Raw genomic sequence first — 68,037 nt, 5'->3', positions numbered from 1 at the left:
TAGTGTAACATTTAGGCTTAGGGTTAGATTTAGGGTTAGTGTTAGGGTTAGGGTTAGATTTAGAGGTTAGTGTTATGGTTATGGTTAGGCTTTCAGTTACGCTTTGGTTTCAGGTTACTGTTAGATTTAGGGCTGGCTTAGGGTTAGGGTGAGGATTAGAAGTTAATGTTTGGTGTAGGCTTAGGGTTTGGGTTAGGATTAAGGTTAGGTTCAGGGTTGATGTTAGGTTTAGGGTTAGGTGTTAGTTGTTAGTGAGATAATTAGGGTTAGGGATAGGGTTATGATTAGTTTTAGTGATATTGTTAAGGTTGGAGTTAGTGTTATGTTTAATTTTGGTTTGGTTTTAGGGTTAGGGTTCGCTTTAGAGTTAGGGTTAGGGTTACATTTCAGTATACGGTAAGGGTTAGGATTAGGGTTAGATGATAGGTTACGGTTAGGGTTAGGGTTAGTGTGAGGGTTAGGGTTAGGGTTAGAGTTAGGGTTACGGTTAGAGTTAGGTTTAGCATTACGGTTATGTTTAGAGTTAAGTTTAGTGTTAGGGTTAGATTTAGGGTTAGGGTAAAGGTTAGGGTTAGGGTTAGGGTTACGGTTAGGATTGAGATTAAAGTTTGGGTTAGTGTTAGGTTTAGTGTTAGGATTAGGGTTTGACATTAGGTGTTAGGTTTAGGGCTAGCGTTAGTGTTATTGTTAGAGTGTTATGGTTATGGTTAGGGTTTTGGTTTAAGGTTAGCATTAGGCCTAGGATTAGGCTTTGCGTTATGGTTAGTATTCGGGTTAGGGTTAGGGTTAAGGCTATGCTTAGCCTTTGGATTCGGGTGAGGGTTATTGTTATTGTTAGAGTTACGTTTAGGGTTATGGTTAGCCTTTGGATTCGGGTGAGGGTTAGGGTTAGGGTTAGGGTACGGGTTAGTGTTAGAGGTTACTGTTAGTGATACTGTTAGGATTTGGGTTAGAATTTGGGTTTAGTGTTAGAGTTAGGGTTCGGGTTAGTTTTAGGGATAAGGTTAGGGTTAGGTATGGTGTTAGGGTTAGTGTTAGTGTTTAGGGTTTCGGTTAGGTGTAGGGTTAGGGTTAGTTTCAGGTTTAGCGTTAAGTTGAGGGTTAGGGTTAGGGTTAGGGTTAGGGGTTAGGGTTAGGGTTAGGTTAGGGTTAGGGTTATGGCTAGGGGTCAGTTATGATTAGAGTTTCGCGTTTGATTTAGGGCTAGTGTTAGGTTTATGGTTAGGGTTACGATTAGGGTTATGGTTAGAGTTAGGGTTACGGCTTGGTTTAGGGTTAGTGTTAGGGTTACGGTTGGACAGGGTTATGGTTATGGTTAGGGTTAGGATTGGGATTAGGGTTAGGGATAGTGTTAGGGTTAGCGTTAGAATTAGGGTTTGAAGTTAGGGGTTAGGTTTAGGGCTAGCGTTAGGGTTAGTGTTAGAGTGTTAAGGTTAGAGTTAGGTTTGGGGTTTGAGGTTAGCATTAGGGCTAGTATTAGGCTTAGGGTTATGGTTAGTGTTTGGGTTAGGGTAAGGGTTAGGGTTAGGGTTAGCCTTTGGATTCGGTTGAGGGTTAGTGTTCGAGGTTAGGCTTATGGTTAAGTTTAGGTTTGGAGTTAGGTTTGGAGATAGATTTTAGGGTTAGTGTTAGAGTTAGAGTAAGGGTTAGTGTTAGTGTTACTGTTAGGGTTAGGATTAGGGTTAGGGTTTTCAGTTAGGCTTAGGTTTAGCATCAGGGTTGTTTTTAGTAATAGGTTTAGGGTTAGGGATAGAGTCAGTGTTAGGTTTGGGGTTTAGTGTTAGGGTTAGTGTTATGATTAATGTTAGTGTTAGGTTTAGATTTTAGGATTAGGGTTAGAGTTTAGGGTTATTTATAGGGTTAGGATTTGGTTTAGGGTTATGGTTAGCATTAGTGTTAGGGTTAGGGTTAGTGTTCCGGTTAGGGTTAGGGTTATGGTTAGAGTTATGGTTACGGCTAGGTTTAGGGTTAGTTTTAGGTTTAGGGTTGGACAGGGTTATGGCTATGGTTAGGGTTAGGATTGGGATTACGGGTAGGGTTAGTGTTAGGGTTAGGATTAGGGTTTGACCCTAGGGTTTAGGTTTAGGGCTAGCGTTAAGGTTAGTGTTAGAGTGTTAAGGTTATGGTTAGGGTTGGGGTTTGAGGTTAGCATTAGGGCTAGTATTAGGCTTAGGGTTATGGTTAGTGTTTGGGTTAGGGTAAGGGTTAGGGTTAGGGTTAGCCTTTGGATTCGGTTGAGGGTTAGTGTTCGAGGTTAGGCTTATGGTTAAGTTTAGGTTTGGAGTTAGGTTTGGAGATAGATTTTAGGGTTAGTGTTAGAGTTAGAGTAAGGGTTAGTGTTAGTGTTACTGTTAGGTTTAGGATTAGGGTTAGGGTTTTCAGTTAGGCTTAGGTTTAGCATCAGGGTTGTTTTTAGTAATAGGTTTAGGGTTAGGGATAGAGTCAGTGTTAGGTTTGGGGTTTAGTGTTAGGGTTAGTGTTATGATTAATGTTAGTGTTAGGTTTAGATTTTAGGATTAGGGTTAGAGTTTAGGGTTATTTATAGGGTTAGGATTTGGTTTAGGGTTATGGTTAGCATTAGTTTTAGGGTTAGGGTTAGTGTTCCGGTTAGGGTTAGGGTTATGGTTAGAGTTATGGTTACGGCTAGGTTTAGGGTTAGTTTTAGGTTTAGGGTTGGTTACGGCTAGGTTTATGGTTAGTTTTAGCGTTAGGGTTCAGTGAGTGTTAGAAAATAAGTTTGTGTTAGCGTCAGGGTTACGGTTAGGGTTAGACAGGGTTAGGGTCAGGGTTAAGGTTTGGATTCGTGTTAGGGATAGGTTAGTGTTAGAGTTAGAGTAAGGGTTAGTGTTAGTGTTACTGTTAGGTTTAGGATTAGGGTTAGGGTTTTCAGTTAGGCTTAGGTTTAGCATCAGGGTTGTTTTTAGTAATAGGTTTAGGGTTAGGGATAGAGTCAGTGTTAGGTTTGGGGTTTAGTGTTAGGGTTAGTGTTATGATTAATGTTAGTGTTAGGTTTAGATTTTAGGATTAGGGTTAGAGTTTAGGGTTATTTATAGGGTTAGGATTTGGTTTAGGGTTATGGTTAGCATTAGTGTTAGGGTTAGGGTTAGTGTTCCGGTTAGGGTTAGGGTTATGGTTAGAGTTATGGTTACGGCTAGGTTTAGGGTTAGTTTTAGGTTTAGGGTTGGTTACGGCTAGGTTTATGGTTAGTTTTAGCGTTAGGGTTCAGTGAGTGTTAGAAAATAAGTTTGTGTTAGCGTCAGGGTTACGGTTAGGGTTAGACAGGGTTAGGGTCAGGGTTAAGGTTTGGATTCGTGTTAGGGATACTGTTAGTGTTTGGGTTAGAGTTAGGGTTAGTGTTAGGATTAGGTTTTGGTGTGAAGGTTTAGGATTCGGGTTAGGTTAGGGTTAGGGTGAAAAGTTTAGTGTTAGGGTTAGAATTTAGGGTTAGTGTTAGCGTTAGGGTTAGGGTCATAGTTACGGTTTGGGTTCTTGTTAGGTTTAGCGTTATAGGTTAGGCTTATGGTTAGAGTTATGTTTAGGTTTAGTGTTACGTTTAGGATTCGATTTAATGGTAAGTTTTATGGTTAGGGTAAAGGTTAGGGTTAGTGTCAGGTTTGGGTTTGGGTGAGGTTTAGGTTTAGCGGTATGGGTTAGGGTTAGTGTTAGGGATTAGGTTTAGAAGTAGGTTTATGTTTAGGGTTCGGTTTAGGCATAGGGATAGATTTGGGGATAGTGTTAGGGTTAAGGTTAGGGTATAGTGTTATTGTTAGGGTTAGGATTAGTGTTAGGGTTTGGGTTAGGGTTGGAATTTAGGGATAGATTTAGGGTTAGGGTTAGTGTTACGGTTACGGTTCGAGTTTAGTGCTAGGGTTAGCCTTAGGGTTTAGGCTTACCATAAGTGTTAAGGTTATGTTTAGAAGTTAGGTTTAAAGTAGGCTTAGGATTAGGTGTAGGGTTCAGGTTAGGGTTAGGGTTAGGCTTCGAGTTACGGTTAGTGTTAGGGTTAGGGTTGAAGCTTAGGTTTAGATTTCGGTTCTTGGTTAGAAGTAATCTTTTGCGTTTTGTTTAGGGTTAGGGTTAGGTTGAGTTTTATGGTTAGGATTAGGTAAGTGTTAGAAGTTAGATTTGTATTACTGTTAGGTTTAGGTTCAGGTTTAGGGTTAGGCTTAGAGGTTAAAGTTAGGGTTAGGTTTAGGTTTAGGGTTAGGGTTAGAGATTAGGGTTAAATTTAGAGTTAGGGTCAGGATTAGGGTTAAGTTTATTGTAACATTTAGGCTTACGGTTAGATTTAGGGTTAGTGTTAGTGTTAGGGTTAGATTTAGAGGTTAGAGTTATGGTTATGTTTAGGGTTAGGTTTACGCTTAGGTTTCAGCTTAGTGTTAGATTTAGGGCTGGCTTAGGGTTAGGGTGAGGAATAGAAGTTAATGTTTGGTGTAGGCTTAGGGTTAGGGTTAGGGTTAAGGTTAGGTGTAGGGTTAGGTTTAGGCTTAGGGGTTATTTGTTAGGGAGATTATTAGGGTTAGGGTTAGGGTTATGATTAGTTTTAGGGATATTGTTAAGGTTGGAGTTATTGTTACAGTTTGTTTTGGGTTGGGTTTAGGGTTAGGGTTACCTTTAAAGTTAGGGTTAGGTTTACGTTTTGGTATAGGGTAAGGGTTAGGATTAGGTTTAAATAATAGGTAATGGTTAGGGTTAGGGTTAGTGTGAGGGTTAGGGTTAGTGTTAGAATTAGTTTTAGCATTAGGTTTATGGTTAGAGTTAGGGTTAGGCTTAGGGTTAGATTTAGGTTTAGGGTAAAGTTTAGGGTTAGGCTTACGGTTAGGATTGAGATTAGGGTTAGTGTTAGTGTTAGGGTTAGGGTTAGGATTAGGGTTTGGGTTACGGTTAGGGTTAGGGTTATGGTTAGCCTTTGGATTCGTGTGAGGGTTAGGGTTAGGGTTAGGATACGGGTTAGTTTTAGAGATTACTATTAGGGTTACCATTAGGATTAGTGTTAGAATTTGTGTTTGGGGTTAGAGTTAGGGTTAGGGTTAGTTTTAGGGATAAGGTTAGGGTTAGGTATGGTGTTAGCGTTAGTGTTAGTGTTTAGGGTTTCAGTTGGGTTTAGGGTTAGGGTTAGTTTCAGGTTTAGCGTTAAGTTGAGGGTTAGGGTTAGGGTTAGGGTTAGGGGTTAGGTTTAGGGTTAGGAATAGGGTTACAGTTAGGGTAATGGCTAGGTATCGGTTATGATTTGATTTCGCTTTAGATTCAGGGCTAGGGTTAGTGTTAGGGTTAGGGTTATGGTTATGGTTAGAGTTAGGGTTACGTCTTATGTTAGGGTTAGTGTTAGGGTTAGGGTTGGACAGGGTTATGGTTATGGTTATGGTTAGGATTAGGATTGGGATTAGGGTTAGGGATAGTGTTAGGATTAGTGTTAGAATTAGGGTTTGGCGTTAGGGGTTAGGTTTAGGGCTAGCATTAGGGTTAGTGTTAGAGTGTTAAGTTTAGTGTTAGGGTTGGAGTTTGAGGTTAGCATTAGGGCTAGTATTAGGCTTAGGGTTATGGTTAGTGTTCGGTTTAGGGTTAGGGTTAGCCTTTGGATTCGGGTGAGTTTTAGGGTTCGAAGTTAGGCTTATGGTTAAGGTTAGGGTTGGAGTTAGGGTTGGATTTAGAGTTTAGGGTTAGGGTTAGGGTTAGAGTAAGGGTTAGTGTTAGTGTTAGTGTTAGTGTTAGTGTTAGTGTTAGTGTTAGGTTTAGGATTAGGGTTACGGATTTCAGTTAGGCTTAGGTTTAGCATCAGGGTTGTTTTTAATAATAGGTTTAGGGTTAGGGATAGAGTCAGTGTTAGGTTTTGGGTTTAGTGTTAGGGTTAGGGTTATGATTAGTGTTAGTGTTAGTTTTAGAGTTTAGGATTAGGGTTACAGTTTAGGTTTATGGTTAGGGTTACGGTTTGATTTATGGTTATGGTTTGCATTCGGGTTAGTGTTAGGGTTAGGGTTATGGTTAGAGTTACAGTTATGGCTAGGTTTAGGGTTAGTGTTAGGGATAGGGTTGGACAGGGTTATGGTTATGGTTAGGATTAGGATTGGGATTAGGGGTAGGGTTAGTGTTAGGGTTAGGATTAGGGTTTGACGTTAGGATTTATATTTAGGCCTAGCATTAGGGCTAGTGTTAGAGTGTTAAGGTTATGGTTAGGGTTGGGGTTTGAGGTTAGCATTAGGGCTAGTTTTTGGCTTAGGGTTATGGTTAGTGTTCGGGTTAGGGTTAGGGTTAGGGTTAGCCTTTGGATTCGGGTGAGTGTTAGGGTTAGAGGTTAGGCATATGGTTAAGGTTAGGGTTGGAGTTAGGGTTGGAGTTAGAGTTTAGGGTTAGTGTGAGGGTTAGAGTAAGGGTTAGTGTTAGTGTTAGTGTTAGGGTTAGGGTTAGGATTAGGGTTAGGGTTTACAGTTAGGCTTAGGTTTAGCATTAGGGTTGTTTTTAGTGATAGGTTAAGGGTTAGGGATAGTGTCAGTGTTAGGTTTTGTGTTTAGTGTTAGGGTTAGGGTTATGATTATTATTAGGGATAGGTTTAGAGTTTAGGATTAGGGTTAGAGTTTAGGGTTATGTTTAGGTTTAGGGTTTGTTTTAGGGTTATGGTAAGCATTAGGGTTAGGGTTAGGTTTATGGTTAGCATTAGAGTAAGAGGTAGGTTTAGGTTTAGGGGTAGTGTTTAAGCTTAGTTTTATCGTTAGTGTTAGTGTTAGAAGTTTCCTTTGGTGGTATCGTTAGAGTTAGGGTTAGGTTGAGTTTTAGGGTTAGCGTTCGGGTGAGTGTTAGAAAATAGCTTTGTGTTAGCGTCAGGGTTAGGGTTAGGGTTAGACAGGGTTAGGGTTTGGGTTAAGGTTTGGATTCGTGTTAGGGATAGGTTAGTGTTAGGGTTAGAGTTAGGGTTAGTGTTAGGATTAGGGTTTGGCATGAAGGTTTAGGTTTAGTGTTAGGTTAGGGTTAGGGTTAAAAAGTTAGGGTTAGGTTTAGAGTTTAGGGTTAGTGTTAGCGTTTGTTTTAGGGTTATAGTTACGGTTTGGGTCCTTTTTTAAGTTTAGGGTTATAGGTTAGGCTTATATTTAGGGTTAAGCTTAGGGTCAGGGTTACGTTTAGGGTTAGAGTTAATGGTAAGTGTTAGGGTTAAGGTAAGTGTTAGGGTCAGTGTTAGGTTAGGGTTAGGGTTAGGGTTAGCCTTTCGATTCGGGTGAGGGTAAGTGTTCGAGGTTAGGCTTATGGTTATGTTTAGGGTTGGCGTTAGGTTTGGAGTTAGAGTTTAGGGTTAGTGTTAGGGTTAGAGTAAGGGTTAGTGTTAGTGTTATTGTTAGGGTTAGGGTTAGGATTAGGGTTAGGTTTTTCAGTTATGCTTAGGTTTAGCATCAGGGTTGTTTTTAGTAATAAGTTTAGGGTTAGGGATAGAGTCAGTGTTAGGTTTTGGGTTTAGTGTTAGGGTTAGGGTTATGATTTTTGTTAGTGTTAGGTTTAGAGTTTAGGATTAGGGTTAGAGTTTAGGGTTATTTTTAGGGTTAGGGTTTGGTTTAGGGTTTTGGTTAGCATTAGTGTTAGGGTTAGGGTTAGTGTTCGGGATAGGGTTAATGTTATGGTTAGAGTTACGGTTACGGCTAGGTTTAGGGTTAGTGTTAGGGTTAGGGTTCGATTTAGAGGTTAGTGTTATGGTTATGGTTAGGGTTATGGTTACGCTTAGGTTTCAGGTAAGTATTAGATTTAGGGCTGGCTTAGGGTAAGGGTGAGGATTAGAAGTTAATTTTTGGTGTAGGCTTAGGTTTAGGGTTAGGTTTAAGGTTGGGGTTAGGGTTAGGGTTAGTTTTAGGGTTAGGGGTTAGTTGTTAGCGAGATGATTAGGGTTAGGGTTAGGGTTATGATTAATTTTATGGATATTGTTAAGGTTGGAGTTAGTGTTAGGTTTAGTTTTGGGTTGGATTTAGGGTTAGGGTTAGCTTTAGAGTTAGGGTTAGGGTTACATTTCGTTATAGGGTAAGGGTTCGGATTAGGGACAGATGATAGGTTACGGTTAGGGTTAGGGTTAGTGTGAGGGTTAGGGTTAGGGTTAGAGTTAGGCTTAGGATTAGGGTTAGATTTACATTTAGGGTAAAGTTTAGGGTTAGGGTTAGTGTTAGGGTTAGGATTGAGATTAGTGTTAGGGTTAGTGTTAGGATTAGAGTTAAGATTAGGGTTTGACGTTAGGGGTTAGGTTTAGGGCTAGCTTTAGGGTTAGTGTTAGAGTGTAAGGTTAGGGTTAGGGTTTGGGTTTGAGGTTAGCATTAGGGCTAGGATTAGGCTTAGGGTTATGGTTAGTGTTCGGGTTATGGTTAGGGTTAGGGTTAATCGCAGCCTTTGGATTCGGGTGAGGGTTAGGTTTAGGGTTAGGGTTAGGGTTCGGGTTAGGATTAGTTTTAGTGATAAAGTTAGGGTTAGGTATAGTGTTAACGTTACTGTTAGTGATTAGGTTTTGATTAGGTTTAGGGTTAGGGTGAGTTTCAGGTTTAGCGTAAAGGTGAGGATTAGGGTTAGGGTTAGGTTTAGGGGTTAGGGTTAGGTTAGGGTTAGGGTTAGGGTTATGGCTAGGGGTCAGTTATGGTTAGAGGTTCTCATTAGATTTAGGGCTAGGCTTATGGTTAGGGTTACGGTGAGTGTTATGGTTAGAGTTAGGGTTACGGCTAAGGTTAGGATTAGAGTTAGGGTTAGGATGAGTGTTAGATTTAGGTTTAGGGTAAAGATAAGGGCTAGGGTTAGTGTTAGGGTTAGGATTGAGCTTAGGGTTAGGGTTAGTGTTAGGGTTAGGGTTAGAATTAGGGTTTGACGTTAGGGGTTAGGTATAAGGCTAGCATTAGGGTTAGTGTTAGAGTGTTAGGGTAGGTTAGGGTTGGGGTTTGAGGTTAGCATTAGGGCTAGGATTAGGCTTAGGGTTATTGTTAGTGTTTGGGTTCGGGTTAGGGTTAGTGTTAATCTCAGCCTTTGGTTTCGGGTGAGGGTTAGGTTTAGGGTTAGGTTTTAGGTTAGGGTTAGGGTTATGGTTAGCCTTTGGATTCGGGTGAGGGTTAGGGTTAGGGTTAGGGTACTGGTTAGTTTTAGAAGTTACTGTTAGGGTTACCGTTAGTGTTAGGGTTAGAATTTGGTTTAGTGTTAGAGTTAGGGTTAGGATTAGTTTTAGGGGTAAGTTTAGGGTTATGTATAGTGTTAGCATTATTGTTAGTGATTAGGGTTTCAGTTAGGTTTAGGGTTAGGGTGACTTTCAGGTTTAGCATTAAGATGAGGGTGAGGGTTAAGGTTAGGGTTAGGTTAGGGTTAGGGTTAGGTTAGGGTTAGGGTTAGGGTTAGGGTTATGGCTAGGGGTCGGTTATGGTTAGAGGTTCTCGTTCGATCTAGGGCTAGGGTTCTGGTTCTGGTTATGGTTAGGGTTAATTTTAGAGTTAGGGTTACTGTTAAGGGTAGGGTTAGTGTTAGGGTTAGGGTTGGAAAGAGTTATGGTTATGGTTATGGTTAGGATTGGGATTAGGGGTAGGGTTAGTGTTATTGTTATGTTTAGGATTAAGGTTTGACGTTAGGGGTTAGGTTTAGGGCTAGCGTTAGGGATAGTGTTAGAGTGTTAAGGTTAGTCTTAGGGTTGGAGTTTGAGTTTAGCATTAGGGCTAGGATTAGGCTTAGGGTTATGGTTAGTGTTCGGGTTAGGGTTAGGGTTAGAGTTATGGTTAGCCTTTGGATTCGTGTGAGGGTTACGTTTAGACGTTAGGCTTATGGTTATGGTTAGGGTTGGAATTAGGGTTGGAGTTAGAGTTTAGGGTTAGTGTTAGGGTTAGAGTAGGGGTTAGTGGTAATGTTAGTGTTAGAGTTAGGGTTAGGATTAGGGTTAGGGTTTACAGTTAAGCTTATGTTAGCATTAGGGTTGTTTTTAGTGATAGGTTTAGGGTTAGGGAAAGTGTCAGGTTTAGGTTTTGTGTTTAGTGTTAGGGTTAGGGTTATGATTAGTGTTAGGGTTAGGTTTAGAGTTTAGGATTAGGGCTGGAGTTTAGGGTTATGGTTAGGGTTAGTGTTTGGTTTAAGGGTAGAGTTGAAGCTTAGTTTTAGCATTAGTGTTAGTGTTAGAAGTTAGAGTTAGTGTTATGGTTAGAGTTAGGGTCAAGTTGAGATTTAGGGTTAGGGTTAGGGTGAGTGTTAGAAAACAGGTTTGTTTTAGGGTCAGGGTTAGGGTTAGGGTTAGACATGTTTACTGTTAGGGTTAGGGTTTGGATTGGTGTTAGGGATAGGGTTAGTGTTAGGGTTAGAGTTAGGGTTAGTGTTAGAATTAGGGTTTGGCGTGAAGGATTAGGGTTAGGGTTAGGGTTAGGGTTAAATGGTTAGGGTAAGGGTTAGAGTTTAGTGTTAGTGTTAGCGTTAGGGTTAGGGTTATAGTTACGGTTTGGTTTCTTGTTATGTTTAGGGTTATAGGTTAGGCGTATGGTTAGGTTTAGGTTTAGGGTTAGGGTTACGTTTAGGGTTAGATTTAATGGTAAGTTTTAGGGTTAGGGTAAGGGTTAGGGTTAGTGTCAGGTTTTGGTTTTGGGTGAGGATTAGGTTTAGTGGTATGGGTTAGGGTTAGTGTTAGGGATTAGGTTTAGTGGTAGGTTTAAGTTTAGGGTTGGGTTTAGGCATTAGGGTTAGGGTTAGGGTTCGGGTTAGGGTTAGGGTTATGATTAGTGTTAGTGTTAGGTTTAGAGTTTAGGATTAGGGTTAGAGTTTAGGGTTATTTTTAAGGTTAGGGTTTGGTTTAGGGTTATGGTTAGCATTAGGGTTAGGGTTAGGGTTAGGGTTATGTTTAGAGTTACTGTTATGGCTAGTTTTAGGGTTAGTGTTAGGGTTAGGGTTGGACAGGGTTATGGTTATGGTTAGGTTTAGGATTGGGATAGGGGTAGGGTTAGTGTTAGGGTTAGGATTTGGGTTTGATGTTAGGGTTTAGGTTTAGGGCTAGCATTAGGGTTAGTGTTAGAGTGTTAATGTTATGGTTAGGGTTGGGGTTTGTAGTTAGAATTAGGGCTAGTTTTAAGCTTAGGGTTACGGTTAGTGTTCTGGTTAGGGTTAGGGTTAGGGTTAGGGTTAGCCTTTGGATTTGGGTGACGTTTAGAGTCAGAGGTTAGGCTTATGGTTAAGGTTAGTGTTGGAGTTAGGTTTGGAGTTAGAGTTTAGGGTAAGTGTTAGGGTTAGAGTAAGGGTAAGGGTTAGTGTTAGTGTTAGTGTTAGGGTTAGGGTTAGGGTTAGGATTAGGGTTATGGTTTACAGTTAGGATTAGGTTTACCATTAGGTTTGTTTTTAGTGATAGGTTAAGGGTTAGGGATAGTGTCAGGGTTAGGTTTTGTGTTTAATGTTAGGGTTAGGGTTATCATTAGTGTTAGGATTAGGTTTAGAGTTTAGGATTAGGATTAGAGTTTAGGGTTATGGTTAGGGTTAGGGTTCGGTTTAGGTTTGTGGTAAGCATTAGGGTTAGGGTTAGGTTTAGGGTTAGGGTTAGGGTTAGGGTTAGGGTTAGGGTTAGGTTTCGGGATAGTGTTGAAGCTTAGGTTTAGCATTAGTGTTAGTGTTAGAAGTTTCCTTTGGTGTGATGGTTAGAGTTAGGGTTAGGTTGAGTTTTAGGGTTAGGGTTCGGGTGAGTGTTACAAAATAAGTTTGTGTTAGCATCAGGGTTACAGTTAGGGTTAGATAGGGTTAGGGTCAGGGTTAAGGTTTGGTTTCGTGTTAGGGATAGGGTTAGTGTTAGGGTTAGAGTTAGGGTTAGTGTTAGGATTAGGGTTTGCCTTGAAGGTTCCGGATTAGGATTAGGTTAGGGTTAGGGTTAAAAAGTTAGGGTTAGGTTTAGAGTTTAGGGTTAGTGTTAGCGTTAGGGTTTGGGTTATAGTTATGGTTTGGGTTCTTTTTTAATTTTAGGGTTATAGGTTAGGCTTATGGTTAGTGTTAGGCTTAGGGTTAGTCTTATGTTTAGGGTTAGAGTTAATGGTAAGTGTTAGGGTTAGCGTAAGGGTTAGGGTTAGTGTTAGGGTTTGGTTTTGGGTGAGGTTTAGGTTTAGCCGTATGGTTTAGAGTTAGTGTTAGGGATTAGGTTTAGAGGTAGGTTTAGGTTTAGGGTTGGGTTTTAGATTCAGGGGTAGTGTTAGGGTTAAGGTTAGTGTTGAGTGTTATTGTTAGGGTTAGGATTGCAGTATAGGGATACATTAAGGTTAGGGTTAGTGTTAAGGTTTCGGTTCAAATTTAGTGCTAGTGTTAGCGTTAGGGTTAGGCTAACGATTAGTGTTAAGTTTATGGTTAGAAGACAGCATTAATTTAGCGTTAGTATTAGGTTTAGGGTTCAGGTAGGGTTAGGTTCGGCTTAGAGGTTAGGGTTAATGTTAGGGTTAGGATGGAAGCTTAGGTTTAGATTTAGGTTCAGGGTTAGAAGATAGCTTTAGTATTATGTTTAGGGTTAGGGTCAAGTTGAATTTTATGGTTAGGGTTAGGGTAAGGGTTAGAAGTTAGGTTTGTGTTACTGTTAGGTTTGGTTCAAGTTTAGGGTTAGGGTTAGAGGTGAGGGTTAGGGTTAGGTTTAGGGTTAGAGAATAGGGTTAAGGTTAGAGTTAGGGTCAGGGTTAGGGTTAAGTTTAGTGTAACATTTAGGCTTAGGTTTAGATGTAGGGTTAGTGTTAGTGTTAGGGTTCGATTTAGAGGTTAGTGTTATGGTTATGGTTAAGGTTAGGGTTACGCTTAGGTTTCAGGTAAGTGTTAGATTTAGGGCTGGCTTAGGTTTAGGGTGAGGATTAGAAGTTAATGTTTGGTGTAGGCTTAGGTTTAGGGATAGGGTTAAGGTTAGGGTTAGGGTTAGGGTTAGGTTTAGGGGTAGTGGTTAGTTGTTAGGGAGATGATTAGGGTTAGGGTTAGGGTTAGGGTTATGATTAATTTTACGGATATATTTAAGGTTGCAGTTAGTGTTAGGGTTAGTTTTGTGTTGGCCTTAGGTTTAGGGTTAGCTGTAGAGTTAGGGTTAGGGTTACGTTTCAGTAAGGGTTAGGATTAGGGATAGATGATAAGTTACGGTTAGGGTTAGGGTTAGTGTGAGGGTTAGGGTTAGTGTTAGAGTTAGGTTTAGCGTTAGGGTTAGGGTTAGAGTTAGGGTTAGGGTTAGGGTTAGGGTTAGATTTAGGTTTAGGGTAAAGGTTATGGTAAGGGTTAGGGTTAGGATTGAGATTATGGTTAGGGTTAGTGTTAGTGTTAGGGTTAGGATTTCGGTTTGGCTTAGGGTTAAGGTTAGGGTTATGGTTAGCCTTTGGATTAGGGTGAGGGTTAGTGTTAGGGTTAGGATACGGGTTAGTGTTAGAGTTTACTGTTAGGGTTATCGTTAGGATTAGGGTTAGAATTTGGGTTTAGGTTTAGAGTTAGGGTTAGGGTTAGTTTTAGGGATAAGATTAAGTTTAGGTATGGTGTTAGCATTAGTGTTAGTGTTTAGGGTTTCGGTTAGGTTTAAGGTTAGCGTTAGTTTCAGGTTTAGCGTTAAGTTGAGGGTTAGGGTTAGGGTTAGGGTCAGGGGTTATTGTTAGGGTTAAGTTAGGGTTAGGTTTAGGGTTAGGGTTAGGGTTATGGCTAGGTGTCGGTTATGATTTGAGGTTCACGTTACATTCAGGGCTAGGGTTCGGGTTAGGGTTAGGGTTATGTTTAGAGTTAGGGTTACGGCTTATGTTAGGGTTAGTGTTAGGGTTAGAGTAAGGGTTAGTGTTTGTGTTAGTGTTAGGGTTAGGATTAGGGTCAGGGTTTTCATTTAGGCTTAGGTTTAGCATCAGGGTTGTTTTTGTAATAGGTTTAGGGTTAGGGATAAAATCAGTGTTAGGTTTTGGGTTTAGTGTTAGGGTTAGGGTTATGATTAGTGTTAGTGTTAGGTTTAGAGTTTAGCATTAGGGTTAGGGTTTAGGGTTATGGTTAGGGTTAGGGTTTGGTTTAGGGTTATGGTTAACATTAGGGTTAGTGTTAGTGTTAGGGTTAGGGTTTTTGTTAGAGTTACGGTTACGGCTAGGTTTAGGGTTAGTGTTAGGGTTAAGGTTGGACAGGGTTATGGTTATGGTTAGGGTTAGGATTGCGATTAGGGTTAGGGATAGTGTTAGTGTTAGGGTTAGAATTAGTTTTTGACGTTAGGATTTAGGTTTAGGGCTAGCATTAGGGTTACGTTTAGAGTGTTAAGGTTATGGTTAGGGTTGGGGTTTGAGGTTAGCATTAGGGCTAGTTTTAGGCTTAGGGTTATGGTTAGTGTTCGGGTTAGGCTTAGGGTTTGGGTTAGGGTTAGTCTTTGGATTCGGGTGAGGGTTAGAGTTAGAGGTTAGGCTTATGATTAAGGTTAGGTTTGGAGTTAGGTTTGGAGTTAGAGTTTAGGTTTAGTGTTAGGGTTAGTGTAAGAGTTAGTGTTAGGGTTAGGGTTAGGATTAGGTTTAGGGTTTATAGTTAGGCTTAGCTTTAGCATTAGGGTTGTTTTTAGTGATAAGTTAAGGGTTAGGCATAGTGTCAGGGTTAGGTTTTGTGTGTAGTGTTAGGGTTATGGTTATAATTAGTGTTAGGGTTAGGGTTAGGGTTAGGGTTATAGTTACGGTTTGGGTTCTTGTTAAATTTAGGGTTATATGTTAGGCTTATGGTTAGGGTTAGGCTTAGGGTTAGGGTTAGGTTTAGTGTTAGAGTTAATGGTAAATGTTAGGCTTAGGGTTAGTGTTAGGGTTAGTGTTAGGGTTTGGGTTTGGGTGAGGGTTAGATTTAGCGGTATGGGTTAGGTTTAGTGTTAGCGATTGGGTTTAGAGGTAGTTTTAGGTTTAGGGTTGGGTTTAGGCATAGGGATAGATTTAGCGATAGTGTTAGCAATATGGCTAGGGTTTAGTGTTATTGTTAGGGTTAGGGTTAGGGTTAGGGTTAGGGTTAGGGTCAGTGTTGGAGTTTAGGAATAGATTTAAGGTTAGGGTTAGTGTTAGGGTTATGGTTCGAGTTTAGTGCTAGGGTAGCTTTAGGGTTAGGCTTACGATTAGGGTTAAGGTTATGGTTAGAAGTTAGTGTTAAATTAGGGTTAGGTTTAGGTGTAGGGTTCAGGTTAGGGTTAGGGTTAGGCTTAGAGATTAGGGTTAATGTTAGGGTTAGAGTTGAAGCTTAATTTTAGATTTAGGTTCAGGGTTAGAAGTTAGCTTTAGCGTTATGTTTAGGGTTAGAGTTGGGTTGAGTTTTATGGTTAGGGTTAGGGTAAGGGTTAGAAGTTAGGTTTGTGTTACTGTTAGTTTTAGGTTCAGGTTTAGGGTTAGGGTTAAGTTTAGTGTAACATTATGCTTAGGGTTAGATTTAGGGTTAGTGTTAGCGTTAGGGTTCGATTTAGAGGTTAGTGTTATGGTTATGGTTAGGGTTAGGGTTACGCTTTGGTTTCAGGTTAGTGTTAGATTTAGGGCTGGCTTAGGGTTAGGGTGAGGATTAGAAGTTAATGTTTGGTGTAGGCTTACGGTTTTGGTTAGGGTTAAGGTTAGGATTAGGGTTAGGGTTAGCTTTAGGGTTAGAGGTTAGTTGTTAGTGAGATGATTAGGGTTAGGGTTAGGGTTATGATTTTTTTTAGGGATATTGATAAGGTTGGATTTAGTGTTAGGTTTAGTTTTGGGTTGGGTTTAGGTTTAGGGTTAGCTTTAGAGTTAGGGTTAGGGTTACATTTTGGTATAGGGCAAGGGTTAGGATTAGGGATAGATGATAGGTTACGGTTAGGGTAAGAGTTAGTGTGAGGGTTAGGGTTAGAGTTAGGTTTAGCGTTTCGTTTAGGGTTAGAATTAGGGTTAGGGTTACATTTAGGGTTAGGGTAAAGGTTAGAGTTAAGGTTAGGGATAGGGTTAGGATTGAGATTCGGGTTAGGGTTAGTGTTAGGGTTAGGGTGGAAGCTTAGGTTTAGATTTAGGTTCAGGGTTAGAAGTTAGCTTTAGCGTTATGTTTAGGGTTAGGGTTAGTGTTAGGGTCAGGGTTAGAGTTAAGTTTAGTGTAACATTTAGGCTTAGGTTTAGATTTAGGGTTAGTGTTAGGGTTAGGGTTAGATTTAGAGGTTAGTGTTATTGTTATGGTTAGGGTTAGGGTTACGCTTAGGTTTCAGGTAAGTGTTAGATTTAGGGCTGGCTTAGGGTTAGGGTGAGGATTAGAAGTTAAAGTTTGGTGTAGGCTTAGGGTTAGTGTTAGGGTTAAGGTTAGGGTTAGGGTTAGGGTTAGGGTTAGGGTTAGGGGTTAGTTGTTAGGGAGATGATTAGGGTTAGGTTTAGGGTTATGATTAATTTTATGGATATTGTTAAGGTTGGAGTTAGTGTTACGGTTAGTTTTGGGTTGGGTTTAGGGTTAGGTTTAGCTTTAGAGTTAGGGTTAGGGTTACGTTTCAGTATAGGTTAAGGGTTAGGATTAGGGATAGATGATAGGTTACGGTTAGGGTTACGTTTAGTGTGAGAGTTAGGGTTAGGGTTAGATTTAGGTTTAGCATTAGGTTTAGGGTTAGAGTTAGGGTTATGGTTAGATTTGTGGTTAGGGTAAAGGTTAGGGTTAGGGTTAGGGATAGGGTTAGGATTGAGATTAGGGTTAGGGTTAGTGTTAGGGTTAGGGGTAGGATTAGTGTTTGACGTTACGGGTTAGGTTTAAGGCTAGTATTAGGGTTAGTGTTAGAGTGTTAGGGTTAGGCTTAGGGTTGGGGTTTGAGGTTAGTATTAGGGCTAGGATTAGGCTTAGGGTTATGGTTAGTGTTCAGGTTAGGTTTAGGGTTAGGTTTAATCTCAGCCTTCGGATTCGGGTGAGGGTTAGTGTTAGGTTTAGGGTTAGGTTTAGGGTTAGGGTTATGGTTACCCATTGGTTTCGGGTGAGGGTTAGGGTTAGAGATTAGGCTTATGTTTACGGTTAGTGTTGGAGTTAGGGTTGGAGTTAGAGTTTAGGGTTAGTGTTAGGGTTAGAGTAAGGGTTAGTGTTAGTTTTAGTGTTATTGTTAGTGTTAGTGTTAGAGGTATAGATAGGATTATGGTTTGTTTTTACAGTTAGGCTTAGGTTTAACATTAGTGTTGTTTTTAGTGATAGCTTTAGGGTTAGAGATAGTGTCAGGGTTAGGTTTTGTGTTTAGTGTTAGGGTTAGTGTTATGATTAGTGTTAGGGTTAGGTTTAGAGTTTAGGATTAGGGTTAGAATTTAGGGTGATGGTTACGGTTAGTGTTTGGTTCAGGGGTAGAGTTGAAGCTTAGGTCTAGCGTTAGTGTTAGTGTTAGAAGTTAGCTTTAGTTTTATGGTTAGAGTTAGTTTTAAGTTGAGATTTAGGTTTAGAGTTAGGGTGAGTGTTAGAAAATATGTTTGTGTTAGGGTCAGGGTTAGGGTTAGGGTTAAACAGGGTTACGGTTAGGGTTAGGGTTTGGATTGGTGTTAGGGATAGGGTTAGTGTTAGGTTTAGAGTTAGGGTTACGTTTAGGGTTAGAGTTAATGGTAAGTGTTAGCGTTAGGTTAAGGTTTAGGGTTAGTGTCAGGGTTTGGGTTTGTGTGTGGGTTAGGTTTAGCGGTATGGGTTAGGGTTAGTGTTGGGGATTAGGTTTAGACGTAGGTTTAGGTTTAGGGTTGGGTTTTATATTTAGGGATAGTGTTAGTGTTAATTTTAGGGTTTAGTGTTATTGTTAGTGTTAGGATTGCATTTAGGGATACATTTAGTGTTACGGTTAGTGTTAAGGTTATGGTTCGAGTTTAGTGCTAGGGTTAGCGTTAGGGTTAGGCTTACGGTTAGGGTTCAGTTTATGGCTAGAAGTTAGCATTAATTTAGGGTTAGGATTAGGTGTAGGGTTCAGGTTAGGGTTAGGTTTCGGCTTAGAGGTTAGGGTTAGTGTTAGGGTTAGGGTGGAAGCTTAGGTTTAGATTTAGGTTCAGGGTTATAAGTTAGCTTTAGCGTTATGTTTAGGGTTAGGGTTAGGTTGAGTTTTACGGTTAGGGTTAGAGTAAGGGTCAGTAGTTAGGTTTCTGTTACTGTTAGGTTTATGTTCAGGTTTAGAGTTAGGGTTAGAGGTTAGGGTTAGGGTTAGGTTTAGGGTTAGGTTTAGGGTTAGAGATTAGGCTTAAGGTTAGAATTAGCGTCAGGTTTAGGGTTAAGTTTAGTGTAACATTTAGGCTTAGGGTTAGATTTAGGGTTAGTGTTAGGTTTAGGGTTAGATTTAGAGCTAAGTGTTATAGTTATGGTTAGGGTTAGGTTTACGCTTAGGTTTCAGGTAAGTGTTAGATTTAGGGCTGGCTTTGGGTTAGGGTGAGGATTAGAAGTTAATGTTTGGTGTAGCTTTGGGTTTAGGTTAGGATTAAGGTTAGGGTTAGGGTTAGGTTGAGGGTTAGGTGTTAGTTGTTAGGGAGATGATTAGTGCTAGGATTAGGGTTATGATTAATTTTACGTATATTGTTATGGTTGGAGTTAGTGTTAGGGTTAGTTTTGGGTTGGGTTTAGGGTTAGGGTTAGCTTTAGAGTTCTGGTTAGGGTTACGTTTCGGTATAGGGTAAGGGTTAGGATTAGGGATAGATGATAAGTTATCGTTAAGGTTAGGGTTAGTGTGAGGGCTAGGATTAGGGTTAGAGTTAGGTTTAGCGTTAGGGTTAGGGTTAGAGTTAGGGTTAGGGTTAGATTTGGGGTTATGGTAAAGGTTAGGGTTAGGGTTAGGGGTAGGGTTAGGATTGAGATTAGGGTTAGGGTTAGTGTTAGGTTTAGGGTTAGGATTAGTGTTTGATGTTAGGTGTTAGGTTTAGGGCTAGCATTAGGGTTAATGTTCGAGTGTTAGTGTTAGGTTTAGGGTTTGGGTTTGAGGTTAGCATTACGGCTAGGATTAGGCTTAGGGTTATGGTTAGTTTTCAGGTTAGGGTTAGGGTTAGGGTTAATCTCACCCTTTGGATTCGGGTGAGGGTTAGTGTTAGTTTTAGGGTTATGGTTTGGGTTAGGGTTATTTTTAGCCTTTGGATTCGGGTGAGGGTTAGGGTTAGAGGTTAGGCTTAAGGTTAAGGTTAAGGTTGGAGTTAGGGTTGGAGTTAGAGTTTCGCGTTAGTGTTATGGTTAGAGTAAGGGTTAGTGTTAGTGTTAGTGTTAGAGTTAGGGTTAGGATTAGGGTTAGTGTTTACAGTTAGGCTTAGGTTTAGCATTAGAATTGTTTTTAGTGATAGGTTTAGGGTTAGGGATAATGTCAGGTTTAGGTTTTGTGTTTAGTGTTAGGGTTAGCGTTATGATTAGTGTTAGGGTTAGGTTTAGAGTTTAGGATTAGGGTTAGAGTTTACGGTTATGGTTAGGGTTAGTGTTAGGTTTAGGGGTAGTGTTGGGGCTTAGGTTTTGCGTTAGTGTTAGTGTTAGAAGTTAGCTTTAGTGTTATGGTTACAGTTAGGGTTAGGATGAGATTTAGGGTAAGGGTTCGGGTCAGTGTTAGAAAATAGGTTTGTGTTAGGGTCAGGGTTAGGGTTAGGGTTAGACAGGGTAAGGGTTAGGGTTAGTGTTTGGATTGGTGTTAGGGATAGGGTTAGTGTTAGGGTTAGATTTAGGGTTAGTGTTAGTATTAGGGTTTGGTGTTAAGGTTTAGGAATAGGTTTAGGGTTAGGTTTACGGTTAAAAGGTTAGGGTAACGGTTAGAATTTAGTGTTAGTGTTAGCGTTAGCTTTAGCGTTATAGTTACGGTTTGGGTTCTTGTTAGGTTTAGGGTTATAGGTTAGGCTTATGGTTAGTGTTAAGTTTAGGGTTAGGGTTACGTTTAGGGTTAGAGTTAATGGTAAGTTTTAGGGTTAGGGTAAGCATTAGGGTTAGTGTTAGGGTTCGGGTTTGGGTGAGGGTTAGGTTTAGCGGTATGGTTTAGGGTTAGTGTTAGGTATTAGGTTTAGACCTAGGTTTAGGTTTAGGGTTGGGTTTAGGCATAGGGATAGATTTAGGGATAGTGTTAGCGTTACGGTTTGGGTTTAGTGTTATTGTTAGGGTTAGGGTTAGTGTTGGCGGTTAGGGATAGTTTTAGGGTTAGTGTTAGTGTTAGGGTTACGGTTTGAGTTTAGTGCTAGGGTTAGCCTTAGGGTTAGGCTTATGGTTAGGGTTAATGTTATGGTTAGAAGTTAGCGTTAAATTAGGGTTAGGATTAGGTGTAGGGGTCAGGTTAGGGTTAGGGTTAGGCTTAGAGGTTAGGGTTAGTGTTAGGGTTAAGGTGGAAGCTTAGGTTTAGATTTAGGTTCATGGTTAGAAGTTAGCTTTAGCGTTATGTTTAGGGTTAGGGTTAGGTTGAGTTTTACGGTTAGGTTTAGGGTAAAGGTTAAAAGTTAGGTTTGTGTTACTGTTAGGTTTAGGTTCAGGTTTAGGGTTAGGGTTAGAGGTTAGGTCTAGGGTTAGGTTTTGGGTTAGTGTTAGGGTTAGAGTTTAGGCTTAAGTGTAGAGTTAGTGTCATGGTTAGCATTAAGTTTACTGTAAGATTTAGGCTTAGGGTTAGATTTAGTGTTAGTGTTAGCGTTAGGGCTCGATTTAGAGGTTAGTGTTATGGTTATGGTTAGGGTTAGGGTTACGCTTAGGTTTCACGTTAGTGTTAGATATAGGGCTGGCTTAGGGTTACGGTGAGGATTAGAAGTTAATGTTTGGTGTAGGCTTAGGGTAAGGGTTAGGGTTAAGGTTAGGGTTAGGTTTAGGTTTAGGGTTAGGGGTTAGTTGTTAGGGAGATGATTAGGGTTATTTTTAGGGCTATGATAATTTTACGGATATTGTTAAAGTTGGAGTTAGTGTTAGGGTTAGTTTTGCATTGGGTTTAGGGTTAGGTTTAGCTTTAGAGTTAGGGTTAGGGTTACGTTTCGGTATAGGGTAAGGGTTAGGATTAGGGTTAGATGATAGGTTATGGTTAGGGTTAGTGTTAGTGTGAGGCTTAGGGTTAGGGTTAAAGTTAGGTTTAGCATTAGTGTTATGGTTAGAGTTAGGGTTAGGGTTAGAGTTAGGTTTAGGGTTAGGGTAAAGGTTAGGGTTTGGGTTAGGGATAGGTTTAGGTTTGAGATTACGGTTAGGGTTAGTGTTAGGGTTTGGGTTAGAATTAGGGTTTGACGTTAGTGGTTAGGTTTAGGGCTGGTCTTAGGGTTAGTTTAGAGTGCTAGTGATAGGGTTCAGGTTGGGTTTGAGGTTAGCATTATTGCTAGGATTAGGTTTTGGGTTATGGTTAGTGTTTGGGTTAGGGTTAGGTTTAGGGTTATGGTTAGCCTTTGGATTCGGGTGAGGGTTAGGGTTAGGGTTAGTGTTAGTGTTAGGGTTAGGGTTAGGGTTAGGTTTAGGGGGAGAGTTGAATCTTAAGTTTAGCGTTAGTGTTAGTGTTAGAAGTTAACTTTAGTGTTATGGTTAGTGTTAGCCTTAGGTTTAGATTTAGGATTAGGGTTAGGGTGAGTGTTAGAAAATAGGTTTGTGTTAGGGTCAGGGTTAGATTTAGGGTTAGACAGGGTTTGGGTTAGGGTTAGGGTTTGGAGTGGTGTTAGGGATAGGGTTAGTGTTAGGGTTAGAGTTAGGGTTAGTGTTAGGATTAGGGTTTGGCGTGAAGGTTTAAGATTAGGGTTAGTGTTAGGTTTAGGTTTAAAAAGTTAGGGTTAGGGTTAGAGTTTAGGGTTAGTGTTATCGTTAGGGTTAGGGTTATAGTTACAGTTTGGGTTCTTGTTATGTTTAGGGTTATAGGTTAGGCTTATGGTTAGTGTTAGGTTTAGAGATAGGGTTACGTTTAGGGTTAGAGTTAATTGTAAGTGTTAGGGTTAGGGTAAGGTTTAGGGTTAGTGTCAGGCTTTGGGTTTGGGTGAGGGTTTGGTTTAGCGGTATGGGTTAGGGTTAGTGTTAGGGATTAGGTTTAGAGGTAGGTTTAGATTTACGGTTGGGTTTTAGATTTAAGGATAGTGTTGCGGTTAATTTTAGGGTTTAGGGTTATTGTTAGTGTTAGGATTGCATTATAGGGATACATTTAGGGTTAGGGTTAGTGTTAAGATTATGGTTCGAGTTTAGTGCTAGGGTTAGCATTAGGGTTAGGCTTATGGTTAGGGTTAAGTTTATGGTTAGAAGTTAGCATTAATTTAGGGTTAGGATTAGGTGTAGGGTTCAGGTTAGGGTTAGGTTTAGGCTTAGAGGTTAGGGTTAGTGTTAGGGTTAGGGTGAAAGCTTAGGTTTAGATTTAGGATCAGGGTTATAAGTTAGCTTTAGCGTTATGTTTAGGGTTCGGGTTAGGTTGAGTTTTACAGTTAGGGTAAGGGTTAGAAGTTAGGTTTGTGTTACTGTTAGTTTTATGTTCAGGTTTAGGTTTAGGGTTAGAGATTAGGATTAGGGTTAGGTTTAGTGTTAGGGTTTGGGTTAGAGATTAGTGTTAATTTTATAGTTAGGGTCAGGGTTACGGTTAAGTTTAGTGTAACATTTAGGCTTAGGGTTAGATTTAGTTTTAGTGTTAGGGTTAGCATTAGATTTAGAGCTTAGTGTTATAGTTATGGTTAGGGTTAGGGTTACGCTTAGGTGTCATTTAAGTGTTAGATTTAGGGCTGGCTTAGGGTTATGGTGAGGATTCGAAGTTAATGTTTGGTGTAGGCTTAGGGTTAGGGTTAGGGTTAAGGTTAGGGTTAGGGTTAGGGTTGGTTGAGGGTTAGGGGTTAGTTGTTAGGGAGATGATTTTGGTTAGGGTTAGGTTTATGATTAATTTTACGGATATTGTTAAGGTTGGAGTTAGTGTTAGGGTAAGTTTTGCGTTGGGTTTAGGGTTAGGGATAGCTTTAGAGTTAGGGTTAGGATTATGTTTCAGGATAGGGTAACGGTTAGGATTAGGGATAGATGATAGGTTACGGTTAGGGTTAGGGTTAGTGTGAGGGTTAGGGTTAGGGTTAGAGTTAGGTTTAGTGTTAGGGTTAGGGTTAGAGTTAGGGTTAGGGTTGGATTTGGGATTAGGGTAAAGGTTAGGGTTAGCGTTAGGGGTAGGGTTAGGATTGAGATTAGGGTTAGTGTTAGTGTTAGGGTTATGGTTAGGATTAGTGTTTCACGTTAGTGGTTAGGTTTAGGGCTAGCGTTAGGGTTAGTGTTAGAGTGTTAGGGTTAGAGTTAAGGTTGGGGTTTGAGGTTAGCTTTAGGGCTAGGATTAGGCTTAGGTTTATGGTTAGTGTTCAGGTTAGTGTTAGGGTTAGGGTTAATCTCAGCCTTTGGATTCAGGTGATGGTTAGTTGTAGGTTTAGGGTTAGGGTTAGGGTTAGGGTTATGGTTAGCCTTTGGATTCGGGTGAGGGTTAGGGTTAGAGGTTAGGCTTATGGTTAAGGTTAGGTTTGGAGTTAGGTTTCGAGTTAGAGTTTAGGGTTAGTGTTATGGTTAGAGTAAGGGTTAGTGTTAGTGTTAGTGTTAGAGTTAGGGTTAGGATTAGGGTTAGGGTTTACACTTAGGCTTAGGTTTAGCATTAGAGTTGTTTTTAGTGATAGGTTTAGGGTTAGGGATAATGTCAGGGTTAGGTTTTGTGTTTAGTGTTAGGGTTAGTGTTATGATTAGCGTTAGGGTTAGGTTTAGAGTTTAGGATTAGGGTTAGAGTTTATCGTTACGGTTAGGGATAGGGTTAGATTTAGGGGTAGTGTTGGGGCTTGGGTTTAGCATTATTGTTAGTGTTAGAAGTTAGCTTTTGTGTTATGGTTAGAGTTAGGGTTAGGATGAGATTTAGGGTAAGGGTTCGGGTGAGTGTTAGAAAATAGGTTTGTGTTAGGGTCAGGGTTAGGGTTAGGGTTAGACAGGGTAAAGGTTAGGGTTAGGGTTTGAATTGGTGTTAGGGCTAGGGTTAGTGTTTGGGTTAGATTTAGGGTTAGTGTTAGTATTAGGGTTTGGCGTTAAGGTTTAGGAATAGGTTTAGGGTTAGGGTTAGGGTTAAAAGCTTAGGGTTAGGGTTAGAGTTTAGTGTTAGTGTTAGCGTTAGCATTAGGGTTATAGTTACGGTTTGAGTTCTTGTTAGGTGTAGGGTTATAGGTTGGGCTTATGGTTAGTGTTAACTTTAGGGTTAGGGTTACGTTTAGGGTTAGAGTTAATGGTAAGTTTTAGGGTTAGGGTTAGTGTTAAGGTTTGGGTTTGGGTGAGGGTTAGGTTTAGCGGTATGGGTTAGGATTAGTGTTAGGGATTAGGTTTCGAGGTAGGTTTAGGTTTAGGGTTGGGTTTAGGCATAGGGATAGATTTAGGGATAGTGTTAGGGTAAGGTTAGAGTTTAGTGTTATTGTTAGGGTTAGGTTTAGTGTTGGCGGTTAGGGATAGATTAAGGGTTAGGGTTAGTGTTAGGGTTACGGTTTGAGTTCAGTGCTAGGGTTAGCGTTAGGGTTAGGCTTATGGTTAGGGTTAAGGTTATGGTTAGAAGTTAGCGTTAAATTAGGGTTAGGATTAGGTGTAGGGTTCAGGTTAGGGTTAGGGTTAGGCTTAGAGGTTAGTGTTAGTGTTAGGGTTATGGTGGAAGCTTAGGTTTAGATTTACGTTCAGAGTTAGAAGTTAGCTTTAGCATTATGTTTAGGGTTAGGGTTAGGTTGAGTTTTACGGTTAGGGTTAGGGTAAGTGTTAGAAGTTAGGTTTGTGTTACTGTTAGGTTTTAGGTTCAGGTTTAGGGTTAGGGTTAGAGGTTAGGGCTAGGGTTAGGTTTAGGGTTAATGTTAGGGTTAGAGTTTAGGGTTAAGGGTAGAGTTAGTGTCAGGGTTAGCATTAAGTTTAGTGTAAGATTTAGGCTTAGGGTTAGATTCAGGGTTAGTGTTAGCGTTAGGGCTCGATTTAGAGGTTAGTGTTATGGTTATGGTTAGGGTTAGGGTTACGCTTAGGTTTCAGGTTAGTGTTAGATTTAGGGCTGGCCTAGGGTTACGGTGAGGATTAGAAGTTAATGTTTGGTGTAGGATTAGGGTAAGGGTTAGGGTTAATGTTAGGGTTAGGGTTAGGTTTAGGGTTAGGTGTTAGTTGTTAGGGAGATGATTAGGGTTAGGGTTAGGGTTATGATTAGTTTTAGGGATATTGTTAAAGTTGGAGTTAGTGTTAGGGTTAGTTTTGCGTTGGGTTTAGGGTTAGGGTTAACTTTAGAGTTAGGGTTAGGGTTACGTTTCGGTATAGGGTAAGGGTTAGGATTAGGGTTAGATGATAGGTTATGTTTAGGATTAGGGTTAGTGTGAGGCTTAGGGTTAGGGTTAGATTTAGGTTTAACGTTAGTGTTATGGTTAGAGTTAGGGTTAGGTTTAGGGTTAGATTTAGGGTTAGGGTACGTTTAGGGTTTGGGTTAGGGATAGGTTTAGGATTGAGATTACGGTTAGGGTTAGTGTTAGGGTTCGGGTTAGAATTAGGGTTTGACGTTAGTGGTTAGGCTTAGGGCTAGCGTTAGGGTTAGTTTAGATTGCTAGTGTTAGGGTTCGGGTAGGGGTTTGAGGTTAGCATTAGGGCTAGGATTAGGCTTAGGGTTATGGTTAGTGTTCGGGTTAGGGTTAGGGTTAGGGTTATGGTTAGCCTTTGGATTCAGGTTAGGGTTAGGGTTAGGGTTAGGTTTAGGGTTAGCGTTAGGTTTAGGGGTAGAGTTGAAGCTTAGGTTTAGCGTTAGTGTTAGTGTTAGAAGTTAGCTTTAGTGTTATGGTTAGTGTTAGCGTTAGGTTGAGATTTAGGATTAGGGTTAGGGTGAGTGTTAGAAAATAGGTTTGTTTTAGGGTCCGGGTTAGGGTTAGGGTTAAACAGGGTTTGGGTTAGGGTTAGGGTTTGGATTGGTGTTAGGGATAGGGTTAGTGTTAGGGTTAGATTTAGGGTTAGTGTTAGGATTAGGGTTTGGCGTGAAGGTTTAAGCATAGGGTTAGGTTTAGGGTTAGGTTTAATAGGTTAGGGTTAGGGTTAGAGTTTAGGGTTAGTGTTAGCATTAGGGTTAGGGTTATAGTTACGGTTTAGGTTCTTGTTAGGTTTAGGGTTATAGGTTAGGCTTATGGATAGTGTTAGGTTTAGAATTAGGGTTACGTTTAGGGTTAGAGTTAATGGTAAGTGTTATGGTTGGGGTAAGGTTTAGGGTTAGTGTCAGGCTTTGGTTTTGGGCGAGGGTTAGGTTTTGCGGTATGGGTTAGGGTTAGTGTTGGGGATTATGTTTAGAGTTAGGTTTAGTTTAGGGTTGGGTTTTAGATTTAGGGATAGTGTTTGGGTTAATTTTAGGGTTTAGTGTTATTGTTAGGGTTAGGATTGCATTATAGGGATATATTTAGGGTTAGGGTTAGTGTTAAGGTTATGGTTCGAGTTTAGTGCTAGGATTAGCGTTAGGGTCAGGCTTATGGTTAGGGTTAAGTTTATGGTTAGAAGTTACCATTAATTTAGGGTTAGGATTAGGTGTAGCGTTCAGATTAGGGTTAGGGTTAGACTTAGAGGTTAGGGTTAGTGTTAGGATTAGGGTGAAAGCTTAGGTTTAGATTTAGGTTCAGGGTTAGATGTTAGCTTTAGCGTTATGTTTAGAGTTAGGGTTAGGTGAGTTTTACAGTTAGGGTTAGGGTAAGGGTTAGAATTTAGGTTTGTATTACTGTTATTTTTATGTTCAGGTTTAGGGTTAGGGTTAGAGGTTAGGGTTAGGGTTAGTTTTAGGGTTAGGGTTAGGGTTAGGGTTATGGTTAGTGTTTGGGTTAGGGTTAGGGTTAGGGTTATGGTTAGCCTTTGGATTCGGGTGAGGGTTAGGGTTAGGGTTAGTGTTAGGGTTAGGGTTAGGGTTAGAGTTAGGGTTAGGGTTAGGGTTAGGTTTAGGGTTAGGGTAAAGTTTAGGGTTAGGGTTAGGGTTAGGGTTAGGTTTAGCCTTTGGATTCATGTAAGGGTTAGGGTTAGAGGTTAGGCTTATGGTTAAGGTTAGGGTTGGAGTTAGGTTTGAAGTTAGAGTTTATGGTTAGTGTTAGGGTTAAAGTAAGGGTTAGTGTTAGTGTTAGAGTTAGTTTTAGGATTATGCTTAGGGTTAGGGTTAGGGTTAGGGTTATGGTTAGTCTTTGGATTCGTGTGAGAGTTAGTTTTAGGGTTAGGGTTAGAGTTAGGGTTAGGGTTATGGTTAGCCTTTGGATTCTGGTGAGGTTACGTTTAGGGTTAGGGTAAGGGTTAGTGTTACAGGTTACTGTTAGGGTTACCGTTAGGGTTAGGGTTAGAATTTGGGTTTAGGGTTAGAGTTAGGGTTAGGGTTAATTTTAGGGATAAGGTTAGGTTTAGTTATGGTGTTAACGTTAGTGTTAGTGTTTAGGGTTTTGGTTAGGTTTAGTGTTAGAGTTAGTTTCAGGTTTAGCGTTAAGGTGAGGGTTAGGGTTAGGTTAGGGTTAATTTTAGTGTTAGGGTTAGGATTATGGCTAGGTGTCGGTTATGGTTAGAGGTTCGCGTTAGATTTAGGGCTAGGGTTAGGGTTAGGGTTATGTTTAGAGTTAGGGTTACTGCTAGGGTTAAGTTTAGTGTTAGGGTTAGTGTTGGACAGGGTTATGGTTATGGTTAGGGTTAGAATTAGGATTAGGGTTAGGGCTAGTGTTAGGGTTAGGGTTAGGATTTGGGTTTGACGTTAGGGATTAAGTTTAGGGCTAGCGTTAGGGTTAGTGTTAGAGTTTTAGGATACGGTTAGGGTTGGGGTTGGAGGTTAGCATCAGGGCTAGGATTAGGCTTAGGGTTATGGTTAGTGTTCGGGTTAGGGTTAGGGTTAGGGTTATGGTTAGCTTTTGGATTCGGGCGAGGGTGAGTGTTAGGGTTAGGGTACGGGTTAGTTTTAGAGGTTACTGTTAGGGTTACCGTTAGGATTAGGGATAGAATTTGGGTTTCGTGTTAGGGTTAGTGTTAGTTTTAGGTAAAAGGTTAGGTTTAGGTATGGTGTTAGGGTTAGGGTAACGGTTAGGGTTAGTGTTAGTGTTAGGGTTAGATTCGGGTTTGACATTAGTGGTTAGGTTTAGGGCTATTGTTAGGGTTAGTGTTAGAGTGTTAGGGTTGAGGTTAGGGTTAGGGTTGGAGGTTAGCATCAGGGCAAGGATTAGGCTTCGGGTTATGGTTAGTGTTCGGGTTAGGTTTAGGGTTGGGGTTGGAGGTTAGCATCAGGGTTAGGATTAGGCTTAGGGTTATGGTTGGTGTTCGGGTTAGGGTTAGGGTTAGGGTTATGGTTAGCCTTTGGGTTGGGGTGAGGGTGAGTGTTAGGGTTAGGGTTAGGGTTAGGGTTATGGTTAACCTTTGGATTCGGGTGAGGGTTAGGGTTAGGGTTAAGTTACGGGTTAGTTTTAGAGGTTACTGTTAGGGTTACATTTAGGATTAGGGTTAGAATTTGGGTTTAGGGTTAGGGTTAGGGTAAGTTTTAGGGATAAGGTTAGGTTTATGTATGGTGTTAGCGTTAGTGTTAGTGTTTATGGTTTTTGGTCAGTTTTAGGTTTAGGGTTATTTTCAGGTTTAGGATTAAGGTGAGGGTTAGGTTTAGGTTAGGGTTAGGGTTAGAGATTAGGGTTAAGGTTAGATTTAGGGTCAGGGTTAGGGTTAAGTTTAGTGTAACATTTAGGCTTAGGGTTAGATTTAGGGTTAGTGTTAGGGTTAGGGTTAGATTTAGAGGTTAGTGTTATGGTTATGGTTAGGGTTAGGTTTACGCTTAGGTTTCAGGTAAGTGTTAGATTTAGGGCTAGCTTAGGGTTAGGGTGAGGATTAGAAGTTAATGTTTGGTGTAGGCTTAGGGTTAGTGTTAGGGTTAAGGTTAGGGTTAGGGTTACGGTTAGGTGAGGGTTAGGGGTTAGTTGTTAGGGTGATGATTAGGGTTAGGGTTAGGGTTATGATTAATTTTATGGATATTGTTAAGTTTGGAGTTAGTGTTAGTGTTATTTTTGCATTGGGTTTAGGGTTAGGGTTAGCTTTAGAGTTAGGGTTAGGGTTATGTTTCGGTATAAGGTAAGGGTTAGGATTAGGGATAGATGATAGGTTACGGTTAGGGTTAGGGTTAATGTGAGGGTTAGGGTTAGGGTTAGAGTTAGGTTTAGCATTAGGGTTAGAGATAGGGGTAGGTTTAGGGTTAGATTTAGGGTAAGGGTAAAGGTTAGGGTTAGGGTTAGCATTAGGGTTTGATGTTAGAGGATAGGTTTAGGGCTAGCGTTAGAGTTAGTGTTAGAGTGTTAGCGTTAGAGTTAGGGTTGGGGTTTGCGGTTAGCATTAGGGCTAGGATTAGGCTTAGGGTTATGGTTAGTGTTCGGGTTAGGTTTAGGGTTAGGGTTATGTTTAGCCCTTGGATTCGGGTTATGGTTAGGGTTAGAGCTTAGGGTTGTGGTTAAGGTTAGGTTTGGAGTTAGGGTTGGAGTTAGAGTTTAGGGTTAGTGTTAGGGTTAGAGTAATGGTTAGTGTTAGTGTTAGAGTTAGGGTTAGGGTTAGGTTAGGATTAGGGTTAGGGTTTACAGTTCGGCTTAAGTTTAGCATTAGGGTTGTTTCTAGTGATAGGTTTAGGATTAAGGATAGTGTCACGGTTAGGTTTTGGGTATAGTTTTAGGGTTAGGGTTAGTTTTAGGGTTAGGATTTGGGTTACGGTTTACAGTGGGGCTTAGGTTTAGCATTAGTGTTCTTCTAGTGATAGGTTTAGGGTTAGGAATAGTGTCAGGATTAGGTTTTGGGTTTAGTGTTAGGGTTAGGGTTATGATTAGTGTTAGGGTTAGGTTTAAAGTTTAGGATTAGGGTTAGAGTTTAGAGTTATGGTTAGGGTTAGGTTTCGGTTTAGGGTTATGGTTAGCATTAGCATTAGGGTTAGGGTTAGGTTTAGGGGTAGTTTTGAAGCTAAGGTTTAGCGTTAGTGTAAGTGTTAGAAGTTAGCTTTAGTATTATGGTTAGATTTAGGGTTAGGTTGAGATTTAGGCTTAGGCTTAGGGTGAGTATTAGAAAATAGGTTTGTGTTAGGGTCACAGTTAGGGTTAGGGTTAGACAGGGTTAGGGTCAGGGTTAAGGTTTGGATTGGTTTTAGGGATAGGGTTAATATTAGGGTTAGAGTTAGGGTTAGTGTTAGGATTAGGGTTTGGCATGAAGGTTTAGGATTAGGGTTAGTGTTAGGGTTAGGGTTAGGGTTAAAAGGTTAGGGTTAGGGTTAGAGTTTAGGGTTAGTGTTAGCATTAGGGTTAGGGTTATAGTTACGGTTTGGGTTCTTGTTAGGTTTAGGTTTACAGGTTAGGCTTATGGTTAGTGTTAAGTTTAGGGTTACTGTAAGGTTTAGGGTTAGAGTTAATGGTAAGTGTTAGGGTTAGGTTTAGGGTTAGGGGTTAGTTGTTAGGGAGATGATTAGGGTTAGGGTTAGGGTTATGATTAGTTTTAGGGATATTGTTAAGGTTGGAGTTAGTGTTAGGGTTAATTTTGTGTTGGGTTTAGGGTTATGGTTAGCTTTAGAGTTAGGGTTAGGGTTATATTTCGGTATAGGGTAAGGGTTAGTATTAGGGTTAGATGATACGTTACGTTTAGGATTAGGGTGAGTGTGAGGGTTAGGGTTAGGGTTAGAGTTAGATTTAGCGTTAGGGCTAGGGCTAGAGTTAGGGTTAGGGTTAGTGTGAGATTGAGGGTTACGGTAAAGGTTAGTCTTAGGGTTAGGGTTAGGGTTAGGGTTAGGAGTGAGATTAGGTTTAGGGTTAGTGTTAGGGTTAGGTTTAGGATTAGCGTGTGACTTTAGGCTTTACGTTTAGGTTTAGCGTTAGGGTTAGTGTTAGAGTGTTAGGGTTAGGGTTAGGGATGGGGTTTGAGGTTAGCATTAGGGCTAGGATTAGGCTTAGGGTTATGGTTAGTGTTCGGGTTAGGGTTAGGGTTAGGGTTATGTTTAGCCTTTGGCTTCGTGTGAAGGTTAGTGTTAGGGGTAGTGTTAGGTTTAGGGGTCGGTTATGGTTAGAATTTCGCTTTAGATTTATTGGTAGGGTTAGGGTTAGTGTTAGGGTTAGGGTTAGGGTTAGGTTCAGGGTTTGACGTTAGGTGTTAGGTTTAGGGCTAGCGTTAGGGATAGTTTTCGAGTGTTAAGGTAAGGGTTAGATTTGGGGTTTGTGGTTAGCATTAGGGCTAGCATTAGGCTTAGGGTTATGCTTAGTGTTCGGCTTAGGGTTAGGGTTATGGTTATGGTTAGCTTTGGATTCGGGTGAGGGTTAGTGTTAGAGGTTAGGGTTATGGTTAAGGTTAGGTTTGGAGTTAGGGTTGGAGTTAGAGTTTAGGGTTAGTGTTAGGGTTAGAATAAGGGTTAGTGTTAGTGTTAGTGTTAGGGTTAGGGTTAGGGTTAGGTTTTACAGTTAGGCTTAGGTTTGGCATTAGGGTTGTTTTTAGTGATAGGTTTAGGGTTAGGGATAGTGCCAGGGTTAGGTTTTGGGTTTAGTGTTAGTTCTAGGTTTATGATTCGTGTTAGGGTTATGTTTAGAGTTTAGGATTAGGGTTAGAGTTTAGGCTTATGGTTAGGGTTAGGGTTTGGTTTAGGGTTATGGTTAGCATTAGGGTTAGGGTTATGTTTAGGGTTAAGGTTAGCGTTAGGTTTAGTGGTAGTGTTGAAGCTTAGGTTTAGCGTTAGTGTTAGTGTTAGAAGTTTTCTTTAGTGTTATGGTTGGAGTTAGGTTAGGTTGAGATTTAGGGTTAGGGTTAGGGTGAGTGTTAGAAAATATGTTTGTGTTAAAGTCAGGATTAGGGTTAGGGTTAGACAGGGTTAGTGTTAGTGTTAGGGTTTGGATTGGTGTTAAGGATAGGGTTGTGTTAGCGTTAGAGTTAGGGTTACTGTTAGGATTAGGGTTTGGCGTGAAGGTTTAGGATTAGGGTTAGGGGTAGGGTTAGGGTTAAATGGTGAGTTTATGTTTAGAGTTTAGGGTTAGTGTTTTTTTTTTTTTTATTTAAGAGGAAAAAGAGAAAAACACAAAACAAACCAAAGCGGCGTAAGGGTACACGCAATGCAGAACTACAAAACAAAACAAAACAAAACAAAACAAAACAAAACAAAAAACCATAACAGTAAGAAATTACCTGCTAGTAGATTACACACTATTTTCTTGAAAATAGTTCCTCAAATCACAGTATCAAAGAACACAAGTTGGACATTCAAACAGGGAGACTGCAAACAGCTGTGTTCAATGTTCCAAAAACATTGATAAAATCAGCTATTTAACACCCCCAAACACACTTGCTGTTATATCCGTTAGAGCTCCTTTTCTTTTTTTTTTTCCCTCTCTTTTTTACAACAGAATTTACACATCTTGGATTTTATTACTCCTTAGTGCTTATTACTTTCTTTGGGGGGGGGGAAGAATACAGTCAAATATGGCAAAACAAAGCTGTCAGTCAATACCAAGGATAGACGTAGCACATGGTGTAGAACAGAGTACAAGTTTATCAACAATGGTTATCAACGTTGTCCCTTGTTTCCTTAAAAAGAATTGTCTATCTTATTAGATATTATAAAGTTGGACAAAACAGTAGAGAACAAGACCGATAAAACTTAGGCATTGTAAACATTACAGGACTTCCAAAGAAGACAATAGTCAAACCAGAATGGGTATCTTAGTGAATCTTATTGTCTTCAAAGTAGTTGCCTATGTCTTCAAACTTGATACTATCATATAGAATGGAACAGAGTCTAATCAGTCAAAACAAGATCGTGGGAGTACTACAGGACTTCAAAACAAGTTAATAGGAAATCGAAAAGAGTTACTATTTATATATCCTAATTTTTTTGAATTTTTTCTTTAATTAAGACAAACATAAGAAATGACTAAATAATTTTTTTAAACAATAAGGGGGAGATTGAGATAAAACAGGACATAACAATATAACAATAGAGGTCACAGCATGACTGTTTCAATAACCTAGCACTTCACCACCTTATAACCTGACTTAATAGTAGTTACCATAGTGTCTTTTTCCTTGAAATATTTGGGTAAAACTTCATATACTCTAGCTTAAAATATTTTCATATCAAGAAGCCCAGAATAAAGCCTTTCTAATTAATGAGTGAAAACTTTATAAGGCTTCAAGGCCACCTAATGGGGAATCATGATTACCACATATTTTTATATATTTGAATCATTACTTACATTAGGGAAACTATTCGGTATTCACACATGCGAGATTGATTTATTTCACTTATGAGTATGGTCTCAAGCTGTGCCCATTTATTGATAAATATCTCAATGTGATCCTTCTTTATAGCTGAATAATACTCCATTGTATAGAAATACCACAACTTTTTTATCCATTCCTCAGTTGATGGGCACTTGGGTTGTTTCCAAGATCTGGCGATTACAAATTGTGCTGCTATAAACATAGGTGCACATATATCACTGTGGTATGATGCTTTCAGTTCTTCTGGGAATATGCCTAGAAGTGGAATAGCTGGAATAAATGGGATTTCCAGTCCCAACTTTTTGAGAAATCTCCAGACACATCTCCACAAAGGCTGTACCAGTCTACACTCCCACAAGCAGTGCAGGAGAGTTCCTTTTTCCCCACAGCCTCTCCAGCATTTGTTGTCGGTTTTCTTGATCCTGGCCATTCTTTCAGGAGTGAGATGGTATCTCAGTGTGGTTTTAATTTGCATTTCTCTAATGACCAATGATGATGAGCATTTTTTCATGTATTTATTTGCCATTTGCATTTCTTCATCTGAGAATTGCATATTCATCTCAGATGCCCATTTTTGGATTGGATCTTTGAATTTCGGAGGTCTGAGTTTCTTTAATTCTTTGTATGTTTTAGACAAGAGGCCCTTGTCTGAGAGAGAGTTCACTAAAATCTTTTCCCAGTTTGTGGGTTTTCTTTTCACTATGCTGGAGATTTCTTTTGACATGCAGAAACTTTTTAATAAGAAGTGGTCCCAGTTATTGATTCTGGGAAGTATTTCCCGTGCGGTTTGAGTCCTGTTCATGAATTCTTTACCTACTCCTATGTCTCCAAGGTTTCTACCTATTTTGTCTTCCAATAGATTTAGTGTTTCTGTTTTAATATTCAGATCTTTGACCCATTTACATTTTAATTTAGTACATGGTGATAGACATGGGTCTAGCTTTAGTTTTCGGCAAATGGAGAGCCAGTTTTTCCAGCACCATTTATTAAAGAGACTGTCATTCTTCCAGTGAACCTGCTTGGCTCCTTTATCAAAAATAAGGTGGTTGAGTGTGTTCGTAGTTGTGGTTGTATCTTCTAATCTATTCCACTGATCTTCAGCTCTGTTTTGATGCCAATACCATGTTGATTTTACTACTGTTGCTTTGTAGTATAACTTCAAGTCAGGGATTGTGATGCCTCCTGCTTTGTCTTTGCTGCTTAGAATTGCCTTTGCGATTCTAGGTCTCTTCTGGTTCCAGATGAAATTTAGGAGTGATTTCTCTAGACCTATAAGGTATGTTGATGGTATTTCTATTGGGATTGCATTGAATCTGTATAACAGTTTTGGGAGAATGGCCATTTTCACAATGTTTGTTCTTCCTATCCATGAGCAAGGGATGTCTTTCCATTTTCTGAGATCATCTTCAATTTCCTTTTTCAGTGTATTATAATTTTCACTGTATAAGTCTTTCACTTCTTTCGTAAGAGTAATTCCTAAATATTTCATTTTTTTGCTTGCTAATGTGAATAGTCCAGTTTCTCTTATTTCCCTCTCTGTAATTTTGTTGTTCGTGTATAGGAATGCTATTGATTTCTGAGTATTGATTTTGTATCCAGCCACATTACTGAATTTATTTATTGTATCTAAGAGTATTTCAATGGAGTTTAGGGGGTGTTCTATGTAGAGTATCATGTCATCTGCAAACAATGATAATTTAACTTCTTCTTTTCCTATCTTTACCCCTTTTATTTCCCTTTCTTGCCTAATTGCTCTGGCTAGTACTTCCAGTACTATATTAAATAGGAGTGGTGATAAAGGACATCCTTGTCTTGTACCCGATTTTAAAGTAAAGGCTTTCAATTTTTGGCCATTTAGTATGATGCTGGCTGTTGGTTTGTCATAAATGGCCTTTATTATATTGAGGTAAAGACCATTTATTCCAATTTTCTGTAAAGTTCTTATCATGAATAAGTGTTGGACCTTATCGAAGGCTTTTTCTGCATCTATAGAGATGATCATGTGATTCTTATTTTTGGCTTTATTGATATGGTGGATTACATTTATTGATTTGCGTATGTTGAACCATCCTTGCATTCCTGGGATGAATCCCACCTGGTCATGGTGTATAATCTTCTTGATGATTTGCTGGATCCTATTTGCCAATATTTTATTGAGGATTTTTGCATCTGTGTTCATTAGGGAGATCGGTCTATAGTTCTCTTTTATAGTTGGGTCTTTCTCAGGTTTTGGTACTAGAGTAATATTTTCTTCCAGGAATGACTTAGGAAGGATTGCTTCCCTTTCAATTTCATTGAATAGTTTGAGGAGTGTTGGCATTAGGTCTTCTTTATATTTCTTGTAGAATTCTGCAGTGAATCCATCTGGGCCTGGGCTCTTCTTGGTGGGCAAGGACCCAATTACATTCTCAATTTCATTAGCAGAGATTGGGTTATTCAACAGTTTTATATCCTCTTGATCTAGCTTTGGTACTTCATATGCTTCTAAGAATCTGTCTATTTCTTCTGTGTTATCAAACTTTTGAGTGTAGAGGTTTTCGAAATAGGTGTTGATGATCCTCTGTATTTCTATTGGGTCTGTAGTGATTTCTCCTTTTTCATTTCTTATTGCATGAATTTGAGCTTTTTCTTTCCTTTTTTTAATAAGGTTGGCTAGGGGCTTATCGATTTTATTTATTCTTTCAAAGAACCAACTCTTTGATTCGTTGATTCTTTGGATTGTTTTCTTAGTCTCTATTGCATTGATTTCTGCTCTGATTCTTATAATTTCCTCTCTTCTTTTGGCTTTGGGCTTGACTTTCTCTTCTTTTTCTAGCTGTTTGAGGTGTAGCATCAAGTTATTTACTTGTATTCGTTCTGTTTTCCTGATGTGGGAACTCAGTGCAATAAATTTTCCTCTCAGAACGGCTTTCATTGCATCCCACAGATTCCGGTAAGTAGTATCTGCATTTTCATTTTCTTTTAGGTATTGTTTAATTTCTTCTTTAATTTCTTCTGTGACCCACTGATTACTCAAGTGTGTTATTTAGTTTCCATGTGTTTGCGGAATTTTTGCAGTATCCTTTGTCATTAATTTCTAATTTCAGAGCGCTATGATCCGATAATATGCAAGGGATGATTTCAACTCTTTTGCATTTGCTTAAATATGTTCTGTGAGCTAATATATGGTCTATTTTAGAAAATGATCCATGTACTGCTGAGAAGAATGTGTATTCTGATGTTGTTGGGTGGAACATTCTGTATATGTTTATCAAACCCATTTGTTCACAGGTGTGATTCAGTTCTGTTATTTCTTTGCTCATTTTCTGTCTGGTTTATCTTTCCCTTGGTGTCAGTGGTGTATTAAGGTCTCCTGTTACAATTGTGTTACTGATAATTTAAGTTTTCATTTCTGTTAATAATTGTTTTATATAACTGGGTGCTCTGGAGTTTGGTGTGTATATATTTAAGATAGTTATCTCTTCCTCTTGGAGTTTTCCCCTTACGAGTATGTAGTGACCTTCTTTGTCCTTTATGGTCATTGTTGGTTTAAAGTTCACGTTGTCTGCAAACAGAATGGCTACTCCTGCCTTTTTTTGGATTCCTGCTGCATGAAGAATTGTTTTCCATCCTTTGACTTTCAGTCTGTGAGTATCTTTCTGGGTTAGATGGGTTTCCTGTAAACAGCATATGGTTGGATTTTGTTTCTTGATCCATTCTGCTAGTCTGTTTCTTTTGATTGGTGCATTGAGACCATTTACATTAATGGTTATTACTGTTAAATGCTGGTTAATTGTAGGAATGTTATCTCTCTGCGGTTGCATCTTTATCTTTCTGTTCTGTTTAATTATTTGCTTTGCTTAGTGGTTTTTTTCCTTTGTGTATCTAAACTGTCTTTCAATATTTTTTGCAGGGTTGGTTTGGTGTTCATGAAGTTCTTCAGCTGTTCTTTGTCATGGAAGTATCGTATTGCACCATCTATTTTGAATGATAGTTTTGCAGGATATATCAGTCTTGGTTGGAAATCATTTTGCTTTAGGATCTGGAATACTTCACTCCATGCTCTTCTTGACTTTATCGTTTGTGCTGAGAAGTCTGCTGTGATTCTGATAGGTTTTCCTTTATAAGTGATCTGTCTTTTCTCTCTGACAGCTTTTAATAATCTATTCTTGTGTTGGATTTCTGGGATGGTGATTATTATATGTCTGGGTGTAGTTTTATTTTGGTTATGACTGTTTGGAGTTCTATATGCTTCACTGATCCTGATGTCAGTTTCTGATCTCATGCTTGGGAAATTTTCAGCTATTACTTCTCTAAATATCCTCCTGACATCCTTCATGTTGTCTCCCTCTCTTTCATTAATCCCTATCATTCTTATGTTATTCTTCTTTGCATCGTCTTGCAGTTGTTGAATTGTTGTTTCCTGGTTCCTTGTTATTTTCAAAAGATCTTTCCTTTCCTGTTCACTAGCTGCAATCCTGTCTTCAAGGTCTGAAATTCTGTCTTCACTTTCATTAAGGCGGTTTTTACAACTTTCAGTGGAGTTTTTTATTTCCTGTATATCTCTGTGCATCTGCATTATGTATTCTGTTTGTTTCTTATATTGCTCGTCTAGGGATTCTATCTTTTTGTTTAGTTCCTCCAATTTTTTATCTGTGTTTTCTTTAGATATATTTAGAATCTCTTTCATTTCTTTTATCATTTCTTCTTTTATCTGGGAGATTATTTCGAGTTTGAATTTCTTTAAAGCTTCCTGGAGTTCCTTGTCAATTTCAGTGGCTATTGTGTCCGATATATGAAGTGGATGGGATATATTTTCTTCTATATACATCGCTCCTAGGGTTTCTTGAGATGGGCTGGAGGTTTGAGGTTGTAATTTGTTCTTTCGTTTTGTCATTTTCCTATATTTCTGTGTTTCAAGTGTTACTTGAAAGCTTCCTCAGGATCTGTTGAAAATCCCCTTCTATGTTTGGAGCTACTGGGACTCTGGCGCCGCGCTACTCCAAGCCATTAGGCCTACAGAACAAGTGGCCCTCCTCTGCCTGCTCAGAACTCCGCAGTTCCAGACAAGCTGGGCCTCAGGGACACTGTGCGCCCACCTGCCCCTTGGAAGCTCCACAGTTCTTCAATCGCAGCCGGGTTAGGGTACTCACCACAGGCCGCAGTGCTTCAGGAACCTGTGGACCCTCCCTGGTTGCAGAGATATCCACAGTCCTCCAGACACGCAGAGAGGCCAGTGAGGGCACCCCAGATCTGCCCAGCTCCTCCTCTGCAGACCTGTGGCCAGGCGCGGCAGCTAAACAGACTGGGCTAGGCTGTTAGTGTGGGCCAGCCCACCTATCGGGAGCTCAGCAGGTCTCCAAATGAAGCCGGGAATGGGGAGGCTGATGTGGAAGCCTTAAACCCACCTCTCTCCTTCACTGCACCTGGAAGCCTGAGGGAACTCCAGCAGTCTGGGCGCAGAAATCCAGAGTCCTCCAGACACGCAGAGAGGCCAGTGAGGGCACCCCAGATCTAGAGTTTAGGGTTAGTGTTAGCGTTAGGGTTAGGGTTATAGTTACGGTTTGGTTCTTGTTAGGTTTAGTGTTATAGGTTAGGCTTATGGTTAGGGTTAGGCTTTGTGTTAGGGTTAGGTTTACGGTTAGATTTAATGGTAAGTGTTAGGGTTAGGATAAAGGTTAGGGTTAGTGTTAGGGTTTGGGTTAGGGTGAGGGTTCGGTTTAGTGGTATGGGTTAGATTTAGTGTTAGGGATTAGGTTTAGAGGTAGGTTTAGGTTTAGGGTTGGGTTTAGGCATAGGGATAGATATAGGGATAGTGTTAGGGTTATGGTTAGGGTGTAGTGTTATTGTTAGGGTTAGGGTTGGAATTTGGGGATAGGCTTAGGCTTAGGGTTATGGTTAGTGTTCGGGTTAGGGTTAGGGTTAGGGTTATGGTTAGCCTTTGAATTCGGGTGAGGGTTAGTGTTAGGGTTAGTGTTAGGGTTAGGCTTAGAGTTATGGTTTTAGGGTTAGGGTTGGACATGGTTATGGTTATGGTTAGGATTAGGATTGGGATTAGGGGTAGTGTTAGTGTTTGGGTTAGGGTTAGGATTAGGGTTTGACGTTAGGGGTTAGGCTTAGGGCTAGCGTCAGGGTTAGTGTTAGAATATTAAGGTTAGGGTTAGGGTTGGGATTTGAGGTTAGCATTAGAGCTATGATTAGGCTTAGGTTATGGTTAATGTTCGCGTTATGGTTAGGGTTAAGGTTATGGTTAGCCTTTGGATTCGGGTGAGGGTTACGGTTAGAAGTTAGTCTTATGGTTAAGGTTAGGTTTGGAGTTAGGGTTGGAGTTAGAGTTTAGGGTTAGTGTTAGGGTTAGAGTAAGGGTTAGTGTTAGTGTTAGTGTTAGTGTTAGGGTTTGGGTTAGGGTTAGGTTTTACAGTTAGGCTTAGGTTTGGCATTAGGGTTGTTTTTAGTGATAGGTTTAGGGTTAGGGATAGTGCCAGGGTTAGGTTTTGGGTTTAGTGTTAGTTCTAGGTTTATGATTCGTGTTAGGGTTATGTTTAGAGTTTAGGATTAGGGTTAGAGTTTAGGCTTATGGTTAGGGTTAGGGTTTGGTTTAGGGTTATGGTTAGTATTAGGGTTAGGGTTAGGTTTATGGTTAGGGTTATCGTTAGGTTTAGTGGTAGTGTTGAAGCTTAGGTTTAGCGTTAGTGTTAGTGTTAGAAGATTTCTTTAGTGTTATGGTTAGAGTTAGGTTAGGTTGAGATTTAGGGTTAGGGTTAGGGTGAGTGTTAGAAAATATGTTTGTGTTAAAGTCAGGGTTAGGGTTAGGGTTAGACAGGGTTAGGGTTAGGGTTAGGGTTTGGATTGGTGTTAAGGATAGGGTTGTGTTAGCATTAGATTTAGGGTTACTGTTAGGATTAGGGTTTGGCGTGAAGGTTTAGGATTAGGGTTAGGGTTAGGGGTAGGGTTAGGGTTAAATGGTTAGGGTTATGTTTAGAGTTTAGGGTTAGTGTTAGCGTTAGGGTTAGGATATAGTTACGGTTAGGTTCTTGTTAGGTTTAGTGTTATAGGTTAGGCTTATGTTTAGGGTTAGGCTTTGTGTTAGGGTTAGGTTTACGGTTAGATTTAATGGTAAGTGTTAGGGTTAGGATAAAGGTTAGGGTTAGTGTTAGGGTTTGGGTTAGGGTGAGGGTTCGGTTTAGTGGTATGGGTTAGATTTAGTGTTAGGGATTAGGTTTAGAGGTAGGTTTAGGTTTAGGGTTGGGTTTAGGCATAGGGATAGATATTGGGATAGTGTTAGGGTTATGGTTAGGGTGTAGTGTTATTGTTAGGGTTAGGGTTGGAATTTGGGGATAGATTTAGGTTTTGGGTTAGTGTTAGTGTTAGGCTTAGGTTTATGTTTCGATATATGGAAAGGGTTACTATTAGGGTTAGATGAAAGGTTACGGTTAGGTTTAGGGTTAGTGTGAGGGTTAGGGTTAGTGTTACAGTTAGGTTTAGCATTAGGGTTAGTGTTAGAGTGAGGGTTAGGTTTAGGGCTAGATTTAGGTTTAGGGTAAAGGTTAGGGTTAGGGTTAGGGTTAGTGTTAGGATTGAGATTAGGGGTACGATTAGTGTTAGGGTTAGGGTTAGGGTTGGGGTTTGACGTTAGCATTATGGCTAGGCTTAGGCTTAGGGTTATGGTTAGTGTTCGGGTTAGGGTTAGGGTTAGGGTTATGGTTAGCCTTTGAATTCGGGTGAGGGTTAGTGTTAGGGTTAGTGTTAGGGTTAGGCTTAGAGTTATGGTTAGCCTTTAGATTCGGTTAGGGTTAGGGTTAGGGATAGGGTAAGGGTATGTGTTAGAGGTTAGTGTTAGGGTTACCATTAGGGTTAGGGTTAGATTTTGGGTTTAGGGTTAGAGTTAGGGTTAGGTTTAGTTTTAGGGATAAGGTTAAGGTTAGGTATGGTATTAGTGTTAGTGTTAGTGTTTTTGGGTTTCGGTTAGGTTTAGGGTTAGGTTTAATTTCAGGTTTAGCATTAAGGTGAGGGTTAAGGTTAGCGTTAGGGGTAGGGGTTAGGTTTAGGGTTATGTTAGGGTTAGCGTTAGGGTTAGGGTTATGGCTAGGGGTCGGTTATGGTGAGAGGTTTGCGTTAGATTTAGGGCTAGGGTTAGGGTTAGGGTTAGGGTTAGGGTTAGGGTTAGAGTTAGGTTTACGGCTAGGGTTAGGGTTAGTTTTAGGGTTAGGGTTGGACATGGTTATGGTTATGGTTAGGATTAGGATTGGGATTAGGGGTAGTGTTAGTGTTTGGGTTAGGGTTAGGATTAGGGTTTGACGTTAGGGTTTAGGCTTAGGGCTAGCGTTAGGGTTAGTGTTAGAGTATTAAGGTTAGGGTTAGGGTTGGGATTTGAGGTTAGCATTAGAGCTATGATTAGGCTTAGGGTTATGGTTAATGTTCGCGTTATGGTTAGGGTTAAGGTTATGGTTAGCCTTTGGATTCGGGTGAGGGTTACGGTTAGAAGTTAGTCTTATGGTTAAGGTTAGGGTTGGAGTTAGGGTTGGAGTTAGAGTTTAGGGTTAGTGTTAGGGTTAGAGTAAGGGTTAGTGTTAATGTTAGTGTTAGTGTTAGTGTTAGGGTTAGGGTTAGGATTAGGGTTAGGGTTTACAGTTAGGCTTAGGTTTAGCATTAGGTTTGTTTTTAGTGATAGGTTTAGGGTTAGGGATAGTGTTAGTGTTAGGTTTTGTGTTTAGTGTTAGGGATAGGGTTATGATTAGTGTTAGGGTTAGGTTTAGAGTTTAGGATTAGGGTTAGAATTTAGGGTTATGGTTAGGGTTAGGGTTCTGTTTAAGGTTATGGTTAGCATTAGGGTGAGGGTTATGGTTAGGTTTAGGTGTAGAGTTGAAGCTTAAGTTTAGCGTTATTGTTAGTGTTAGAAGTTAGCTTTAGTGTTATGGTTAGAGTTAGGTTTAGGTTGTTATTTATGGTTAGGGTTACGGTGAGTGTTAAAAAATAGGTTCGTGTTAGGGTCTGGGTTAGGGTTAGGGTTAGACAGGGTTAGGGTTAAGGTTAGGGTTTGGACTGGTGTTAGGGATAGGGTTAGTGTCAGGGTTAGTGTTAGGGTTAGGGTTTGGTGTGAAGGTTTAGGATTAGGGTTAGGGTTAGTGTTAGGTTTAAAAGGTTAGGGTTAGGGTTAGAGTTTAGGGTTAGTGTTAGCGTTAGGGTTAGGGTTATAGTTACAATTTTGTTTCTTGTTAGGTTTAGGGTTATAGGTTAGGCTTATGGTTAGGGTTAGGTTTAGGTTTAGGATTATGATTAGGGTTAGAGTTAATGGTAAGTGTTAGGGTTAGTGTAAGGGTTAGGGTTAGTGTCAGGATTTGGGTTTGTGTGAGAGTTAGGTTTAGCGGTATGGGTTAGGGTTAGTGTTAGGAATTATGTTTAGAGGTAGCTTTAGCTTTAGGGTTGGGTTTAGGCATAGGGATAGATTTAGGGATAGTGTTAAGGTTAAGGTTAGGGTTTAGTGTTATTGTTAGGGTTAGTGTTAGGGTTAGTGTTGAAGCTTAGGTTTAGATTTAAGTTCAGGGTTAGAAGTTAGCTTTAGCGTTATGTTTAGGGTTAGGGTTAGTTAGAGTTTTACGGTTAGGTTTAGGGTAAGGGTTAGAAGTTAGGTTTGTGTTACTGTTAGGTTTAGGTTCAGGGTTTAGGTGAGGGTTAGAGGTTAGGGTTAGGGTTAGAGATTAGGGTTAAGGTTAGAGTTAGGGTCAGGGTTAGGGTTAAGTTTAGTGTAACATTTAGGCTTAGGGTTAGATTTAGGGTTAGTGTTAGTGTTAGGGTTAGATTTAGAGGTTAGTGTTATGGTTATGGTTAGGGTTAGGCTTACGCTTAGGTTTCAGGTTAGTGTTAGATTTAAGCCTGGCTTAGGTTTAGGGTGAGGATTAAAAGTTAATGTTTGCTGTAGGCTTAGTGTTAGGGTTAGGGTTAAGGCTAGGGTTAGGGTTAGGGTTAGGTTTAGGGTTAGGGGTTAGTTTTTAGGGAGATGATTATGGTTAGGGTTAGGGTTATGATTAGTTTTAGGGGTATTGTTAAGTTTGGAGTTAATGTTAAGGTTAGTTTTGGGTTGGTTTTAGGGTTAAGGTTAGCTTTAGAGTTAGGGTTAGGGTTATGTTTCTGTATAGGGTAAGGGTTAGGATTAGGTTTATATGATAGCTTATGGTTAGGGTTAGGGTTAGTGTGAGGGTTAGGGTTAGTGTTAGATTTAGGTTTAGCATTAGGTTTAGGGTTAGTGTTAGGGTTAGGTTTAGGGTTAGATTTAGGGTTAGTTTAAAGGTTATGGTTAGGGTTAGGGTTAGGGAAAGGGTTAGGATTGAGATTAGGATTAGGGTTAGTGTTAGGGTTAGGATTAGGGTTTGACGTTAGGGGTTAGGTTTAGGGCTAGCGTTAGGGTTAGTGTTAGAGTGTTAGGGTTAGGGTTGGGGTTTGAGGTTAGCATTATGGTTAGGATTAGGCTTAGGGTTATGTTTAGTGTTCAGCTTAGGGTTAGGGTAAGGGTTATGGTTAGCCTTTGTATTTGGGTGAGCATTAGGGTTAGACGTTAGGCTTATGTTGCAGGTTAGGGTTGGAGTTAGGGTTGGAGTTAGAGTTTAGGGTTAGTGTTAGGGTTAGAGTAATGGTTAGTGTTAGTGTTAGTGTTAGTTTTAGGTTTAGGATTAGGTTTAGGGTTTACAGTTAGGCTTAGGTTTAGCATTAGGTTTTTTTAGTAATAGGTTTAGGGATAGGTATAGTGTCAGGGTTAGGTTTTGGGTTTAGTGTTAGGGTTAGGGTTACGATTTGTGTTAGGGATAGGTTTAGAGTTTAGGATTAGGGTTAGAGTTTAGGGTTATAGGTTAGGCTTATGGTTAGGGTTAGGTTTAGGGTTAGGTTTACGTTTAGGGTTAGAGTTAATGGTAAGTGTTAGGGTTAGGATAAGGGTTAGGGTTTACATCAGGGTTTGGATTTGTGGGAGGTTTAGATTTAGCAGTATGTGTTAGGGTTATTGTTAGGAATTGGGTTTAGTGGTAGGTTTAGGTTTAGGGTTGGGTTTAGGCATAGGGATAGATTTAGGGATAGTGTAAAAGTTAAGTTTAGGGTTTAGTGTTATTGTTAGGGTTAGTGTTATGGTTAGGGTTAGGGTTTGAGTTTAGGGATAGATTTAGGGTTAGGGTTAGTTTTAGGGTTACTGTTCGAGTTTAGTGCTAGGGTTAGCGTTAGGGTTAGGCTTACAGTTAGGGTTAAGGTTATCGTTAGAAATTATCATTAAATGGGGGTTAGGATTAGGAGTAGGGTTCAGGTTAGGGTTAGGGTTAGGGTTAGGCTTAGAGTTTAGGTTAAGTGTTAGGTTTAGGGTTGAAGCTTAGGATTAGATTTAGGTTCAGGGTTAGAAGTTAGCTTTAGCGTTATGTTTAGGGTTAGGGTTAGGTTGAGTTTTACGGTTAGGGTTAGGGTAAGAGTTAGAAGTTAGGTTTGTGTTACTGTTAGGTTTAGGTTCAGGTTTGGGGTTAGGGTTAGAGGTTAGGGCTAGGATTAGGTTTAGGGTTAGTGTTAGGGTTAGAGATTTGGTTTAAGGTTAGACTTAGGGTCAGGGTTAGGGTTAAGTTTAGTGTAACATTTAGGCTTAGGGTTATATTTCGGGTTAGTGTTAGTGTTAGGGTTAGATTTAGAGGTTAGTGTTATGGTTATGGTTAGGGTTAGGGTTACACTTAGGTTTCAGGTTAGTGTTAAATGTAGGGCTGGCTTAGGGTTAGGGTGAGTATTAGAAGTTAATTTTTGGTGTAGGCTTAGAGTTAGGGTTAGGGTTAAGTTTAGGGTTAGGGTAAGGGTTAGGTTTAGGGTTAGTGGTTAGTTGTTAGGGAGATGATTAGGGTTAGGGTTAGGGTTATTATTAGTTTTAGGGATATTGTTAAGGTTGGAGTTAGTGTTATGGTTAGTTTTGGGTTGGGTTTAGTGTTAGGGAAAGCTTTAGAGTTAGGGTTAGGTTTACGTTTCAGTATAGGATAAGGGTTAGGATTAGGGTTAGATGATAGGTTACGGTTAGGGTTAGGGTTAGTGTGAGGGTTAAAGTTAGGATGAGAGTTAGGTTTAGCGTTCGGGTTAGAGTTAGATTTAGAGTTAGGGTTAGGGTTAGATTTAGGGTTAGGATAAAGGTTAGGGTTACGGTTAGGACTGAGATTATGTTTAGTGTTAGTGTTAGGGTTAGGTTTTGACGTTAGGGTTTAGGTTTAGGGCTAGTGTTAGGGTTAGTGTTAGAGTGTTAGGGTTATTGTTAGGGTTGGGGTTTGAGCTTAGCATTAAGTCTAGGTTTAGGCTTAGGGTTATGGTTAGTGTTCGGTTTAGGGTTAGGGTTAGGGTTATGGTAGACTTTGGATTCGGATGAGGGTTAGCATTAGAGGTTAGGCTTATGGTTAAGGTTAGGGTTGGAATTAGGTTTGGAGTTATAATTTAGGGTTAGTGTTAAGGTTAGAGGAAGGGTTAGTGTTAGTGTTAGTGTTAGGGTTAGGGTAGGTTTAGGGTTAGGATTTATAGTTAGGCTTAGGTTTAGCATTAGGGTTGTTTTTAGTGATAGGTTTAGGGTTAGGAATAGTGTCATATTTAGGTTTTGGGTTTAGTGTTAGGGTTAGAGTTATGATTAGTGTTAGGAGTACGTTTAGAGTTTAGGATTAGCGTTAGAGGTTAGGCTTATGGTTAAGGTTATGGTTGGAGTTAGCGTTGGAGTTAGAGTTTAGGGTTAGTGTTAGGGTTAGAGTAAGGGTTAGTATTATTGTTAGTGTTAGGTTTAGGTTTAGGATTAGGGTTAGGTTTAGGTTTAGAGTTTAGGACTAGGGTTAGAGTTTAGCGTTATGGTTAGGGTTAGGTTTCGTTTTAGGGTTATGGTTAGCATTAGGGTTAGGGTTAGTGTTAGGGTTAGGTTTAGGGGTAGTGTTGCAGCTTAGGTTTAGCGTTAGTGTTAGTGTTAGAAATTAGCTTTAGTGTTATGGTTAGAGTTAGTGTTAGGTTGAGATTTAGGGTTAGGGTTATGGTGAGTGTTAGAAAATAGGTTTGTGTTAGGGTCAGGGTTAGGGTTAGTGTTAGACAGGGTTAGGATTTGGATTGGTGTTAGGAATAGGGTTAGTGTGAGGCTTAGAGTTAGGGTTGGGGTTAGGATTAGGGTTTGGCGTGAAGGTTTGGGATTAGGTTTAGGGTTAGTGTTAGGGTTAGGGTTAAAATTTCGGGTTAGAGTTAAAAGTTTAGGGTTTGGGTTAGAGTTTAGGGTTAGTGTTAGCGTTAGTGTTAGGGTGATAGTTACAGCTTAGTTTCTTGTTATGTTATAGGTTAGGCTTATGGTTAGGGTTATGTTTAGGATTAGGGTTACATTTAGGGTTAGAGTTAATGGTAACTGTTAGTGTTAGGGTAAGGGTTCGGGTTAGTGTTAAGGTTTGGTTTTGGGTCAGGGTTAGGTTTAGAGGTATGGGTTAGGGTTAGTGTTAGGGATTGGTTTTTTAGGTAGGTTTAGGTTTACGGTTGGGTTTAGGCATAGGGATAGATTTAGGGATAGTCTTAGGATTAAAGTTAGGGTTTAGTGTTAGTGTTTGGGTTAGGGTTAGGGTTCGGGTTAGGGTTAGGTTTAGGGTTAACCTTTGGATTCGGGTGAGGGTTACGTTTACGGTTAGGGTAAGTGTTAGTTTTCGAGGTTACTGTTAGGGTTACTGTTAGGGTTAGGGTTAGAATTTGGTTTAGAGTTAGAGTTAGGTTTAGGGTTAGTTTTTGGGATAAGGTTAGGGTTAGGTATGGTGTTAGCGTTAGTGTTAGTGTTTAGGGTTTCGGTTAGGTTTAGGGTTAGGTTTAGTTTTAGGTTTAGCATTAAGTTAAGGGTTAGGGTTAGCGTTAGGGTTAGGGTTAGGGTTAGGGGTTAGGGTTAGGGTTAGGTTAGGGTTAGGGTTAGGGTTAGGTTTAGGGTTAGGGTTATGGCTGGGGGTCATTTATATTTAGAGGTTCGTGTTAGATTTAGGGCTAGGGTTAGGGTTAGGGTTATGTTTAGAGTTAGGGTTACGGGTAGTTTTAGGGTTATAGTTAGCATTAGGGTTGGACAGGTTTATGTTTATGCTTAGGGTTAGGATTGGGATTAGGTTTAGGTTTAGTGTTAGGGTTAGGGTTATTATTAGGGTTTGATGTTAGGGGTTAATTTTAGGACTAGCGTTAGGGTTAGTGTTAGATTGTTACGGTTAGGGTTAGGCTTGGGGTTTGAGGTTAGCATTAGGGCTAGTATTAGACTTAGGGTTATGGTTAATGTTCGGGTTAGGGTTAGGGTTAGGGTTAGGTTAGCCATTGGATTCGGGTGAGGGTAAGTGTTAGAGGTTAGGCTTATGGTTAAGGTTAGGGTTGGAGTTAGGTTTGGAGTTAGAGTTTAGGGTTAGAGTTAGGGTTAGAGTAAGGCTTAGTATTAATGTTAGTGTTAAGGTTAGGGTTAGGATTAGGGTTAGTGTTTTCAGTTAGGCTTAGGTTTAGCATCAGGGTCATTTTTAGTAATAGATTTAGGGTTAGGGATAGTGCTAGTGTTAGGTTTTGGGTTTAGTGTTAGGGTTAGGGTTATGATTAGTGTTAGGGTTAGGTTTAGAGTTTAGGATTAGGTTTAGAGTTTAGCGTTATGGTTAGGGTTAGGATTCAGTTTAGGGTTATGGTTAGCATTAGAGTTAGAGTTAGGGTTGCCGTTAGGGTTAGGGTTAGGTTTAGGGGTAGATTTGAAGATTAGGTTTAGCGTTAGTGTTAGTGTTAGAAGTTGGCTTTAGTGTTATGGTTAGAGTTAGGGTTAGGTTTAGATTTAGGGTTAGGTTTAGGGTGAGTGTTAGAAAATAGGTTTTTGTTAGGGTCAGGTTTAGGGTTAGGGTTAGACAGGTTTAGTGTTAGGTTACGATTTGGATTGGTGTTAGGGATAGGGTTAGTGTTAGGGTTAGATTTAGGGTTAGTGTTAGGATTAGGGTTTTGCGTGAACGTTTAGGATTAGGGTTAGGGTTAGGGTTAGGTTTTGGGTTAAAAGGTTAGTGTGAGTGTTAGATTTTAGGGTTAGTGTTAGCGTTAGGGTTAAGGTTGTAGTTAGAGTTTGGGTTCTTGTTAGGTTTAGGGTTATACGTTAGGCTTATAGTTATTGTTAGGTTTGTGTTAGGGTTACAATTAAGTTTAGAGTTAAAGGTAACTGTTAGGGTTAGGTTAAGGGTTAGGTTTAGTGTTAGGGTTTCGGTTTGGGTGAGGGTTAGGTTTAGCCATATGGGTTAGGGTTAGTGTTAGTGATTAGGTTTAGTAGTAGGTTTATGATTAGGGTTGGGTTTAGGCATAGGGATAGATTTGGGGATAGTGTTAGCGTTAAGGTTAGGGTTTAGTGTTATTGTTAGGGTTAGTGTTAGGGTTGGAGGTTAGGGATAGATTTAGGGTTAGGGTTAGTGTTAGGGTTACTGTTTGAGTTTAGTGCTAGGGTTAGCGTTAGGGTTCGGCTTACGGTTAGGGTTAAGGTTATGTTTAGAAGTTAGTGTTAAATTAGGTTTAGGATTATATGTAGGGTTAAGGTAAGGGTTAAGGTTAGGCTTAGAGGTTAGGGTTAGTGTTAGTTTTGGGGTTGAAGCTTAGGTTTAGATTTAGGTTCAGGGTTAGAAGATAGCTTTAGCGTTATGTTTAGGGTTAGTTTTAGGTTGAGTTTTACAGTTAGGGTTAGGGTAAGGTTTAGAAGTTAGGTTTGTGTTAATGTTAGGTTTAGGTTCAGGTTTAGCGTTAGAGTTAGAGGTTAGGGTTAGTGTTAGGTTTAGGGTTAGGGTTAGGGTTAGAGATTAGAGTTACGTTTAGAGTTAGGGTCAGGTTTAGGGTTAAGTTTATTGTAACATTTAGGCTTAGGGTTAGATTTAGGTTTAGTGTTAGGGATAGGGTTAGATTTAGAGGTTAGTGTTTCGGTTATGGTTAGGGTTAGGTTAATGCTTAGGTTTCAGGTTAGTGTTAGATTTAGGGCTGGCTTAGGGTTAGGGTGAGGATTAGAAGTTAATGTTTGGTGTAGGCTTAGGGTTAGAGTTAAGGTTAGGGTTAGGGTTAGTGTTAGGTTTAGGGTTGGGGTTAGTTGATCGGGAGATGATTAGGTTAGGGTTAGGGTTATGATTAATTTTAGGGATATTGTTAACGTTGGAGTTAGTGTTAGGGTTAGTTTTGGGTTGGCTTTAGGGTTAGGCTTAGCTTTAGAGTTAGGTTTAGGTATACGTTTCGGTATAGGGTAAGGATTACGATTAGGGTTAGATGATAGGTTACGGTTAGGGTTAGGGTTAGAGTTAGGTTTAGCCTTAGGGCTAGGGTTAGAGTTAGGGTTAGGGTTAGGGTTAGAATTGAGATTAGGGTTAGGTTTAGTGTTAGGGTTAGGGTTGGTATTAGGGTTTTGACGATAGGTTTTAGGTTTAGCGCTACCATTAGGGTTAGTGTTAGAGTGTTAGGGTTAGTGTTAGGGTAGTGGTTAGAGGTTAGCATTAGGGCTAGGATTAGGCTTAGGTTTATGTTTAGTGTTCGGGTTAGGGTTAGGGTTACGGTTATGGTTAGCGTTTGTATTTGGGTGAGGGTTAGGTTTAGGGTTAGGGTTTGACGTTAAGGTTTGGTTTAGGGCTAGCGTTAGTTTTAGTGTTTGAGTGTTAATGTTAGTGTTAGGGTTGGGGTTTGAGGTTAGCATTAGGGCTAGGATTAGGCTTAGGTTTATGGTTAGTGTTCGGGTTAGGGTTAGGGTTAAGGTTATTGTTAGCCTTTTAATTCGAGTGAGGGTTATGGTTAGCATTAGGGTTAGGGTTACGGTTAGGGTTAGGGTTAGGGTTAGGTTTAGGTGTAGTGTTGAAGCTTAGGTTTAGCGTTAGTGTTAGTATTAGAAGTTTGCTTTAGTGTTATGGTTAGAGTTAGGGTTACGTTGAGATTTAGGGTTAGGGTTAGGATGAGTGTTAGAAAATACGTTTGTGTTAAGGTCCTGGTTTCGGTTAGCATTAGACTGTGTTAGTGTTAGGCTTAGGGTTTGGATTGGTGTTAGGGATAGGGTTAGTGTTACGGTTAGAGTTAGGGTTAGTGTTAGGATTAGGGTTTGGCTTGAAGGTTTAGGATTAGGGTTAGGGTTATGGTTATTGTTAGGGTTAAAAGGTTAGGGTTAGGGTTAGAATTTAGTGTTAGTGATAGTTTAAGGGTTAGGTTTATAGTTACGGTTTGGGTTCTTGTTATGTTTAGGGTTATAGGTTAGACTTATGGTTAGGGTTATGTTTAGGGTTATGGTTACATTTAGAGTTAGAGTTAATGGTAAGTGTTAGGGTTAAGGTAAGGGTTAGTGTTAGTGTCAGGGTTTGGGTTAAGTTTAGTGTAACATTTAGGCTTAGGGTTAGATTTAGGGTTAGTGTTAGTGTTAGGGTTAGATTTAGAGGTTAGTGTTATGGTTATGGTTAGGGTTAGGGTTACGCTTAGGTTTCAGGTTAGTGTTAGATTTAGGGCAGGCTTAGGGTTACGGTGAGGATTAGAAGTTAATGTTTGGTGTAGGCTTAGGGTTAGGGTTAGGGTTAAGGTTAGGGTTAGGGTTAGGGTTAGGTTTAGGGTTAGGGGTTAGTTGTTAGGGAGATGATTAGGGTTAGGGTTAGGGTTATGATTAGTTTTAGGGATATTGTTAAAGTTGGAGTTAGTGTTAGGGTTAGCTTTGGGTTGGGTTTAGGGTTAGGGTTAGCTTTAGAGTTAGAGTTAGGGTTACGTTTCGGTATAGGGTAAGGGTTAGGATTAGGGTTAGATGATAGGTTACGGTTAGGGTTAGGGTTAGTGTGAGCGTATGGCTAGCGTTAGAGTTAGGTTTAGCATTTGGGTTAGGGTTAGAGTTAGGTTTAGGGTTAGGGTTAGATTTAGGGTTAGGGTAAAGTTAGGGTTAGGGTTATCGTTAGGTTAAGGATTGAGATTAGGGTTAGGGTTAGTGTTAGGGATAGGGTTAGGATTAGGGTTTTGACGATAGGTGTTAGGTTTAGCGCTAGCGTTAGGGTTAGTGTTAGAGTGTGAGGGTTAGTGTTAGGGTTGGGTTTGAGGTAAGCATTAAGGCTAGGATTAGGCTTAGGTTTATGTTTAGTGTTCGGGTTAGGGTTAGGGTTAGGGTTATGGTTAGGGTTATTGTTAGCCTTTGGATTTAGGTGAGGGTTAGGGTTAGGGTTAGGGTTAGGGTTAGGTTTATGGTTAGCCTTTGGATTCGGGTGAGGGTTAGGGTTAGGGTTAGGGTAAGGATTAGTGTTAGAGGCTACTGTTAGTGTTAACGTTAGGATTATGGTTAGAATTTGGGTTTAGGGTTAGAGTTAGGGTTAGGGTTAGTTTTAGCGATAAGGTTAGGTTTAGGTGTGGTGTCAGCGTTAGTGTTAGTGTTTAGGGTTTTGGTTAGGTTTAGGGTTAGGGTTAGTTTCAGGTTTAGCGTTAACGTGAGGGTTAGGGTTAGGGTTAGGGTTAGGGGTTAGGGTTAGGGTTAGGTTTGGGTTAGGGTTAGGGTTAGGGTTAGTGTTATGGCTAGGGTTCAGTTATGGTTAGAGTTTCCCGTTAGATTTAGGGCTAGGGTTAGGGTTAGGGTTGGGGTTAGAGTTGTGTTTAGAGTTAGGGTTATGGCTAGTGTTAGGGTTAGTGTTAGGGTTAGGGTTGGACAGGGTTATGGTTATGGTTTGGGTTAGGATTGGGATTAGGGTAAGGGTTAGTGTTAGGGTTAGGGGTAGTATTAGTATTTGACGTTAGGAGTTAGGTTTAGGGCTAGCGTTAGTATTAGTGTTAGAGTGTTACGGTTAGGGTTAGGGTTAGGGTTTGAGGTTAACGTTAGGGCTAGTATTGGGCTTAGGGTTATGGTTAGTGTTCGGGTTAGGGTTAGGTCTAGCCTATAGATTCGGGTGAGTGTTAGTGTTAGAGGTTAGGCTTATGTTTAACGTTAGGGTTGGAGTTAGGGTTGCAGTTAGAGTTTAGGGTTAGTGTTAGGGTTAGAGTAAGTGTTAGTGTTAGTGTCAGTGTTAGGGTTAGGGTTAGGATTACGGTTAGTGTTTTCAGTTAGTCTTAGGTTTATCATCAGGGTCGTTTTTAATAATAGGTTTAGGGTTAGGGATAGTGTCAGGGTTAGGTTTTGGTTTTAGTGTTAGGGTTAGGGTTATGCTTAGTGTTAGGGTTAGGTTTAGAGTTTAGGGTTAGTGTTAGAGTTTAGCGTTATGGTTAGGGTTAGGGTTCAATTTAGGGTTATGGTTAGCATTAGAGTTAGAGTTAGTGTTACCATTAGGGTTAGGGTTTGGTTTATGGGTAGAGTTGAAGCTTACGTTTCGCGTTAGTGTTAGTGTTAGAAGTTAGCTTTAGTGTTATTGTTAGAGTTAGGGTTAGGTTGAGATTTAGGGTTAGGGTTAGAGTGAGTGTTAGAAAATAGGTTTCTGTTAGGGTCAGGTTAGTGTTAAGGTTAGACAGGGTTAGGGTTAGGGTTAGCCTTTGGATTCGAGTGAGGGTTAGTGTTAGAAGATAGGCTTATGGTTAAGGTTAGGGTTGGAGTTAGAGTTTAGGGATAGTGTTAGGGTTAGAGTAAGGGTTAGTGTTAGGGTTAGTGTTAGGGTTAGGGTTAGGATTAGGGTTAGGGTATACAGTTAGGCTTAGGTTTAGCGTTAATAGTTGTTTTTAGTGATAGGTTTAGGGTTAGGGATAGTGTCAGGGTTAGGTTTTGGGTTTAGTGTTAGGGTTAAGTTTAGAGTTTAGGATTAGGGTTAGAGTTTAGGCTTATGGTTAGGGTTAGGGTTCGGTTTACTGTTATGGTTAGCATTAGGGTTAGGGTTAGGGTTAGGGTGATGATTAGGGTTAAGGTTAGGTTTAGGGGTAGTGTTGAAGCTTAGGTTTAGCGTTAGTGTTAGTGTTAGAAGTTTCCTTTAGTGTTATGGTTAGAGTTAGGGTTAGGTTGAGATTTAGGGTTAGGGTTAGGGTTAGTGTTAGAAAATAGGTTTGTGTTAGGGTCAGGGTTAGGGTTAGGGTTAGACAGGGTTAGGGTTAGGGTTTGGATTGTTGTTAGGGATAGGGTTAGTGTTAGGGTTAGAGTTAGGGTTAGTGTTAGGATTAGGTTTTCGCTTGAAGGTTTAGGATTAGGGATAGGCTTAGTGTTAGGGTTAAAAGGTTAGGGTTAGGGTTAGAGTTTAGGTTTAGTGTTAGCGTTAGGGTTAGGTTTATAGTTACGGTTTGGGTTCTTGTTACGTTTAGGGTTATAGGTTAGGCTTATGATTAGGGTTAGGTTAGGGTTAGGGTTAGCTTTAATGTTAGGGTTAGGATTACGTTTCGGTATAGGGCAAGTGTTAGGATTAGGGTTAGATCATAGGTTACGGTTAGGGTTAGGGTTAGAGTTAGTGTGAGGGTTAGGTTTAGGGTTTGAGTTAGGTTTAGCTTTAGGATTATTGTTAGAATTAGGTTTAGGGTTAGGGTTAGATTTATTGTTAGGGTAAAGGTTAGGGTTAGAGTTAGGGTTAGGGTTAGGATTGAGATTAGGGTTAGGGTTAGTGTTAGGGTTAGGGTTAGGATTAGGGTTTGACGTTAGGGGTTAGGTTTAGGGTTAGCGTTAGTGTTAGTGTTAGAGTGTTAGTGTTCGGGTTACGGTTGAGGTTTGAGGTTAGTATCAGGGCTAGGATTAGGCTTAGGGTTATGGTTAGTGTTTGGGTTAGGGTTAGGATTAGGGTTATGGTTAGCCTTTGGATTCGGGTGAGGGTTAGAGTTATGGTTAGGTTTAGGGCTAGGATTTGTGTGATGGTTAGCCTTTGGATTCGGGTGAGGTTTAGGTTTAGGGTTCGTGTATGGGTTAGTGTTAGAGGTTACAGTTAGGGTTACTGGTAGGATATGGGTTAGTATTTGGGTTTAGCGTTAGAGTTAGTGTTAATGTTGGTTTTAGGGATAAGGTTAGGTTTAGGTATGGTGTTAGCATTAGTGTTAGTGTTTAGGGTTTCGGTTAGGTTTAGGGTTAGGGTTAGTTTCAGGTTTAGCATTAAGGTGAGTGTCAGTGTTAGGTTTAGGGTTAGTGGTTAGGGTTAGGGTTAGGTTATGGTTAAGGGTAGGGTTAGGTTATGGTTAAGGTTTTGGTTAGGGTTAGGGTTATGGCTAGGGGTCACTTATGGTTAGACGGTAGCGTTAGATTTAGGGCTAGGGTTAGAGTTACTGTTAGGGTTAGGGTTATGGTTAGAGTTAGGGTTATGGCTAGGGTTAGGGTTAGTGTTAGGGTTAGGGTTGGACAGGGTTATGGTTATGGTTAGGGTTAGGATTGGGATTAGTGTTAGGGTTAGTGATAGGGTTAGGGTTAGGATTAGGGTTTGACGTTAGGGGTTAGGTTTAGGGCTAGCGTTAGGGTTAATGTTAGAGTGTTAAGTTTAGGGTTCGGGTTGGGGTTTGAGGTTAGCATTTGGGCTAGGATTAGGCTTAGGGTTATGGTTAGTGTTCGGGTTATGGTTAGGGTAGTGTTATGGTTAGCCTTTAGATTCGGGTGAGGGTCAGGTTTAGAGGTTAGGGTTATGGTTAAGGTTTGGGTTAGAGTTAGGGTTGGCGTTAGAGTTTAGGGTTAGTGTTAGGGTTAGAGTAAGGGTTAGTGTTAGTGTTAGTGTTAGGGTTAGGGTTAGGGTTAGGGTTAGGGTTACGGTTAGGATTCGGGTTATGGTTTACAGTTAGGCTTAGGTTTTGCATTAGGGTTGTTTTTAGTGATAGGTTTAGGGTTAAGGATACTGTCATTGTTAGGTTTTGTGTTTAGTGTTAGGGTTAGAGTTATGAATATTGTTAGTGTTAGGTTTAGAGTTTAGGATTAGGATTAGATTTTAGCGTTATGGTTAGGGTTAGGGTTCGGTTTAGGGTTTTGGTTAGCATTAGTGTTATGTTTAGTGTTAGGGTTTGGGTTAGGTTTAGGTTAGTATTGAAGCTTAGGTTAGCATTAGTGTTAGTGTTAGAAGTTAGCTTTAGTGTTATGGTTAGAGTTAGGTTTAGGTTGAGATTTAGGGTTAGGGTTAGGGTGAGTGTTATAAAATAGATTTGTTTTAGGGTCAGGGTTAGGGTTAGGGTTCGACAGGGTTAGGGTTTGGATTGGTGTTAGGGATAGGGTTAGTGTTAGGGTTAGAGTTAGAGTTAGTGTTAGGTTTAGGGTTTGGCGTGAAGGTTTAGGATTAGGGTTAGCGTTAGGGTTAGGGTTAGGGTTAAAAGTTTAGGGTAGGGTTTGTGTTTAGGGTTAGTGTTACCATTAGGGTTAGGGTTATCGTTACAGTTTGGGTTCTTGTTAGGTTAAGGGTTATAGGTTAGGCTTATGGTTAGAGTTAGGTTTAGGGTTATGGTTACGTTTAGGGTTAGAGTTAATGGTAATTGTTAGGGTTAGGGTAAAGGTTAGGGGTAGTGTCAGGGTTGGCTTTGGGTGAGGTTTCAGATTAGCGGTATCGGTTAGGGTTAGTGTTAGGGATTAGGTTTAGAGGTAGGTTTAGGTTTAGGGTAGGGTTTAGGCATAGGGATAGATTTAGGGATAGTGTTATGGTTAATATTAGGGTTTAGTGTTATTGTTAGGGTTGGGGTTAGTGTTGGGGTTAGGGTTAGGATTGGAGTTTAGGGATAGATTTAGGGTTAGATTTAATTTTAGTGTTACGGTCGAGATTAGTGCTAGGGTTAGCGTTAGGGTTAGGCTTACGGTTAGGGTTAAGATTATGGTTAGAAGTTAGCCTTAAATGAGGTTTAGGATTAGGTGTAGGGTTCAGTTTAGGCTTAGGGTTAGGCTTAGAGGTTAGGGTTAGTGTTAGTGTTAGGGTTGAAGCTTAGGTTTAGATTTAGGTCCAGGTTTAGAAGTTAGCTTTAGCGTTATGTTTAGGGTTAGGGTTAGGTTGAGTTTTACGGTTAGGGGTAGGGTAAGTTTTGGAAGTTAGGTTTCTGTTACTGTTATGTTTAGGTTCATGTTTAGGGTTAGGGTTAGAGGTTAGTGTTAGGGTTAGGGTTATAATTAGATTTAGGGATATTGTAAAGGTTTGGAGTTAGTTTTAGGTTTAGTTTTGGGTTGGGTTTAGCGTTAGGGTTAGCTTTAGAGTTAGGGTTAGTGTTACGTTTCGGTATAGGGTAAGGGTTAGGATTAGGGTTAGATGATAGGTTACAGTTAGGATTAAGTTTAGTGTAAGGGTTAGGGTTAGGGTTAGAGTTAGGTTTAGCTTTACGGTTAGGGTTAGAGTTAGGTTTAGTGTTAGGGTTAGATTTAGGTTTAGGGTAAAGGTTAGGGTTAAAGTTAGGGTTAGGGTTAGGATTGAGTTTAGGTTAAGGTAAGTTTAGTGTTAGGGTTAGGATTAGGGTTTTACATTAGGGGTTAGGTTTAGGGCTAGCGTTCGGGTTAGTGTTAGAGTGTTAGGGTTAGGGTTAGGGTTGGGGTTTGAGGTTAGCATTAGGGCTAGGATTAGGCTCAGTGTTATGGTTAGTGTTTGGGTTAGGGTTAGGGTTAGGGTTATGGTTAGCCTTTGGTTTCGGGTGAGGGTTAGTGTTAGAGGTTAGGCTTGTGGTTAGGATTAGGGTTGGAGTTAGGGTTGGAGTTAGAGTTTAGGGTTAGTGTTAGGGTTAGAGTAAGGATTAGTGTTAGTGTTATTGTTAGTGTTAGGGTTAGGGTTAGGATTAGGGTTAGGGTTTACAGTTAGGCTTAGGTTTAGCATTAGGTTTGTTTTTAGTGATAGGTTTAGGGTTAGGTATAGTGTCAGTGTTAGGTTTTGTGTTTAGTGTTAGGGTTAGGGTTATTATTAGTGTTAGGGTTAGGTTTAGTGTTTAGAATAAGGGTTTGGTTTAGGGTTATGGTTAGCATTAGGGTTAGGGTTACGTTTAGAGTTAGGGTTAGGGTTAGGTTTAGGGGTAGTGTTGAAGCTTAGGTTTAGCATTAGTGTTAGTGTTAGAAGTTAGCTTTAGTGTTATGGTTAGAGTTAATGTTCTGTTGAGATTTAGGGTTAGGGTTAGGGTGAGTGTTAGAAAATAGGTTTTGTTAGGGTCAGGGTTAGGGTTAGGGTTAGACAGGGTTAGTTTTAGGGTTAGGGTTTGGATTGGTGTTAGGGATAGGGTTAGTGTTAGCGTTAGATTTAGGGTTAGTGTTAGGATTAGGGTTTGGTGAGAAGGTTTAGGATTAGGGTTAGTGTTAGGGTTAGGGTTAGGGTTAAAATGTTAGGGTTAGGGTTAGAGTTTAGGGTTAGTGTTAGCATTAGGTTTTGGGTTATAGTTACGGTTTGGGTTCTTGTTAGGTTTAGGGTTATAGGTTAGGCTTATGGTTAGGGTTAGGTTTAGGGTTATGGTTATGTTTAGGGTTAGAGTTAATGGTAAGTGTTAGGGTTAGGGTAAGGGTTAGGGTTAGTGCCCGGGTTTGGGTTTGGATGAGGGTTAGGGTTAGCGGTTTTGGTTAGGGTTAGTGTTAGGGATTAGGTTTAGAGGTAGGTTTAGGTTTAGGGTTGAGTTTAGACATAGGGATAAATTTAGGTATAGTGTTAGAGTTAATGATAGTGTTTAGTGTTATTGTTACGGTTAGGGTTAGAGTTGGGGTATAGGGATAGATTTAGGGTTAGGGTTAGTGTTAGAGTTATGGTTCGAGTTTAGTGCTAGGGTTAGCGTTAGGGTTAGGGTTACGGTTTGGGTTAAGATTATGGTTAGAAGTTAGCGTTAATTTAGGGTTAGGATTACTTGTAGGGTTCAGGTTAGGGTTAGGGTTAGGCTTAGAGGTTAGGGTTAGTGTTAGGGTTATTGTGGAAGCTTAGGTTTAGATTTAGGTTCAGGGTTAGAAGTTAGCTTTAGCATTATGTTTGGGGTTAGGTTGAGTTTTACGGTTAGGGTTAAGGTAAGGGTTAGAAGTTAGGTTTGTGTTACTGTTAGGTTTAGGTTCAGGTTTAGGGTTAGTTTTAGAGGTTAGTGTTATGGTTAGGTTTAGGGTTAGAGATTAGGGTTAAGGTTAGAGTTAGGGTCAGCATTAGGGTTAAGTTTAGTGTAACATTTATGCTTAGGTTTAGATTTAGGGTTAGTGTAAGGGTTAGGGTTAGATTTAGAGTTTAGTCTTATGGTTATGGTTAGGGTTAGGGTTACGCTTAGGTTTCAGGTTAGTATTAGATTTAGTGCTGGCTTATGGTTAGGGTGAGGATTAGAAGTTAATGTTTGGTGTAGGCTTAGGGTTAGGCTTAGGGTTAAGTTTAGGGTTAGGTTTAGGGTTAGGATTGAGATTAGGGTTAGGGTTAGTTTTAGGGTTAGGGTTAGGATTAGTGTTTGGGTTAGGGTTAGGGTTAGGGTTATGGTTAGCCTTTGGATTCGGGTGAGGGTTAGGGTTAGTATTAGGATACGGGTTAGTTTTAGAGGTTACTGTTAGGGTTACCGTTAGGATTAGGGTTAGAATTTGGGTTTAGGTTTAGATTTAGGATTAGTGTTAGTTTTAGGGATAAGGTTAGGGTTAGGTATGGTGTTAGCGTTAGTGTTAGTGTTTATGTTTTCGTTTAGGTTTAGGGTTAGGGTTAGTTTCAGGTTTAGAGTTAAGTTGAGAGTTAGTTTTAGGGTTAAGGTTAGGGTTATGGTTTTCATTTAGGCTTAGGTTTAGCATCAGGGTTGTTTTTAGTAATAGGTTTAGGGTTAGGGATAGAGTCCGTGTTAGGTTTTGGGTTTAGTGTTAGGGTTAGGGTTATGATTAGTGTTAGTGTTAGGTTTAGAGTTTAGGATTAGGGTTAGAGTTTAGGGTTATTATTAGGGTTAGAGATTGGTTTAGGGTTATGGTTAGCATTAGGGTTAGGGTTAGCGTTAGGGTTAGGGTTATGGTTAGAGTTACGGTTACCGCAAGGTTAGGGTTAGTGTTAGGGTTAGGGTTGGACAGGGTTATGGTTATGATTAGGGTTAGGATTTGGACTAGGGGTAGGGTTAGTGTTAGGGTTAGGATTAGGGTTTGACGTTAGAATTTAGGGTTACGGCTAGCGTTAGGGTTAGTGTTAGAGTGCTATGGTTATGGTTAGGGTTGGGGTTTGAGGTTAGCATTAGGGCTAGTTTTAGGCTTAGGGTTATGGTTATTGTTAGCGTTAGGGTTAGGTTTACGGTTAGGGTTCGCCTTTGGATTCGGGTGAGGGTTAGGGTTAGAGGTTAGGTTTATGGTTAAGGTTAGGTTTGGAGTTAGGGTTGGAGTTAGTGTTTAGGGGTATTGTTAGGGTTAGAGTAAGTGTTAGTGTTAGTGTTAGGGTTAGGGTTAGGGTTAGGATAAGTGTTAGGGTTTACAGTTAGGCTTAGGTTTAGCATTAAGGTTGTTTTTAGTGATAGGTTAAGGGTTAGGGATAGTGTCAGGGTTAGATTTTGGGTTTAGTGTTAGGGTTAGGTTTATGATTAGTGTTAGGGTTAGGTTTAGAGTTTAGGATTAGGGTTAGAGTTTAGGGTTATCGTTAGGGTTAGTGTTCGGTTTAGGGTTATGGTAAGCATTAGGGTTAGGGTTAGGTTTAGGGTTAGGGTTAGGGTTAAGGTTAGGTTTAGCGGTAGTGTTGAAGCTTAGGTTTAGCATTAGTGTTAGTGTTCGAAGTTAGCTTTGGTGTTATTGTTAGAGTTAAGGTTAGGTTGAGATTTAGGGTTAGGGTTCGGGTGAGTGTTAGAAAAGAGGTATGTGTTTGTGTCAGGGTTAGGGTTAGGGTTAGACAGGGTTAGGGTTTTGGTTAAGGTTTGGATTTGTGTTAGGGATAGGGTTAGTGTTAGGGTTAGAGTTAGGGTTAGTGTTAGGATTAGGGTTTGGCGTGAAGGTTTAGGATTATGGTTCGGTTAGGGTTAGGGTTAAAAAGTTAGGGTTAGGTTTAGAGTTTAGGGTTAGTGTTAGCGTTAGGGTTAGGGTTATAGTTACGGTTTGGGTTCTTGTTTAAGTTTAGGGTTATAGGTTATGCTTATGGTTAGGTTTAAGCTTAGGGTTAGGGTTACGTTTAGGGTTAGAGTTAATGCTAAGTGTTAGGGTTAGGGTAAAGGTTAGGGTTAGTGTTAGTGTTTGGGTTTGGTGAGGGTTAGGTTTAGCGGTATGGTTTAGGGTTAGTCTTAGGGATTAATTTTAGAGGTAGTTTTAGGTTTAGTGTTGGGTGTAGGCATAAGGATAGATTTAGCGATAGTGTTAGGGTTATGGTTAGGTTTTAGTGTTATTGTTTGGGTTAGGGTGAGGCTTAGGTTTAGGGTTAGGATTAGGGTTAGGGTTAGGGTTGGAGTTTAGGAATAGATTTATGGTTAGGGTTAGTGTTAGGGTTACAGTTCGAGTTTAGTGCTAGGGTTAGCTTTAGTGTTAGGCTTCCGGTTAGGGTTAAGGTTATGGTTAGAAGTTAGCGTTAAATTAGGGTTAGGATTAGGTGTAGGGTTCAGGTTAGGGTTAGGCTTAGAGGTAAGGTTAGGGTTAGGGTTAGGGTGGAAGCTTAGGTTTAGATTTAGGTTCAGGGTTAGAAGTTAGCTTTAGCGTTAGGTTTAGGGTTAGGGTTAGGTTGAGTTTTACGCTTAGGGTAAGGGTTAGAAGTAAGGTGTGTGTTACTGTTAGGTTTAGGTTCAGGTTTAGGTTTAGGGTTAGAGGTTAGGATTATGGTTAGGGTTAGGTTTAGGTTTAGGGTTAGGGTTAGAGATTAGGGTTAAGGTTAGAGTTAGGGTCAGGGTTAGGGTTAAATTTAGTGTAACATTTAGGCTTAGGGTTAGATTTAGGGTTCGCATTAGGGTTAGGGTTTGATTTAGAGGTTAGTGTTACGGTTATTGTTAGGGTTAGGGTTAGTTTTAGGGATAAGGTTAGGGTTAGGTATGGTGTTAGCGTTAGTGTTACTGTTTATGTTTTCGGTTAGGTTTAGGGTTAGGGTTAGTTTCAGGTTTAGCGTAAAGTTGAGGGTTAGGGTTAGGGTTAGTGTTAGGGGTTAGGGTTAGGGTTAGGTTAGGTTTAGGTTTAGGGTTAGGGTTAGGGCTCGGGTTATGTCTAGGGGTCGGTTATGATTTGAGGTTTGCGTTAGATTTAGGGCTAGGTTTAGGGTTAGGGTTAGAGTTACGGTTATCGTTAAAGTTAGGGTTACGGCTTATGTTAGGGTTAGTGTTAGGGTTACGGTTGAACAGGGTTATGGCTATGGTTAGGGTTAGGACTGGGATTAGGGTTAGGGATAGTGTTAGGGTTAGGGTTAGAATTAGGGTTTGACGTTAGTGGTTAGGTTTAGGGCTAGCGTTAGTGTTAGTGTTAGAGTGTTAATGTTAGGGTTAGGGTTGGGGTTTGAGGATAGCATTAGGGCTAGTTTTAGGCTTAGGGTTATGGTTAGTGTTCGGGTTAAGGTTAGGGTTAGGGTTAGGGTTAGCCTTTGGATTCGGGTGAGGTTTAGTGTTCGAGGTTAGGCTTATGGTTAAGGTTAGGTTTGGAGTTAGGGTTGGAGTTACAGTTTAGGGTTAGTGTTAGGGTTAGAGTAAGGGTTAGTGTTAGTGTTAGTGTTAGTGTTAGTGTTAGTGTTAGTGTTAGTGTTAGGGTTAGGATTAGGGTTAGGGTTTTCTATTAGGCTTAGGTTTAGCATCAGGTTTGTTTTTAGTAATAGGTTTAGGGTTAGTGATAGAGTCAGTGTTAGGTTTTGGGTTTAGTGTTAGGGTTAGGGTTATGATTAGTGTTAGTGTTAGGTTTAGATTTTAGGATTAGGGTTAGAGTTCAGGGTTATGTTTAGGGTTAGGGTTTGGTTTAGGGTTATGGTTACCATTAGGGTTAGAGTTAGCGTTAGCGTTAGGGTTATGGTTAGAGTTACGGTTACTGCTAGGTTTAGGGTTAGGGTTAGGGTTAGGGTTGGACAGGGTTATGGTTATGGTTATGGTTAGGATTTGGACTAGGGGTAGGGTTAGTGTTAGGGTTAGGATTAGGGTTTGACGTTAAGATTTAGGTTTAGGGCTAGCGTTAGGGTGAGTGTTAGAGTGTTAAGGTTATGGTTAGGGTTGGGATTTGAGGTTAGCATTAGGGCTAGTTTTAGGCTTAGGGTTATGGTTACGGTTTGGGTTCTTGTTAGGTTTATGGTTATAGGTTTGGCTTATGGTTAGGGTTAGGTTTAGGGTTAGGGTTACGTTTAGGGTTAGAATTAATGGTAAGTGTTAGGGTTAGGGTAAGGGTTAGTGTTAGTGTTAAGGTTTGTGTTTGGGTGAGGGTTAGGTTTAGCGGTATGGGTTAGGGTTACTGTTAGGGATTAGGTTTAGAGGTAGGTTTAGGTTAGGTTTGGGTTTAGGCATAGGGATAGATTTAGGGATAGTGTTAGAATTAAGGATAGGGTTTAGTGTTATTGTTAGTGTTAGGGTTGGAATTTAGGGATAGATTTTGGGTTAGGGTTAGTGTTAGGTCTGCGGTTTGAGTTTAGTGCTAGGGTTAGCGTTTGTGTCAGGCTTACAGTAAGGGTTAAATTTATGGATAGAAGTTAGCGTTAAATTTGTGTTAGGATTAGGTGTAGGGTTCAGGTTAGGGTTAGGGTTAGGCTTAGACGTTAGGTTTCATGTTAGGGTTAGGGTTGAAGCTTAGGTTGAGATTTAGGTTCAGGGTTAGAAGTTAGCTTTAGCGTTATGTTTAGGGTTAGGGTTAGGTTGAGTTTTACGGTTAGGGTTAGGGTAAGGGTTAGAAGTTAGGTTTGTGTTACTGTTAGGTTTAGATTCAGGTTTAGGGTTAGGCTTAGAGGTTAGGGTTAGGGTTAGGTTTAGGGTTAGTGTTAGGGTTAGAGTTTAGGGTTAAGGGTAGGCTTAGGGTCAGGGTTAGGGTTAAGTTTAGTGTGAGATTTAGGCTTAGGGTTAGATTTAGGGTTAGTGTTAGGGTTAGGGTTCGATTTAGAGGTTAGTGTTATGGTTATGGTTAGGGTTAAGTTTACGCTTAGGTTTCAGGTTAGTCATAGATTTACGGCTGGGTTAGGGATAGGGTGAGGATTAGAAGTTAATGTTTGGTGTAGGATTAGGCTTAGGGTTAGGGTTAAGGTTAGGTTAGGGTTAGGGTTAGGTTTAGGGTTAGGTGTTAGTTGTTAGAGAGATGATTAGGGTTAGGGTTACGGTTATGATTAGTTTTAGGGATATTGTTAAGGTTCGAGTTAGTGTTAGGTTTAGTTTTGGGTTGGGTTTAGGGTTAGGGTTAGCTTTAGAGTCAGGGTTAGGGTTATGTTTCTTTATAGGATAAGGGTTAGGATTAGGGTTAATTGATAGGTTATGGTTAGGGTTAGGGTTAGTGTGAGGGTTAAGGTTAGGGTTAGAGTTAGGTTTAGCGTTAGGGTTAGATTTAGGGTTAGGGTAAAGTTTAGGTTTACAGTTAGGTTTATGGTTAGGATTTGGATTAGGTTTAGGGTTAGTGTTAGGGTTAGGGTTAAGATTAGAGTTTGACGTTTGGGGTTAGGTTTAGGGTTAGCGTTAGGGTTACTGTTAGAGTGTTAGGGTTAGTGTTAGGGCTGGGCTTTGAGGTTACCATTAGGGCTAGGATTAGGCTTAGAGTTATGGTTAGGTTTCGGGTTAGGGTTAGGGTTAGTGTTACGGTTAGCCTTTTGTTTCGGGAGAGGGTTAGTTTTAGTGTTAGGGTTAGGGTTATGGTTGGAGTTAGGGATGGAGTTAGAGTTTAGGTTTAGTGTTAGGGTTAGAGTAATGGTTAGTGTTAGTGTTAGTGTTAGCGTTAGGGTTAGCATTAGGGTTAGGGTTTACAGTTAGGCTTAGGTTTAGCATTAGGGTTGTTTTTAGTGATAAGTTTAGGGTTAGGGATAGTGTCAGGGTTAGGTTTTGGGTTTAGTGTTAGGGTTAGTGTTATGATTAGTGTTAGGTTTAGGTTTAGAGTTTAGGATTAGGGTTAGAGTTTAGGGTTATGGTTAGGGTTAGATTCAGGGTTAGGGTAAATGTTAGGTTTAGGGTTAGGGTTAGGATTGAGATTAGGGTTAGGGTTAATGTTAGGGTTAGGGTTATTATTAGGGTTTGACGTTAGGGGTTAGGTTTAGGGCTAGCGTTAGAGTTAGTGTTAGAGTGTAAGGTTAGTGTTAGGGTTGTTGTTTGAGGTTAGAATTAGTGCTAGGCTTAGGCTTAGGGTTATGGTTAGTGTTCGGGTTACGGTTAGGGTTAGGGTTATGTTTAGCCCTTGGATTCAGGTTAGGGTTAGAGTTAGAGCTTAGCCATATGGTTAAGGTTCGGGTTGGAGTTAGGGTGGGAGTTATAGTTTAGTGTTAGTGTTAGGGTTAGAGTAAGGGTTAGTGATAGTGTTAGTGTTAGTGTTAGGGTTAGGATTAGGATTAGATTTAGGGTTTACAGTTTGGCTTAGGTTTAGCATTAGGGTTGTTTTTAGTGATAGGTTTAGGGTTAAGTATAGTGTCATGGTTAGGTTTTGTGTTTAGTTTTAGGGTTAGTGTTAGGTTTAGTGTTAGGATTAGGGTTAGGGTTTACAGTTAGGCTTAGGTTTAGCATTAGGGTTCTTTTTAGTGATAGGTTTAAGGTTAGGAATAGTGTCAGATTTAGGTTTTGGGTTTAGTGTTAGGGTTAGTGTTATGATTAGTGTTAGGGTTAGGTTTATAGTTTAGGATTAGGGTTAGAGTTTAGCATTATGGTTAGGGTTAGGTTTTGGTTAAGGTTATGGTTAGCATTAGCGTTAGGGTTAGTGTTAGGGTTAGCGTTAGGTTTAGGGGTAGTTTTGAAGCTAAGGTTTAGCGTTAGTGTTAGTGTTAGAAGTTAGCTTTAGTGTTATGGTTAGTGTTAGGGTTAGGTTTAAATTTAGGGTTAGGTTTAGGGTGAGTGTTAGAAAATAGGTTTGTGTTAGGTTCAGGGTTAGGGTTAGGGTTAGACAGGGTTAGGGTTATGGTTAAGGTTTGGATTGGTGTTAGGGATAGGGTTAGTGTTAGGGTTAGAGTTAGGGTTAGTGTTAGGATTAGTGTTTGGCGTGAAAGTTTAGGATTAGGGTTAGGGTTAGCATTATGGTTAGGGTTAAAAGGTTAGGGCTAGGGTTAGAGTTTAGGGTTAGTGTTAGCATTAGGGTTAGGGTTATAGTTACGGTTTGGGTTCTTGTTAGATTTAGTGTTATAGGTTATGCTTATGGTTAGGGTTAGGGTTAGAGTTAGGGGTTAATTTGTAGGGAGATGATTAGTGTTAGGGTAATGGTTATGATTACTTTCAGGGATATTGTTAAGGTTGGAGTTAGTGTTAGGGTTAATTTTGTGTTGGGTTTAGGGTTAGGGTTAGCTTTATAGTTAGGGTTAGGTTTACGTTTAGGTATAGGGTAAGGGTTAGGATTAGGGTTAGATGATAGGTTAAGTTTAGGGTTAGTGTTAGTGTGAGGGTTAGGGTTGGGTTAGAGTTAGGTTTAGCGTTAGGGTTAGGGTTAGAGTTAGGGTTAGGGTTAGGGTTGGTGTTTGAGGTTAGCATCAGGGCTAGGATTAGGCTTAGGTTTATGGTTAGTGTTCGGGTTAGGGTTAGGGTTAGGGTTATGGTTAGCCTTTGGATTCGGGTGAGGGTTAGAGTTAGGGTTAGTGTTAGGGTTAGGTTTATGGTTAGCCTTTAGATTCAGGTGAGGGTTAGGGTTAGGGTTTGTGTACGGGTTAGTGTTAGAGGGTACTGTTAGGGTTACGGTTAGTATTAGGGTTAGAATTTGGTTTTAGGTTTAGTGTTAGTGTTATGGTTAGCCTTTGGATTCGGGTGAGGTTTAGGGTTAGGGATAGGGTTACGTTTAGGGTTACGGTTAGCCTTTGGATTCGGTGAGTGTTAGGGTTAGGGTTAGGGTATGGGTTAGTGTTAGAGGTTACTGTTAGGGTTACCGTTTGGATTAGGTTTAGAATTTGGGTTTAGTTTTAGAGTTAGTGTTAGGGTTAGTTTTAGGGATACGGTTAGGGTTAGGTATGGTGTTAGCGTTAGTGTTACTGTTTTTGGGTTTCGGTTAGGTTTAGTGTTAGGGTTAGTTTCAGGTTTAGCGTTAAGGTGAGGGTTAGGCTTAGGTTAGGGTTAGGGTTAGAGATTAGGGTTAAGATTAGAGTTAGGGGAAACATTAGGGTTAAGTTTAGTGTAACATTTAGCCTTAGGGATAGATTTAGGGTTTGTGTTAGGGTTAGGGTTAGATTGAGAGGTTAGTGTTATGGTTATGGTTAGGGTTAGGTTTACGCTTACGTTTCAGATTAGTGTTAGATTTAGGGCTGGCTTATGGTTAGGGTGAGGATTAGAAGTTAATGTTTGGTGTAGGCTTAGGGTTAGAGTTAGGTTAAGGTTAGGGTTAGGGTTAGTGTTAGGTTTAGGGTTAGGGGTTAGTTGTTAGGGAGATGATTAGGGTTAGGGTTACGGTTATGATTAGTTTTAGGGATATTGTTAAGGTTGGAGTTAGGGTTAGCGTTAGTTTTGTGTTAGGTTTAGGGTTAGGTTTAGCTTTAGAGTTAGGGTTAGGGTTACATTTCGGTATAGGGTAAGGGTTAGGATTACGGTTAGATGATAGGTTACGGTTAGGGTTAGGGTTAGTGTGACTGTTAGGGTTAGGGTTAGAGTTAGGTTTAGCGTTAGGGTTAGGGTTAGAGTTAGGGGTAGCGTTAGGGTTAGATTTAGGGTTAGGGTAAAGGTTAGTGTTAGGGTTAGGGTTAGGGTCATGGTTTGACGTTAGACGTTAGGTTTAGGGCTAGCGTTAGAGTTAGTGTTAGAGTGTTAGGGTTAGTGTTAGTGTTGGGGTTTGAGGTTAGCATTAGGGCTAGGATTAGGCTTATGTTATGGTTAGTGTTCGGGTTTGGGTTAGGTTTAGGGTTATGTTTAGCCCTTGGATTCGGGTTAGGTTTAGTGTTAGAGCTTAGGCTTATGGATAAGGTTAGGGTTGGAGTTAGGGTTGCAGTTATAGTTTAGGGTTAGTGTTAGGGTTAGAGTAAGGGTTAGTGTTAGTGTTAGTGTTAGTGTTAGGGTTAGGGTTAGGATTAGGGTTAGGGTTTACAGTTAGGCTTAGGGTTAGCATTAGGGTTGTTTTTCGTGATAGGTTTAGGGTTAAGGATAGTGTCACGGTTAGGTTTTGATTTAGTGTTAGGGTTAGTGTTAGGATTAGTGTTAGGATTAGGGTTAGAGTTTACAGTAAGCTTAGGTTTAGCATTAGGGTTCTTTTTAGTGATAACTTTAGGGTTAGGGATAGTGTCAGGGTTAGGTTTTGGGTTTAGTGTTAGGGTTAGGGTTATGATTAGTGTTAGGGTTAGGTTTAGAGTTCAGGATTAGGGTTAGAGTTTTGCGTTATGGTTAGGGTTAGGTTTCTGTTTAGGGTTATGGTTAGCATTAGCGTTAGGGTTAGGGTTAGGGTTAGGGTTAGGTTTAGGGGTAGTTTTGAAGCTAAGGTTTAGCGTTAGTTTTAGTGATAGAAGTTAGCTTTAGTGTTATGGTTAGTTTTAGGGTTAGGTTGAGATTTAAGGTTAGGGTTACGGTGAGTGTTAGAAAATAGATTTTTGTTAGGGTCAGGGTTAGGATTAGGGTTAGACAGGGTTAGGGTTAGGGTTAAGGTTTGGGTTGGTGTCAGGGATAGGGTTAGTGTTAGGGTTAGAGTTAGGGTTAGTGTTAGGATTTGTGTTTGGCGTTAAGGTTTAAGATTAGTGTTAGTGTTTGGTTTATGGCTAGGGTTAAAAGGTTAGGGTTAGGGTTAGAGTTTAGGGTTAGTGTTAGTGTTAGGTTTAGGGTTATCGTTACGGTTTGGGTTCTTGTTAGCTTTAGGGTTATAGGTTAGGCTTATGGTTAGGGTTAAGTTTAGGGTTAGTGTAACGTTTAGGGTTAGAGTTAATGGTAAGTGTTAGGGTTAGGTTTAGGTTAAGGGATTAGTTGTTAGGGAGATGAATAGGGTTAGGGTTATGGTTATGATTAGTTTTAGGGATATTGTTAAGGTTGGAGTTAGTTTTAGGGTTAATTTTGTGTTGGGTTTAGGGTTAGGGTTAGCTTTGGAGTTAGGGTTAGTGTTACGTTTCGGTATAGGGTAAGGGTTAGGATTAGGGTTAGGTGATAGGTTAAAGTTAGGGTTAGGGTTAGTTTGAGGGTTAGGGTTGGGTTAGAGTTAGGTTTAGCTTTAAGGTTATAGTTAGGGTTAGAGTTAGGGTTAGGGTTAGGGTTAGATTTAGGGTTAGGTTAAAGGTTAGGGTTAGAGTTAGGGTTAGTGTTAGGATTGAGATTAGGGTTAGGGTAGGGTTAGGGTTA

The sequence above is a fragment of the Cavia porcellus genome, unplaced genomic scaffold (genome assembly GCF_034190915.1).
Source record: "Cavia porcellus strain 051 isolate PalLab524CR breed Dunkin Hartley unplaced genomic scaffold, mCavPor4.1 scaffold_1, whole genome shotgun sequence".
In the NCBI taxonomy this organism is placed as follows: domain Eukaryota; kingdom Metazoa; phylum Chordata; class Mammalia; order Rodentia; family Caviidae; genus Cavia; species Cavia porcellus.
Note: the sequence above shows the minus strand (reverse complement) of the source record.